The sequence below is a fragment of the Alligator mississippiensis genome, chromosome 4 (assembly GCF_030867095.1).
Source record: "Alligator mississippiensis isolate rAllMis1 chromosome 4, rAllMis1, whole genome shotgun sequence".
Lineage (NCBI taxonomy): Eukaryota > Metazoa > Chordata > Crocodylia > Alligatoridae > Alligator > Alligator mississippiensis.
Window position 1 is genome coordinate 4258130 of NC_081827.1, and position 55639 is coordinate 4313768.

General features: G+C 53.3%; 1 protein-coding gene, 1 long non-coding RNA gene and 1 other non-coding gene across 5 annotated transcripts; 2 read left to right on the forward strand and 1 right to left on the reverse strand.

The window, feature by feature from the left end:
* Window positions 1-8004: 8004 nt before the first annotated feature.
* Window positions 8005-11326, reverse strand: LOC132249931 (uncharacterized). Its single transcript, XR_009461463.1, has 2 exons — window positions 10810-11326; window positions 8005-10375 (listed from the first exon to the last, which is right to left on the reverse strand). It is a non-coding gene; the product is annotated as an uncharacterized LOC132249931 (long non-coding RNA).
* Window positions 10320-25276, forward strand: LOC109285384 (uncharacterized). 3 transcript variants are annotated; one of them, XR_009461462.1, is made up of 5 exons: window positions 10320-10395; window positions 17603-17684; window positions 18623-18988; window positions 19944-20051; window positions 20743-25276. It is a non-coding gene; the product is annotated as an uncharacterized LOC109285384 (transcript). The 3 variants fall into 3 exon arrangements; XR_009461461.1 differs by lacking the exon at window positions 10320-10395 and adding an exon at window positions 11401-17298; XR_009461460.1 differs by lacking the exon at window positions 10320-10395 and having other exon boundaries at window positions 11401-17684.
* A 7170-nt stretch (window positions 25277-32446) lies between these two features.
* Window positions 32447-36854, forward strand: LOC132249932 (uncharacterized). Its single transcript, XM_059725697.1, has 4 exons — window positions 32447-32640; window positions 33549-33938; window positions 35033-35206; window positions 36383-36854. The coding sequence occupies exons 1-4, from the start codon at window positions 32460-32462 to the stop codon at window positions 36529-36531; spliced, it is 894 nt and encodes a 297-aa protein (XP_059581680.1). The 5' UTR covers window positions 32447-32459; the 3' UTR covers window positions 36532-36854.
* Window positions 36855-55639: the final 18785 nt, after the last annotated feature.

Here is a 55639-nt window from a genome sequence, read left to right on the forward strand (position 1 = left end):
TTCCCGAACTGAAAGAGCTGGCAAAAGAGAGAGGCCTTCACGCGACGGGAAGGCTAAAGAAGGATGAGCTGATTAAACACTTGTGTACTGGCAAGTCAGGAACAGCGTCAGCTTCACGCTCATCCAGTCCTGAGCTCGACCCAGGAACACCCACCCGCTTGCCAAGCCCGGAGGCTGCCGGGAGATCACCCTCCGAGAGGGAGCGGCAGAGACTCCATGAGATAGAGCTGAAAAGGATGGAGTGGGAAGAAAAGAAAGAACAGCGACGGCTGGAGGAGAAAAAGCTAGAATTGAAAAGGCTGGAGCTGGAAGAGAGGAGGTTGGAGAGGGAAACCCGGTTGGAGGCACAAAGGATGGAGCACGAGCAGAAAAAGCTCGATGCTCAGCTCCATTTGCAGACCATCGGGGGAAACGCGAATCCTCCGCAAGCGTCTGGGGAACAGCTCAAACTGGATGTCTCGGCCTTCGCTCGCTACCGAGAGGAAGACGATCCTGCAGTGTTCCTAAGCGACTTCGAAAGACAAGCCCAGTGGTGCAAGGTGCCGGAGGGAAAGATCATGATGTACCTGTCTGCACTGGTAGAGGGTAACATGGCGGTGGCTGAACAGCCTGCCCTCAGATGCAGCTGATGACTATAATGCCTTCAAAGCGGCAGTGTCTAAAAGGTTCCAGTTAGGACCAGAGTATTTTCGGAAGAAATTCCGGAACGCGCGCCCACAACCCGGGAAGTCATTGACTGATTTTGGGGTCCTGTTGGAGGACACATGCAGTAAATGGTTAGCTGAAGCCAAGGTTGACACTGTAGAAAAGTCACGTCTTCTCCTGGTGCTGGAACAATTCCATTTTTGCTGTCCGAGAGAGGTTATGACCCTGGTCAGGGACAGGGACCCCAAAAATGCTCAAGAGGCCGCTGAGATTGCAGACCGACTGTTGCTAAACCGTAAGAGGCCTCCCTACTCTGGGAAGGAGCAAAAAGGGGTCCAAAGAGGGGGAAGGGAGGCCCAGGTCAAAAAGGGGAAAGAGGGCCACCTCCTGCAGAGCGCAAGGCGGCCCCAGATTCGGACAAACCACCCAATTCGGAAAAGAGGGGGTGCTATAACTGCGGGGAGCAGGGCCACATCAAGCCCAACTGCCCAAAGCTAAGCACTAGACCCAGGCCCGTCAGGCGTGCAACAGCTGTGAGCAGCGAGGGGGAGGGCCGGAGCCACTCTGAGGGGAGGGTCTGTTGCTACAGGATCACAAACTCCGAGGAGGTGATGGCCCCCACCGGACCATGATCACAGTGAAGGGGAGGACCCTTGTGGGGGAACTGGACACGGGGGCCAGTGTGACACTGATTAGTTCCAACCTGGTCTCACCTGCAGACATAATCCCGGGGAAGACCCTCACTATTCACGGAGTGGGGTCCGCACCCCAGAAGGTACCGGTATTCTGTGCCCCCGTCGTGTGGAACGACTGTGCAACGTACCTGGAAATGGGGGTACTGGAAGGGGCTCCGGCCCCCATCCTGGTGGGACGGGATCTTATAGAGCAGGAAGCCCAGCTCCGGAGGTGGGAACAGATCCAAGAGCCAAAGCCCCGCACCGTTCATGCGGTGACTCGCCTGCAGAGCAGGAAGGCTAAAGAAGGGGGGTTGGAAAACCCCCAGGAGAAAGTCACACCATTGGTCGCAGGGGTAGGGACCCCTGCAGACGGGGATTGCACCGCAGTCCCGGAGGGAACTAGTGACCCCGAGGGTGGGTTAAGTGACAGTCCCGGGGAGGGGTGTATTCCGTCAGTGGCAGAGGGAGGTGAGACTAGCAGGGAGGAGACCCAGGAAGTCCCTGAGGGTGAGTGTACACTCCCCGCAGGAGCACCTGCACTCCCTGCTGATTGCATAGTTGGGCAGGAGGAGTTCAAGCGGGAGGTTCGGGAGGACCCCAGCTTGGAGGGACTCTGACAGATGGCTCGGGAGCAAGAGACTGAGTTCACTCCGGACAAGAGGGAACAGGTGGTCTGGGATAAGGGGCTTCTCTATCGGTCGTGGGTGCCAAAGAACCATGCCAAGACCTGGGAGCCCCAGCGCCAGCTCATAGTACCATGGAAATGCAGGCAGTGATTACTTTCCATGGCTCACGATTTACCTCGTGCTGGTCACATGGGCAGGGAACGGACACTCCAGCGGTTGCAGGTGAACTTTTTTTGGCCCAAAATTGCCCAGAATGTGACGGACTACTGCAAATCTTGCGAGACATGCCAGCGGACGGGCAAAAGTGGAGACAGGAGAAGGGCTCCCCTGCAGCCCCTCCCGATCATTGACGAACCCTTCCCCAGGGTGGCCGTGGACCTTGTGGGACCGCTGAAGCATAGGACTCGTAGGGGAAAGAAATACATACTGACTCTAGTGGATTACGCAACGCGGTACCCGGAGGCAGTGGCCTTGACCTCCATCGAGGCACCCGTAGTTGCTGACACCCTCATCAAGGTCTTCTGCCAGCTGGGTTTTCCCTCCGAGATCCTGACGGACCGGGGTGGCAACTTCATGGCGGAGGTGACGAAGTGCCTGTGGGACTGCTGTGGGGTGCAACACCTTAAGACCACAGCCTACCACCCTCAGACAAATGGGCTGGTGGAAAGGTTCAACGGGACATTGAAAGGGATGCTCAAGGCCTATGTGGACTCCAACCCCAATGACTGGGATGAGAAACTGCCGCACCTGCTCTTTGCCTACCGGGAGGTGCCCCAGGAGTCCACTGGGTTCTCGCCCTTCGAGCTGATGTTCGGGAGGCGAGTGCGAGGTCCTCTCGATTTGGTGAGAGAGGAGTGGGAAGGGAAGATCACTTCCACAAAGACCTCCGTGGTGGAGTATGTGCTTGACTTCCGTCAGAAACTTACTGACATGATGAAGGTGGCACGGGACTCCCTGGGACAGGGCCCAGGAGAAGCAAAGGTCCTGGTATGATGAGAAGGCCCGCTTACGTACCTTTGAGCGGGGTGATAACGTGATGGTTTTCCTGCCACTAAAAACAGACAAGCTGCAAGCTGCTTGGGAAGGTCCCCATGCTGTCCTGGACAGACTGGATGATGTGACCTATGTAGTGGGTATTAAGGGTAGGAAACCTAAGACAATTCACGTGAACATGCTTAAACCCTACTACGACAGAAAGGAGATGGTATTCTGGGTCCCCTCCGTTGAGGGAACTCCGGAGGACCCCGAGGAGCCGGTCATGTATGGAGACTGGGATGGCGAGGCAGGGATCGAGGATCTCCGCCTGCCGGACCATCTGCCCTCCCAGGACAAGGACCAGCTGCTCGCAGCGCTCAAGGACTTTGAGACTGTGTTCTCTAACAAACCAGGTAGAACGGACCTGGCGGTACACTCGATAGAGACGGGCAGCCATCGCCCTATATACTCCCGACATTACCCAGTCAATGAGAAGGTGAGGCAAGAAATAGAACGGGAGATCGCAGAGATGGAGGAGTTGGGGGTAATCCGGCCTTCGACGAGTCCCTGGGCCAGTCCGGTGGTACTCGTCCGGAAGCAGGACGGGACCATCCGGTTCTGTGTGGACTACCGGAAACTGAATGCCATCACCACCCCTGATGCGTACCCTATGACCAGGATGGACACGTTGCTGGATCGCCTGGGCCCAGCCAAGGTGATCTCAACTCTCGATCTGTCCAAAGGATTTTGGCAGATGGCCCTGGACCCGGATGCCATAGCCAAGTCTGCCTTTACCACACCTACGGGGCTATACGAGTTCACAGTTTTACCTTTCGGTTTGCGCAACTCGCCCGCCTCTTTCCAGAGACTGATCAATAATCTGCTGCAAGGATGTGAGCAGTTTGCCATGGCTTACATCGATGACATCGCCATCTTCAGTCCGGATTTCGAGTCGCACCTGACTCACCTGACCACCGTGCTAGGTAAGATCAAGCAAGCTGGTCTTACGGTGAAAGCCAAGAAGTGCCAGTGGGCACTATCGGAGGTAGTGTACTTGGGTCATCGTGTGGGTGGAGGTCAGATTGCTCCCTTGTGGGACAAGATCGAGGCCATCAAAGACTGGCCACCTCCACAGACCAAGAAGCAAGTCAGAGCCTTCCTTGGCCTGGCGGGTTACTACCGAAGATTTGTCCCGGGGTTTGGAGCAACCGCACCCCGCTGCACGAGCTGACCAAGAAGGGCAGCCCGGACCCGGTGGTCTGGAAGCAGGGGTGCCAGGAAGCATTCGACGCCCTCAAGGCTGCCCTGGTCAAACAACCGATCCTGAAGGCACCGCTCCAGGATAAACCCTTCTACGTGGCAACGGATGCCTCCGACGTGGGACTGGGAGCTGTGCTCTTACAGGAGCATCAGGAGACACGGCACCCCGTGGCGTACCTCAGCCAGAAGCTAATCCCTTGGGAGCGAAACCTGTCCTCCATCGAGAAGGAGTGCTTGGCCATCGTCTGGGCCCTGAACAAGCTGAAGCCCTACTTGTGGGGACAACAGTTCACCGTCCTGTCGGACCATGCCCCACTGCAGTGGCTGCAGACCATGCACAACACCAAAGCCAAGCTGCAACGTTGGTCCTGGCAGCTGCAGGAATTTAATTTTACTGTCAAGCACATCAAGGGGAGCCAGAATGTGATAGCGGATGCCTTGTCACGAAAGGACTCTGGGTAGCGGGTCCTCGGGCCTAGTGCGGAGATCACTAGTGTAAGACTGCCATCAGGTTTTATGGTTTCTATCTGTTATTGTCTTAACTTGTTTCATGTTCCAGGTTTTTCCCTTTTCCTTCTTCTGGCATCCCGTGGGAACCCCCTGACCCGACACGCCCAGACCCACGGCCCTGAGAGGCCCCGTGTCCGAGCTTGTAAAGGAGGGGGGGGAAGTGTGGCAGAAATGCCACCGTCAGTGCCCCTCTGCAGAGATCTGTCTCAGCCAGCCTGGGAGGCTGGTGTTGAATCCCTCAGGGCGGGGATCTCCCACCTGGTCTGCATGACGAAAGCCTGGCGCCTGGGAGGCGATGCTCTGGTCACCTGGGCAGGGGGGAAAGACCCGGCCCTGCGCGGGCCCAGGTAGCCAGGGATGCTGGGGAGATTGGTCGGCTTGTGGCCAGTATTGGCAGCTTCGATTGCACCGGGCTGCTGAGGTCAGAGAGGTTATTTAAGGGCTCGGTCCAAGAAGAAGGGGGTCAGCCATTAGCCATGCGGTCATCCAGGTGAATCTGAACCTGGCTCTCTCCTCATCACCGCATGCTCCAAGAGTGCCCTGCCTCCAGAGGAAACAACAACCACCTCTGGACGATGCGAGTGAGTAAGCTACTAAAGATCCGATTAGATATTTAGCTTCAGTAACTCAGATGCGTTTAAACGGCTACCTCAGCCACCCTGGTTTGCTCTATGGGATTCCTTTGATATTCCTGTAAGATTTCTATGACACTGCTCTACCTTTTACCCTGTTCCCGCCCTACCCCTGTCATCAATAAAGTTCTCCTTGCGACCGGTGTGGGAGACTTATTGAGGGGTGGGTCTACATTATGCCGAGGAGGCCCCTTAGGTCTGTGGACTAAGGGAGGCTTCCTAATAAGCCCCTGACTTGGGGAAGTGCCCCAAGTGCTTGTATTGGATCTAGTACCCATCGGACGATCAGGCCTGCATTCTCCAAGGTGCGCAGAGCCAGAAGTGAGTCCAGAGCCTTGGATGGTGGCAGCGGGACCCCAGGCTAGCGGGGGTGCTCCGGGGAAGGGGTCGGCCGGACGGGACGCACCCCAGGGGGGCACTCGGAGCCTGGACACAGGGAGGTGGGCGGCTCAACGCAGGAGCGCCCCCTACTGGCCCGCCACAGTGAACAGTTACTTGACCAGCCAGTGATGCTCTTCCATGATATAAACTCCTAGAAGGTTTCAGATTGGATATAAGGAAAAACTTCATCACGGTTCGTGTGAGCAGACTCTGGAATAAACTCCCAGCGGGGTGGTGCATGCACCTACCCTTGAGATTCCTAAAAGTAGAGTGGACGCACACCTTGCTGGGGTGATTTGACCCCAGTCTTTCCTGCCCAGAGCAGGGGGGCTGGACCCAGTGATCTCCCAAGGTCCCTTCTAGCCCTAAACTTCTGTGAATCTGTGCAGGCTCTTCCCTCACCGGCAGCGTACTCCTGAGCAAGGCAGCACCTTTGGGGCTGGCACTGTGGGGAGGCAGGGGGTAGAGGACTTTGCACTTATCTGAGCTTAAAGTCCATCCTGGTGTCTCTGCCGTGGCATCGGCAGCCTCAGAACTGACCCTTGGGTTGAAGAGCCTGGCATAGTTGTCCATCCTGAGGACAACTCCTCATTGGGAAGGCAATCAGCACATGCACAAGAGCCAGACCAACACTGAATTCATGCTTCCATGCAAGCTGCAGCCCTGCTGCTCTGCAAATCTGTCGGGACGTGGGACAGCTGGCCAAAGACAACTGGCTCTGCTCCACCTCCACCTCCTTGCTGAAAGCATCAAATGCACAACTCTATTGCCTATGTCTGGACGGGGAGAGGAGAGGGCCAGTTTCACAGCTGCAACCTCCCTTCAGCACCAGGGGATGCAGAGGCTGCTGTCTGCCCGCTGCATCCCTGTCCCCGTGGCAGGGGAGGGGCCACGGCTGGGAGACACTCGCCACTTCGTGCACTTACCCCGTTCACAGGGAAACTGTTAGTTCAGCTATAAGAGGTAGGTGTTGAACGGGGCTGGCTCTGCAATTCTGTTGCGTTTATTAATAACTGAAAGTTAAAGGCCTAATGAGTCTGGGCAAAGCGAGTTTGCTCACTCAGTCTGGCCAGCACGTTTCCACTCAGGGACACGTTTCTTCCCAGTGTTACCTCGTGTCTAGCACACACCTGCCAAGAACCACTGGGGCACTGTTTATAAATGTGTGTGCGAGATGGATGTGTGAGTATGTGTTCTTATTTATGTGTGTTTGCATAGGTCTGTGTATATGTATGTGTGTATAGTATCTCTTACCCTGGTTTGTAGAGAAATGGAGGGAGGGGGAAAATTGCTGTGTATAACACTGACGGGTCCCAGGGCCAATTAATCACTGGAACAGTCTCAAGGCTCGGTCCTCCATCAGTCCGGCCTTGGGAAGCAGGCTGGGGCCCGTGCGGACTTGCTAACACTGCTGAGACCTCAGCAAGGGAACGGGAGGAAGGGTCTTGTTGTTGGAGCCCTGCGCTGAATGCTTGTCCTGCTTTTGTTCTGTTCATTTTCTAGCTGTTATACTGGGTAATAAAGTGCATTTGCTTCACTCTGGGCGTCTGATGGTGTCTGTCCTCCCCAATTTGGAAGAACGAAGGCAGAACTGAGTAGCATCTACCTGGCTGCGTGGCCAGCTGCTGATTTACCAACCTCTGGGAGGGGGACCTGGAGCCTTGCCCTGCCCTGCCCTGCCCTGCCCTGCCCTGCTCTCTGCAGGCGGCAGCTGCTCTTCCTGTGCTCTGCCTGTGGCAGTGCAGCTTGGACTGCTGGGCCCCCTAGGGCAGGCTCATCTGGGGGCAAATGCAGCCCAGTTTTGCCCCTGCCCTCTCCCAGGGTGCTGCTGGGCCTGGGGTAGGCCTGTCCACCAGCTCCCAGGCTTTCCAGACTCTGTGGGGGGACATCACAGCTCATGGCCAGACAAGGAGGGAAAGGTTGGGAGTCAACCAGCAGGCTCCTCAAGTCACACTCTCCTCACCCCATAGCCATGGAGGGGAGGGACAGCCAGCACCTGGGGACTTTGGGCTCATCTAGGGCAGAGTCCCTGCCTGCCCATCCCTGCTTGGAGACACCTCCCTAGGATGCTTACCTTGATGCCCACGGCCTGGGAGCATGAGGGCACCGAGCAGGGCTGGAAAGACTGCAGCGCCAGGGAGCTCGGGGAGGCTCAGCCCTTGGGACACAGCAGCATTTCACTGCAGACCTGTCTCTCCCCTGCCCCCTCCCCAGTTGTGCTTTTCCTGGCAGTCCCAAGTCAGGTCGAAGGGGATGCCTGCCAAATGATTTGGAGATGCAAAAATCTAGAACTCTTGGTTCAGAAATGATAGCTTTTATTAGACCAACTAGGAAGTGGCAAAAAAAAAAAAGATCTTTTTCTGCAAGCTTTCGAGGTCAAAGGCCCTTCCTCAGGCTCAGGGGAAATGGAAGCTGGTACATAGTCCCCATAGGTAGGAAAGGAGTGTGATTTTTGCACGGAGGGAGCTGGAGATGGAAGCCCGTCCCTCTGGGTGCACGAGAGTGACTCTGGGAGTTGTTCTCAGTTGCTCCTTGTGCAGACCAGGTAGGATTCCTCCCCTGGACGTGGCAGGGGGCAGGCAGGGAGGGTTAAAAATCTTTCTTGTTGTTCTGCAATGAAATTTAAAATGTGACACTTAAACAAAGTGCCAAAGCCCATTCTGGTCGTCAGGGACCTCCCTCCTTTTTTTAATTTTTATTTTTGTTTGGGGTTTTTTTTTTCTTTGGTTCTTGCTGCAAGTTTCATCTTTCAAAGTGTAGCCGGTTTCAAGTGAGGGGCCCAGTCCTGTGTTGGGGGCGAGGAAGGTGGTGTGGGGCCCCATCCAGTGGCAGGCTGAGTGGAGGCAGCGGGGAGCCCCATCCTGGTGCACGGGGTCCGATCCAGCCTGCACACAGGTCTCGCACCACTCCTCCAGCCTGCCGCACCAGAAGGTTGAGCAGCCCGGAGCAGAGCATTCGTGCGGCGTCAGGGGATTCCTGGAAGAAGGGGCCGGCCGTGATGTTGTGCAGCTCAGTGGGGGCTGGCGACCAGCCTAGCTCCCAGGGGCCGCGGGCAGCTGGGGTAGAAGCAGTCTGTGCCCCAAGGCTGGAGTCTGATGGAGCCAAGCTGGGATGGGGGGAGCTGCCGTGTCTCCAGCATGTGGTCCAGGGGACACCCGTGTCCTTCCCTGGCTGAACTGCTGGGGGAGACCTGTGCTGAGCTCTGGGGTGTGAGGGGTGGGGTGGTCGGTGGGCAAGTAGGTGCTGTTTGGAAAGCCCTGCCAAACCCCATGGTGAGTGCCCCGCCAGCAATGAGGCCCAGCACATCAATGCGGTGCATGGGAACCAGCCCCATAGCGCCCACAGGCACCGCAACCAAGGGAGACTTTTAAAGCAAGTGTAACTGGCACTGTGTTCCCACTGAAAGTCCCTGGGACTTTGGCCCAAAGGGTGGCGTGTGCCTCTGAAAGTCTCTGTATGTCCTTGCCCTTCAGCTTCAAAGCCAAGAGGAGCTCTGAACTGATGGACTTGCCACAAAAGCTGCTGTCTGCTCTGGGCCTGCTGGAGTCAGTCCTGGGGCTGCTGTTGTTCAGTGTCTCCATCAGGGACCTGGAAGATGGGGGGGGGTACACCCCAGAAAGTTTGCAGATGACACCAAGCTGGGGGGAGCAGGAGATGCCCTGGAGGGCAGGGCTCGACAGATTGGAGGACTGGACCAAAAGAAATCTCGCGAGGTTCAACAAGGACAAGTGCAAAGTCCTGCACTGAGGCGGGAGCAATCCCCTGCACCCGTGCAGGCTGGGGTGACGGGCTGGGCAGCAGCTCTGCAGACAAGGCCCTGGGGGGACAGGGCACAAGAAGCTGAACAGGAGCCGGCAGTGCGTCCGCGTTGTGAAGAAAGCTAACGGCATCCTGGGCTGCATTGGTAGGAGCGCTGCCAGCAGATCGGAGGAAGTGATTCTGCCCTTCTATTTAGCCTTTTCCCCTGCTTTCTTCCCCTCTGCTTTACTGTTTGTCTTTCTAATCTCTACCTATTTACATCTCAGTGAGATCCTGTCATGCTTTTAGCTTCTCTCATTTCTTGGAGTCTCAGAACAATAGAGTCCCTTTGCCAGATGAAGGGTGACTGCGCCAGAAAGTTTGCCAAGAACTTTTTCCCAACTACTCAGCGGGTCTAATAAAAGAGCTTACATCTACTCAAAGAACCTCGCCTGCTTTCTGTTTGGCACCGGAGAGCTCACATCTGGAGTCTGATGTTCAGATGACGCCTGAGGCCCATGCCGCTCTCTTTCCCAGGCAGGCGGCAGGGACGTGGAGGGGGATGCAGACAGTCCGAGCGCAGCGCCTGCAGTTGGAGCTGGGTGTGTGATCCGGCACTGCTGGGTGAGTCACGAGTCAAGCTATTTCTTGAATCCACTGGTGGTGGTGCTGGCGTGTGTGTGAGCCCCATCATCCCATCCCAATCTCACCTTCCTTTAGGGCTCTGTACTTGATGTAGGATATTATTTTACATATTAATTAATACATATGCCTAGCTAATGAAATTCTCGCTCTTTAGGATGTGCAATTCATTAAGAACAAGCTTTTATTGGGTCTAGATTCGCTTTGAAAAAAGAACTGGGAATAAGCCGCCAATTCCAGGCTCATCCAGCCCCCTGGTCCGGACTTGACAACTGCCGCCACCACAAGGCTGAAAGAGCAAGCGAGAGGGTGAGCGGTCCCCATCACCATCACTTGCCCCGTCCTGCCATGGGGAGGGCGGAGAAGACTGCCCGGGGGGCACCTGCATGGGACGGGCCTCCCCCTTTCACAAAGTTTCACCGGGACAGAGAGGAGGGGACTCCCCTGCCAGGGCAGTGCCTGCCTGGGCGGGACCCATGCCCATGCCCTCGCCCTCCCCTGCCCAGCCGGGTTGTGTCTGCCCCCGCCCCGGCCCCGCTCCCTCGACGGGGAAGGGAGGGAGGCCGGGGGCAGCTGCTTCTCCCCCTGGCTCCTGGGTCTCGGCCGGGGGCCGGGCCACGGGCTCCCTGTGGGCCGGGCGCCGCGGTGCCCAGACCCCCGCTCCCCCCCGGGCCCTGCATCGGCCCCGCCCCGGCTCGGAGCCCCGCACGGCCCGCTGCGCACCACCGTCTTCTCCGCCGGCCCCGGGAGCGGACACGGGGTGCAGCTGGGGCTCCGGCATGATCCTGGCTGTGGTACCAGAGGCTCCTGGTTCCGGTCCCGGACGCAGTCCTCGCTGAAGTGCCCGGCGCTGGAGGCGGGCGAGCAGGACCTTGCAGAGCAGGACCCGCCTGGGCCGGCCCCGGCCTCCCGCCTCCCGCCTCTCCGTGCCAGGGAAGGGCTCGGGCCGGGCCGGACACGACCCGCAGGAGCAGGCGGGGTCCGGCCGCGGGCCGTGCCCACCCAGGGGCCCCGAGGGGGGCGACCCCGACTGCAGGGCGGCCCCGAGGGGTGCGAGCAGGGACCCCCGGCCCGGCCCGGCCCGGCCCGGCCCAGCCCCGGTGCCGCTCGGGGCGGGGAAGCGGGAGCCGCGGCCCCCGATGGCACCAGCGCTTGGGACGTGAGACGATTGCCCGGCTTCGGCGGGACCCCGGCCAGGCAGGAGCCTTCCCCGTCGTGGCGAGGCTGTATTTGGGGAGGGCTCGTGTGGGGCGGCGGCGCGGGGAAGGGAGGGGAGAGGAGGGCGGCAGCGCCTCCCGCTCCAACCCCACGCTCCCTCCTCCGGTCCGACACTGGACCCGGCTTTCCCGAGCGGGAGGGGATGGTCCCCATCTATCCGCTCCCAGCCTGGACGAGCACATCCCTCGACCCGGGGATGCAGACAGCGGCGAGCCACCGGCCGGGAGAGCCCGCGTCCCCGGGGCGCTGGGCAGAGCGGGGCAGCCTGCCACCCCCCTGCGCCCGCCCACCTTCCAGGCTCCGAGTGCCTCCCTGGGGTGCGTCCCGTCCGGCCGACCCCTTCCCTGGAGCACCCCCGCTAGCCTGGGGTCCCGCTGCCACCGTCCCAGGCTCTGGACTCACTTCTGGCTCTGCGCACCTTGGAGAACGCAGGCCTGATCGTCCAGTGGGTCCTAGACCCAATACCAGCACTTGGGGCACTTCCCCAAGTCAGGGGCTTATTAGGAAGCCTCCCTTAGTCCACAGACCTAAGGGGCCTCCTCGGCATAATGTAGACCCACCCCTCAATAAGTCTCCCACACCGGTCACAAAGGAGAACTTTATTGATGACAGGGGTAGGGCGGAAACAGGGTAAAAGGTAGAGCATTGTCATGGAAATATCAGAGGAATCCCATAGAGCAAACCAGGGTGGCTGAGGTAGCCTTTTGATCTCGCATCTGAGTTACTGTAAGCTACATATCTAGTCTGATCTCGAGTAGCTTACTCACTTGCATCGTCCAGAGGTGGTTGGCGTTTCCTCTGGAGGCAGGGCACTCTTGGAGCATGCGGTGATGAGGAGAGAGCCAGGTTCAGATTCACCTGGATGACCGCATGGCTAATGGCTGTTTTCTTCCTGGACCGGGCCTTTTTATCACCTCTCTGACCTCAGCAGCCCGGTCCAATCGAAGCTGCCAGTGCTGGCCACGAGCCAACCAATCTAAAAAGCCTCACTGGCTACCTGGGCCGATGAGCGGGGCTTTCCCCCCCTCCCCAGGTGACCAGAGCATCTGCTTCCCAGGCCCCAGGCTTTTGTCATGTAGACAGGGAGGGAGATCCCTGCCCTGAGGGATTCAACACCAGTCTCTCACGCTGGCAGAGACAGAGCTCTGGAGAGGGACACCGACGGTGGCATGTCTGCCGGCAGTCACAGCCACACCTGCCCCTGAGCCTGGGGCCTTTTCCCAGCTGCAGAAATGTTCAGTGCTTTGATTAGATACATGTTGCTTTTTCTCACAACCACCCTTGGTAGCTCAGAAAATGTTTAGCACTTTAATTAGCAGCAGGTTTCTTTTTATCAATTCCCCCCCCCCCCCACCCCCTTCCCGTGAGGAAAGGATTTTTTATATCCAGTGGGCTGATGAAGTGACCTTGGTGCATTTCCTGTTCCAGCATGGTTTCCATTCATTGTGGTTTGGGCCAGAGGAAGTTTGCGTCAGGTGATGATGCTGGCAAGGTTTGGTGTTCACTTAAAGGCTAGGATGGGTGGTTCTGGGAAGATCACTTTAAGAACTGGGTCTCCTTTTAATGTGGATTGCACTTGTTTGAGGATTTCTGCACAGATTCCAGGATGGGATGGGATGTCATGACTCATGGTGTGTGATTCATGGGGCGTCTCTTTCTGCGCTGCTGCAAATCTTCCCGTGGTATTCAGGTGGCTCTTTCAAAAGTGCAGTCTGTCTCCTGGAGGAGTGTCCTTGTTGGGTGAGCATCAGGAGAGCACAGGCAGGGACACTGTCTGCGATCTGCTGAGCTTGCCCCCGTGTCTGCAGTGCTAAGAGTTTCACAAAGCTTCACAAACTTAGCCACTGGCACCAAGGGCAGGGTCGGCAGAAGGCAGACTGCACCCCGCCTCTGTCTCCTTGGCTAGGGACAGACACTACACACAAATTGGTTTCAGTGATCAGAAATGGGTTTAAACCTGTAACAGAACAGAACTTCAGGACATATACAGCAGTATCTAAATGGCTGAAACTGGTAAACCTGGTTGAATGTAGTATCACTGATTTGGGTCAAACCAGTTTACGCAATGTCTGTCCCAGACCCCTTCCTAGTTTAAGTTAAGCCAGAGTCCCCCAGCATCCCAGGTGCTTTGCAGCCGTGGGCTGTGCTGTCTGCTCCAGAGATCAGTGCTGGTCCCAGCCCTCTGCTCCCTGGCCAGAGCTCCTTCAGAGATTGCAGGCACCGCAGGGTCTGCTTGGCTTCCCGCTGCCCCCTCCCACCCCTTGTCTCACTGCTTACTGCTCAAGCAGGGAGCCCCCATTCCCTCCCATCTCCCACAGCACAGCCCCCAGCCCCATGGATCCTAGGCGTGTAGCATGCCAGCTAATAGGGCTGGGCAAAGCTTCAGACCGTGATTCGGATTTGGAGATGATTCAGATGATTCAGAGACCAAATCTATAAATCTGAATCGAATCGCTGGAAGCTTTAGGCTTTCTGAATTGATTCAGGGCTTCCGAACCACTTTGGAAATATCCACCACTTTGTGGTGTCACCAGGGTCCACCATCTCTGCAGCTTTCACCCGCCCTGCGGTGTCACACATACATGTGACACGAGTTTTGCTTTCAAGAATTTGGGGTGCACTTCCCCCTGAACCCCTCCACCAATCTTCTTGAAACTTGGTAGACTTCATGCTCTCAAAAGAGTCTACCACCCCTGCAAGTTTCATCCCCCTCCCCCCCCCCCAAAAAACAAAACAAAACAATCAAGCCAACAAAGTTATAGATATTTCATTGATTCCCCATTATACCCTATGGCTGGATTTCCGAGGCCTCTCCAAAGCTTCAGAGCCACTTCAGCTGGATCAAAGCAGAAACCCAGTTCAGAGCTCCGGACCGGATCCTTGGCATCTGAAGCTGCCAGATCTGAAGCTGGATCAAATAGCTGCCGACTCGCGCAGGCCTACTAGCTAATGCTGAGAAGTGTCTGTATGTGCATTTCTCCAGTTTCACTGGGACAGGCAGACAGAACAGTGTCCACATAGGGATTTTTGGAGCTAGTCAGCTGGTAATGCTGGTACTGTCCCTCTGTTCCTTCCTTGGAAAAAGCTGTTTAAGAAGAGCTTGAACTAATGAGAGACTTTTGTTTTGCTGATGGGCTGATAAACCCTGTGTTACTGGCTCCCTGCTGGCTCCCTCACCTGTCAGGTTTGCTGCAGACAGTATGAAGCAGGAAGAGGGATGTTGAAAAGCTCAGTACAGTAAAAGTCCTGTTAACCGGCATCTTACAAGCCAGCTTGCTCAATTAACTGGCATGCCAGCTTGTAAGATAAAGTGAAACCAGAAGTGCCCACCGTGGCAATTTTAGTTTCTCTGAGCCCCCACGGCCCAGGGCAAAGCAGCCTGCGCTGCTGGGACTCCACGGCCTGGGGGCATAACATGCTGTGCAGGGCCCACCTCCCTGTCGCACAGGGCCTGCAGGGCCTGTGGGAGGGGCAGTGATGCTGCGGGAGGGGTGGCAGGATGCCCCAGACATGGCGGGAGAAGCGGTGGTCCAGGCCGTTCAATTAACTGGCATATTTTGTTATCCAGCATCCCCCATTCCCAGGGGATGCCGGACAGCAGAGCTTTTACTGTATTATCAACAGATGCATGCATTTCACATCCCCTTTTTTTCCTCAGAGTGCTAGTAAAGGGCTGGGGGTCTGGCATCACTCCCACCCCTTGAGCAGCAAGTGGGGAAAAGCCAGGGACAGTACCGGCAGGGTGGGGGTTTACACCCCTCCCTAATCAGAGCATCCTGCCAGGGCCTGGCCATGCCCCTGCTTAGCTTAGCACTGTGGAAGGGAAGGGAGGGCTGCTCTAGTGTCTCCTGGCTTCTAGCCTGAGCCTCTGCAGGCACGTGCCTGCATTTCCTCAGTCCAGAGGGACTGTCTGCACACTTGCAAATCCGTTCAGCCTAGCCGGGTTAGAGTAGCCTGCAAAGATTGAATCAATTCAGGCTCAGGCTTTTTGAATGTCTCTCCCTAGGCCTTTTGCACACTCTTTCAAACTAGTTTCTGCTATTCAGTTTATTTTCCTTTGTTAAACATGCTCAGTTCTTGCTCTCTCTCAAACCAGTTCATATTAGTCATTTTATTTTGCTCTTGTTAAATCATTTCATACACAGTTTATTTTGATCTCTCCGCTTTACATTCTTAATTTAAACATTTCATATTGTTCACTTTTTTTGCATGATTTTCTGTTCTCTGATTGGTTTCTTGGAAATACTTACCCAGATTTATATGCTCTTCATATAATGTAATTCTTTCTGAGTTCCTGCTGTTTGCCTGTTTACATTGTTTTCCTTGCCCTTAGTCTGCATGAACTTCAGGAAATGCTGCAATTGGAAGGCATCCAAAGGCAGCGTATGAAGTTTTATTTATTGTCACCAGATTTAGAATTTTTAGAAAATCTGGTATTTACTGTAAAAAAAAAGAAAAAAGAGAAAAGGGCAACACGGGTGGTTATTAACTATATTAATATGCAGTTCTTCCTGCCAAGGCATGTACCGCTGCCCCAGTTCTGTTTTTCAGGCATGCCAGCACTCCAGCACCTTACAATGTAGACAGTGCTGTTTTTCCAGCACTCAGCCCAAAATTTTGCCTACGCTATAGTCTTTTAGGCCTAGACTCAAGAAACATCTTGATGTTGAGAGCCTGGCCAGTGTTGCTAGAGGTGACCCCATACCCAGAGCTCAAGGTACATTCATGGGGCAGTGAATGGCCCTGCATTGCTGAGGACAGAGGGGATGGAGGTGCTGGGGCTCCTGGAGATGGATGGAGGCAGCATGCGGCAGCCAGGCGAGGAAGGGAGGGCAGCGTGTGGATGGTGGTGAACCAGGGCAGGCTGTACTGGGCCTTGCATCATCTGACCAGATGAAACACCCAGTGACGCCTGCCCTGCTTGGCCCGGTCCTGTCTGGGGCCAGGGCCGTGTCAGTCAAGGTGCTCGTTACTGCGGTCGGGCTGGGTGACTCCAGGTGGTGGTGATACCATATGCACTGGGTTCCCCGAGCCACAGGCGTGTTGATATCCTTAAAACTCAAGTAGGTTGGTGGACTTTCCTTTAGAAATGCCAGGCTGACCCCCTGCTAGTGGTGTTCGTCCACATGCTGAGCCACCTTTTTGTTCTACTTTAAAAAAATGGATTCCTGGCCTGCCAGGCACAGAAGTTGGACTCACCGGTCTGCAGCTCCCTGGGTTACCTTTGGAGCCCCTCTTCAAGACTTCAGATACGTTTGCCACGCTCCACCTCTCTGGCACGAGGGTTGCTCTTAGCTATAGGTTGCAGAGCAGTAGTTCTGTAGGACCTAACGTCTGGACTTGCAGGACCCTGGGGTGAATGCCCTCAGGTCCGGGTGATGGCAATTACTGGTCCTCTGAAATCCTCTCCTGTTTTGTCAGTTCTACTGATTCCTGTCCTGAGAGGAATGGGTCCGTGAAGGAACCTTCTCCAGCAATGTCCATAGTAAAGATAAATGCGAAGAGCAACTTGAGTTTCTCAGCAATTACCTTGCCCTCCATGAATTCTGCCGTCACACCCTGCTGAGCCCCGGCAGGCTTCCTGCTGCTGGTCCTTACAGAAATGTTCTGTGTCTCCAGCCAGTTTTCTCCTCTAAAGTCTATTTTAGCTTGGGATTCATAGATTCATAGATGTTAGGGCCGGAAGGGACCTCAATAGATCATCGAGTCCGACCCCCAATGCCAAAGTGTATGCCAGGAAAGCACGCTCTGGAGTATCAGGGTAAAAACAGGCAGCCGGGTTGATGTGGGACTGGCTCGGCAGGGATATGTGTCAGGGCCACATGCCAGGTTAAAATGACAATTACACTGAATTATAATATTATAACTATTTACTATCTGGCTGTTTGCATGGAGGAAAACAAGCGGTGCAAGCCAGGGCTGGTGGTGTTAATTGGTGTCCAGGAATTAACGTGCCCAAACTCAAACGCGTACGGCCAAGTGAGGTCAGTTGAGGTAAGTGCCAGTCGACTGCTTTGAGTAGCAGCGGAGCCACCAGCTCCAGCCTGGCCAGGCCCTTTGCCTGCGCTACACCCTCCCTTGTGTGCTCACATGTTCCAGGTCCCAGATTGTCAACACATTTTCTAACACGCGTGTCTCCCCCACTAGATCGAACTCGGGGATACATGTGTGGTGCATTTCCCTCCCATTCAGCACTGAGCAGCATTCAACAAGGGGCATCTCGGCGCTGGGAGGTGGTGGTGCGCAGAGGCGCAGAACTTCAAGTGATGGTTTAAGCAGGTGGCATTTGTTTCAACAGGCTTGAAGACAGCAGAGCATGAAACCCCCGAGAACCTGCCGACCAGCCGAGATTCTCTGTCTGGGCGTGTGCTGTGCGGCCGGTACGTTGCACCGTCTTTCTTCCTTGCTCTCTTGGCACCCGACTGGACAAATGGCACGGGACAAGTGAAGATGAATGCTCATAAAGAGAGGTGGCCAAGGATATGACAGGTCTGGTAGCAAGGATTTGTAACACATCTGAGCCCAGGATAGTGCTCTCCATTTGGAGAATAGGATGGTGCCATACAGTTGGAGCATAACATGTGGAGGGGGCTGGTTTTAAGACGTGGGGCTGGGGGAAGAGTGATCCTAGGCAACTGCAGGCCAGTTAATTTGATACCGAGGGCAGGCAAGGTAGTAGGAAGCTGGAAAAGGAATGACTACAGACATGCAGACGGAAAACCGTATTGAATGCAACGCGGGTTCCCTGTAAACCAACTGCACCAGGCTAGCCCAATGGCTTTCTTTGATCGGAGCCAGCCAAAAGAAGCACCATTGATCTAATCGATTAATTCTCAACCAGAGGTCCAGGGGCTCCATGTGGGGTGCCTGCAATGTTAGCAATGTGAGGTGCGAAGCATGATTCACAAGATAAACCCAGAGATTTCAAATGGGGATCCACAGGGACCTGTTGTGGTTTGAGTTCTTTGCAACAGAAAAATTGCACTGCTGTTTTCTGTAGTTAAAAAAAGAGTAAAAAACCTAAGAGTTGGTATTTTCCAAGAGGTGCCTCATGTCTGTGGGAGGGCTACCTCGTGTCTAAAAAGGCTGAGAACCACGGACCTAATCTATTTAAGTATCAGTTAAAGTATTTGATAACAGGCTGCAAGGACTGCACTGACCCTCTTGCCTTTGTCAGCTCATCCTGGTTTTAGTGGTGCCAATCAAGCCGCATGTCCAGAGGCTGTGTCACGTTGACAGGCCAATGACTAGAGATAAGGCAAACGAGAAGATGCATGGAGAAGGGCAAATAACGTCCTGTTCTTTTATTCCCTGCTAGGCTGTCTACTCAACCTGGCCGGGTTCACGCGTGGAAACGAACCCAGGAACATTACAGCATCCGTGCACAGCAATGTATCCATGTCCTGTGCTGCTGCATGGAAAGATGTGCAGCTCTCTGAAGTTACTGTTAACTGCCAGACTGACTCGCACGAAGTTGTGCACAGCTTTCGTGATGATGAAGACGACCTGACGAACCAAGCAGAGAGGTTTCGCGGGCGAACTGAAGTCATTCACAAGGACATTCGCAATGGCAAAGCATCTTTGCTGCTGAAAAATATAGTCCCAAATGATATGGGAACCTATCATATTTACTTTTTTCACCGCGGGGGTTATGAGCACTGCATCTTCCACCTTCAAGTGCCAGGTATGTCGGTGTAGTTACCTTTGCTTATATCTCACACATGCTTTCCAAATTTGTGCACACATAATATACACACATCCGAGAGAGCGCGCACACTTTCACACCCCTTGCGCCTCCCAGGGGAGGGCACTGTGCATACCCAGGTGTATTGCAACACGACGTCCTCGAGGGCTGGGTGCTGGAAGTGTGTTGTTCTTTCTTCCACATGCTTCACAAAACAGCCGTCCTAGTAATGACTTCACGAATAGGAAGGAGGACTGTCCAAGTGGTGCGGTGTGAAACCAGCCTGTCGGGGCTTATTGACGTGATTGGATTTTTCATTTCCAGGTGGACTGGTCCCCCCTTCCCCACTTGGTATTAACTGGAAAATGATCCTTCAGACCTTTTACAAAAGGTCTTCTTCAAGTAGAAAGCAAAGCACAAAGGTTTTCACTTTGAAGGATGGCACTCTTGAAGATGGAGTGGCACGAAAGCAGGGGATTAAAATGGAGATGTAGCAGGCCAAATCCTGGCACCTTGACACCACTAAGGTGCATTTGTCTCTGACCCAGGTGTCTGTGCCTTGCAGTCTGTCTTAGTCCACGGACTGGAAAGAAAGAAAAACTAAGGTTATTTGAGCCATGTTCTGCCCCAGGAGCTGGCAACCCCTGGCACATGTACATGGCACATGAAGACATTTTGCTTGGCATGCTTGTGCACAGTTCGGGGCGAGAGCTGAGGGAGCATCTCGAGACAACTCCAGGATCTGGTGATTCAGGGTACTCAGGCTAAGCATTTTCCCAGCCCCTGCCCCCACCCATCTCCAGCCCTGGCCTTTTAGGACTTTGTGCATCCAGCGGACGTGCCACCATCACCCCAGAGGCCAGTAGCTGGAGGTGGTGCTGGAGCTGCTCCCCCCGGCTGAGGGGGATGGAGGAGTGGCTGCCCGTTCTCACCTGGGACTTGCTCTGCTCCACAGGGAAGGGCGCTGCAGTCCCAGTGCTGGGAGCTGTGCACTGTCTCGCTGCCGTCCTGCTGCTATACATGGTGTTGTGAGCACGTGAAGATAATCTATCTTCCTGCAGAGGTGAGTTGAGTGGGGCACACGTGATGCCCATCAGGCTCTGCCGGCTCCTGCAGACCGAGGCATTTGCTCGCACCTGTCCAGCACCTTGTAATGAAGTGGGGTTGCATTTGCAGCCGAGGCATTGGGGGTCTCACATCAGAAGTCAGTTCATGCCTGGTCCATAGCACCGACCCCTCCCAAACCCCGTCCCTAGAGAAAACCCCAGGGGAGTCTATGGGGTATAGAGACTTCATGGCCTTTTTATCCCCCCACCTCAGTTTTCCACCACCTTGCAGCTGTTGCAGTAATAGAGACGAGGCTCCCCTCCTCCAACCAGCTCCAGGGGGACCAGAGGAAGGAGCCGCAGGGGGAGGCTGGTGGTTACTGTAGGCCAGCGTTCAGTGTTGCCCATGTGCCGTGGCTTGGGACACTGAGATTGCAGCCGCATTGCCCAGGTCAGAGCGCCAAGGGGAGCGTGTCCTGCCTCTCCTGGTCTCCTCACCCCAGGTGCAGGACCTGGCTGAATGGGTTGCTGTATCAGGGACATGATTCTGGGGTCGTGGGCACTGATCCATGGGGTCAGTCCCAATGGCGGGGATAAAGCCCCAGGGAGCAGTGGCCACGGCTCCTTGTTCATGGCGTGGGGAGGGAAGAGCAGGCTGGCTGGCCTGGCCGCCTCTCGCCTCCAGTAACGCAGCTCTGCTTGTTGCAGCCCAGATGCAAATGCTGACTTGTGAGCCCGAGCACTGAGGAACCCAAAGTGAGTCTCGCTTCATCTTTCCCAGCACCTCTACGGTACGTGACCTGCCTGCTGCTGCGACTGCCGGGGCCCAGTGGAGCGGACGGTGGGACGTCTGCCGAGAGCTGCTGCTTAAGGAAGTCTCCCCAGGACCTGGCAAGGCAGAAGTCCCACCGGAGAGGAGGCCTTAAAGTGATTCCTGGTGGAGGGATGGGTTGTGGGGTAGAAATGCTAGTAGGGTGTGTGTGTGTGTGTTTGTTTTATGTGTGTGTGTCACAGGGCACTAAGGTGCGTGCTTCTTTAAGGGCATGAACTGCCTAGGAGAGAGCCCAGCAGTCAGTCAAGAGCCTCTCGGCTGCAAGTTATAGCCCAGGGGCTCGTATTTTGATTTCTGTTTGTAAACCGGAGGATTGGGCTGGGGCTCATTGGGGGCCCACTACAGTGTGGGGACCCCAGCGCCAGTGTAGGCGCAGTGACAAAGCGGGTGAGCGGACCCCAGCACCAGGGGGCACAGAGACAGAGAGACAGAGACAGGGCTGCGGATAGCCCAGTGATGACCAGAGGCCAGGTTAAACTAAGGCCTTGGAGAGACACTGTGTGAATGCCATCTGCGAGGCTTGGGGCGTGGTAAAGGGACAGTTTGGAGCCACACATCTAGCCCATAAGGCTGAGGGTGTCCCGAGAGGCATCCATTTTGGAGCAGGACCCAAAAGGGTTCAGCGGGGTCCATCAGGACTGTGCCCAAAATACAAACTTGAGGGCAGCCTCCCTATTTATTACAGTTACAACAAGACATGGCAGGAAAGAAAGAGGGTGCCCGTTGGGCAGAATTGGCATGGACAAGGAGCTCTAGGGGTATCATGGCCATCCCTGGAGACCCCATCCCATGACACTGTGTAATACATTTTCCCCCAGTTTGCAGAAAAATGGAATCAAAGGAAAGTAGGGCTGAAAGGGACTTAACAAGTTTCCTAGTTCAGCTTCATGCTTAAGGCAGGGGCATCCCCAAATAAACCATCCCCAGCAAGAATCTGTCTAACCTGCTCTTGAATACTTGCAAGGATGGAAATTCCACTGTCTCGAGGTGCCTGTTACAATGCTTGACCACTGTCATCGTCAGAAAGTTCCTCCCAATATCCAACCTAATTACCTCTGCTGCAGGTTGAGGCCGTTGCTCCTTGTTTCATCCCTGCCACAGAGAAAAGGCCATCTCCATCCTCTCTATAGTCACCCTTCAGGTAGTTGAAGACCATTATCAAGTCTCCCCACTCAGTCTTCTCTTCTCCAGACTAAATAACCCTAGCTTTTTCAGCCTCTACTGACAACCCTCAACTTCCTACTTCAAAGGATCATACACAGGAGATTCAGGGACAGCTCCTCTGCTGTTAGGTCACCTGACAGTACCTTGAATGCAAGGCCTCAGGAGTTCCTCCTGCCACTCCTCAACTGATCCTTTAAGGATGATGGAATATTTACACCAGCATAATAGTAGTGGACAAATGATGCAAACTCGTAAACTGTGGTAACTTCACCCAATGTGGAGAACTGCCCTAGAAAGATGTCACTAGAGTTTCACCCCTGATTAAGTCTAGGTTCCATCTGTCCACCTTCAACATGGGGCGACAGTCTGCTAAAGGCAAAGAGGCATCCTCTCACTGTCTAGTAACTGTTCACAGCCATGGGACAGCTGCACATCTGCCCTGTCCTATTCCTGGTGCAGTTTATACTAGTGTACCAAACTGGTGCCATTTAGGCTGAGGCATGTGTTCATCTCTCCCTGGCCTATGCCTGTAATGTGGGCCTTAAAGGGTTATCACTGGTGCATACCAATGCAAGTGGCAAGGCACCTCTTCCTGCTCCCAGATGAGTTGAAGAGACATCCACTATTCCCTGTCCAATGTACCAACCCAGGAAGTCATGTCAGTAGCGTTAAGTATAGACAGACAAGATTCTTTGGGTAAGTCCAATATTTTTTATTAGACCAATTAAAATAGTTGGAAAAATCCTTCTTTACAAGCTTTCAGGTAAAACACCCTTCATCAGACTGATGAAGCATCTGCAGTTAGTCTATCCTTTTCCTGGATGAAATAGTAAAGAAAGCCAGTCAGTGAAAATGTAAACTGAGTCAGTCAATGGGGGAGAGACAGGTGGGGTTGGGGAAAGGGAATGTAGACCTGGTGATAAGATATAGCTGGTAAATAGTAGAGAGGTTACCTGGGGTATCAGATATTGGGCAGGTTGTAATGTGCCATAAAGCCAATGTCTATATTTAGTCCATGATTTTTTGTATCCAGTAGCTTGATGAAGTGAAGTTCGTAGGCTTGTCTGTGAAAGGTGTCTTGTAAATTCCCTTTGAGGATTAGAACTGAGAGATCGGAAGGAGAGTGATTGTCTTGTAAGAAATGCATCCCCACAGGTGGTTGGGTATTCTTGTCTTTGATTGATTCCCTATGTACGTCATTCTGGTACACCGGTGGTGTTTGGGCTCTCCTACATATTTCCCATCAGGGCATTTGGTGCTCTGTGTGCCCAGTGTGGGAGAGCTGGGCATGTAGAGTCCCCCTACCTGGGGTGGATCATCCTCCTGCTTGCCTGCCACATCTTTTTGGTGTAAAGAAGTTAGGAGGTTTCATTGGGGAAAATGGGATGTTACTCCACCCTCGGGTTGGCTCGATGAGAAAACGAGTGACTTAGAGCTCCACCTCCCCTACACCCTGTCCAATGGACAACCAAAATAAAGTCGCGGCAGCAACTGGGACTCAGTGCTACACGCTTGCCTCAGTCTGCTGCACCCTCCTGGGCTTGGCTTAATCCTCTCCTTGTTCAGTTTCAAAGTCCAGGGTAACAGGCGTATGGTCTCCCGCTTCAGCCATCCCCTCTAAAAGGCAGAAAACTCTGTGGCCACCACCTCTCCCTGCTGGGCCACTGAGGTCATGACAGGGTGCACTCCCCTGGCTGACCCTTCTTCTGTGGTAATGAAACATCAACACTCAAGGAGAACTTAAACTTTCAAAAGACCCCAGCATCTGGCATGTTGCCGCCTAGGGAACGGGACTCGCATGTCCAAAGCTCCGTCTGGTGGACTCAGTCGCGCGATGGGTCCCACCAGTCGCACTCAGCAATCACACTGCCAGTCTTTAGTGGTGAGAGGCTCCTGGCTCTCCCCTGTGCCAGCATGGGTATGCTCCCTCGGTGCACTCTCTGGGTTCTGCCGGGTCTGCAAGGGGGCTCCTTGCAGCCCGAGCTGCTTTTGGTCCCGCGCCACATCCTGGGGCTTGTCAATGGCAAGGATGCTCTTTTATGATGTTATCAGCTGTGTGCTGTCCCACACGCAGGGAGAGCATGCACTTAAAATGCTCTGCTGGCTTGGGTCACTGAAGGGAAAGATAAGTAACCTTTCAGCCCGCTCTGGGCTCTGTTCCCCCACCAGTCGGGGTGTGTTGGGGGGGATTCCCCCTGCTCCCGGGGTACCTGGGAGTCTCATCACTCAGCACAGCGACACATCCCCCACTTCAGGTTTTGGAGACCTGTTGCTCTCCGGTGGCCTCAGTCATTACCTGAATCCACGTTCTGCCGTACTCTGTGGATCCCACTGTTAGCCACGGCATTGTCTTGACCTGGTCTATGTATCACCACAAACTTGGGTAGCTGAAGGGAAGGTGAGGAACCCTTCAGCCCACTCCGGGGTTTGCTCCGCCATCAGTCAGGGTGTGTCGGGGTGGGGGGAGTTCCCCCTGCTCCCGGGGTACCTGGGAGTCTCATTGCCCAGGATGTTGCCCCACTGGATGAGATAGTTTACATTTCTGGAGGTGCAGGTGTAAGATCGGGGAACGGTGATGGTTCTGCTGTGAGGTGGAGTTATTGTGGGACTGGTGGAGATGTGTTGGCAGGTTTTGCATTTCTTGTCCCAGCACGGTCCCGATCCATATAGCGTCCCATGCAGACTTGCTAACACTGCTGTGACCTCCGCAAGGAAGCGGGAGAAAGGGAGTGGCTGCTGGGGAGCCCTGCGCTGAATTCTTGTCCCATTCTTCTTTTGTTCATTTTCTAGCTTTTATCGCTATATAAATGAAACGAAGTGTATGACTGTATGTATGTTTGCTTATAACTCAAGAATGGCGGGTCCTATCTACTCTAAACCTTCCCAAATCACTGAACACCACCCGAGGGAAAACTATAGGTGGGATAGTTTTCACTTGACCCTTTCTGGGGCTTCCAGGGACTGGGATTTCTTTGCTTCAAAGATAACAAACTGGGACCTCTCCATTTTAGCTGCAGTGAATTCAGTTCAATTGTCATTATTATAGAGATGCTTGTCTTTTTTTTCCAACTCAGTTGTCATTATTGTATTGAAGCTTGCCCTTTTTTTGCTCCACCTTAAATATTACATGTTAAATATGTTGTCCTAAGTTCTTTGAAAAGAAACAAGCACTGCAATTACAGAAACAACACCCTGGGCGAAGAATGGGTACTTCAGCTAGTTTACTAATAAAGTGCATTTCCTTCAGGGTGGGCGTCTGACTGTATCTGTCTCCTCCAATGAGGAACAACGAGGGGAAAATCAGGGCTGCCCGGTTGGGGTGGCAACTGGGGCAATTTGCCCCAGACCCCTGCAAAGTAAAGGCCCTCTGCCTCCACTCCTGTGTGTACCTTTGGCCCCTGCCCTGCGACATCGCTCACCACAATTCTTGGTATTTTGTTTTCATAAAGAAGAGGAAAGTGGTGTATTAGTGTGATTTAGTGTCATCTTATTCTCAACATGTCATTGTGACATTATGGGACCCGTCCCTGACCATGAAATAAATATTATGCATAGTTGTGTGTGAAACACATGCTAGTTTGAGGCTTAAGTGATTGTTGCATTGAAGTCCCAGGGGAAGTCCAAACCAGTCATGGTAAGGTAACATCTTTCTTTATCTCTGGACAGTCATAGCATCTTTCTTTATCTCTAGGATGGCTTATGATTGGCCTAGCCTAGGGCCTAGGCCAGGGGTGGGCAATTTTTTGGGTGGAGGGCTGCTTTCTGAGTTTTGGCAAGCCAACAAGGACTGCATGACGGGCAGCCAGGGGTAGATAAATATTAATTTTCTAAATTTTTTTAGGTGCCCCCTGGGCTGGATAGAATGGCCTGGCGGGCCACATATGGCCTGTGGCCTGCATTTTGCCCACCCCTGGTCTAGGCCAAGTAGCCCCGGCTCCAGAGCCTGTTGCGAGGAGAGAAGGAGCAGGGAAGGTTTAAGGAGGGGTGGGTGGCAGAGCTGGGCTCTTCTCGCAGAAAGACCTCCAGGGGAAAGAGTTCAAGTTGTGAGTGAATGTCAGCTCTGTGGGTTTTAAGGGGCAAAGTCAGAAATGAATTTGCAAGAATATAATAATTAATATGAGATATATATATATATATATATTGTTTTCTTTATATTTGCCAAAGAAAATAACAACATTAGACAACACATGTTCAGGTTCACCTATTCCCCCACTTCAAAAAGTACTTAAATGCAAAGTGTCTATATAACTCTTGGGGGGGGGGGGGGGGCAGAATATATGAAAGTCCTTCTTGACTGAGGAAGCCTGTGCTCCAAACTGCAAATCTTGCTTCCAGTATTGCAGAGATGACTTGCTCTCTTCTGGCACTTCAAACAGCAACAGATGCTTACTAAGGCCCATAAGAATATGAGCAGCCTCACACTGCCCTTCATCAACAGGTTAAAGGCTAAATGTACAAGTTTATTCTCCAGCAACAGTACCAACACAATCCTCCTTCCTCTGTCTACTCTCTCTGCAGTTACTTTCCTTGTCCTTAAACAGGGGCAAGGTCTGCTTATCCTCTGCCAGACCCACAAACCTGAACCAAGTACAACCCAGCTTATGGGGGTTACATGAGCACCAGCTACGATTTCCAGGCAAGGTCCCACTGGAGAGTAATTTTCCGTGGCAGGTACCACAGGGAAAAGGCCTAGGAGTGGTGTGAGGCCAGGCCTGAAGGCAGGAGTCCTTCCTTCCTGAGTAGTGGAGACAGCCAGCCAGCAGGCCACAACCAGAAGACCTGGGAGACTGAACTGGGCCCCAGGAAGCTGGTAGGAGAGAGAAGCTCTGCCAGAAGGGGTTGGGAATTTGGAGGAACTCAAGAAAAGTACAACCCTATTCCTATCCCCTTATCCCCATGTAAGATAAAATGAAGTGCACCTATCGATCTGGGGCATCAAAAAGAAGGAAGACAAAGGAGAAAAAAGCTTGGGATGAAAAGGGGAGGATGGGTGGTGAAAGGAAGTAAGGAAGTCGGAAGTGGAACAGGGGATGCAGGTGGCACATCACTTGCAGGGGATGAAGAATATTCTGATCGTGAAAATAAGACAAAGGAAGCAAGCAGTGATGTGGCAGGAGAATGGGAAAATGAGCCAGGTTTGGTGGTGCAAGCTGAAGGAGACATCGCATCACATGAGAAAAAAGTGACAATTGATCTGGTTTCTGGATCTGCGCCTGAGCTTCACCAGGAAATGTTCTCTAGTGACCCAGACACCCGGGGGCATCTTGATAGGTTGCAAAGGGATCTAATTGTGTCCAAGGGCTCACCACTCAAACCTGCAAGCTTCCCATGTGATTCCTCCAAACCATGGGTGACTGGGGCCTCTTGAGTGGGGGGGGGGCACATTCCCCCCCCCCCCCCCACACCAGTCAGCAGCTGGGTGGCGGGTCCCCTGGTGGCCTCTCTCACTGACTGGGGGGAAGGACCGCCAATGGCTGATTGTGCTGACTGCGGGGGTTTCCCACCCCCAATCTCATTCACCAAAAAAGCGGCTGTGCCGCTTCCAGAAATCGTGTGGCCACTTCTGGAAGCAGCACAGCTGCTTTTGCTGGCAACCCCACTCCCCAGCTGGCACTTGCAGACAGGGCACTGGTGCTCCCACCTGGCCCCCTGCCTGCTGGCTAAAGGGGAAGTGCAGCCTGACAGGGGAGGCACCACTGCTCTCAGGTGGTGCGTGTGCGTCCCTGTGCACCGCCTACGCGCCACCACTGCTCCAAATTGTCATTGCCTCCATCTGTCTTCTGCCAGACTCTGCCCAATGACGAGAGCGTGGAAAGGGACTAGCTCACCTGGAGCCACAAGGCAGCTGGCCTGTTGTGCTTTCCATGCTGCGTCGTCTGAGATCAGAACAAAAACCCAGCCCTGTACCATTCGTTCCAGATTCTGCCATGGGGGGTGGATGGTAACTGGAGAAAACTGTATGACAAAGTGAAGAGTCATGAGGCCTCTTCTGGTCATCCTCAACATTATTTACAGTGGAAAGATTTTGCAAATGCTGTTAGTGGAAAAGGGCTCTTGAAAAGGGTACACAAGTGGGCAGAAAGCCCACTTGTTCCCACTTGTCAGGGCAAGGGGAGGGGGAGCCACATGTGAGAATTCTCCCGTGATGCGTGCGTGCAAGAATTCTCGCACGTGGACCTCCAGCTTTGTATACACACGCACGGGTCCTTGTAGGGGGCAGTGGTGAGGGGCCCCCAACATCACACCTGCCCCAGGCCCCGTAAACCCTCTGGGCAGCCCTGGTCAGGACTCCATTCCTTGGCAATTTGGTTCAGGGATTAAAACCCCCACAGTACTAGCCCATTCAAGGCTATTTGAGCTTGGCTCAAATCTGCCCGGCCTTTAATTCTGGACAAACAGCTGGGGCCCAGTCACACAGCTAGGCTGAAACCAAATGAAGTTGCAACAGCAACTAAAATGTGCCAGGCTCTGAGCCCTGGGCCCAGGCGCACCAGGCCTCACCCTGACTCAAAGAGCGCCAACAAAATTGCCAGGCTCCAACCATGGTTACTCTTCTCCAGGGACGAGTACCCCACATGGTATTATTTCACTCAAAACCCCGAAAAACAAAAGGGGACCCCTACTTTATCTCTTTCAGAGCCCTGCAGGCTGCTTTAATTCTAGCTCAGGGGCCGGCAATGTTTTTGGGCCGAGTGCCAAAAACACCCACAACCTCGACTTGCATGATTTTGGGGTGCAGAGGCAGACAGCAGTGGAGCTGCAAGGAGCCCAGTTCTTGTTGTGCCCATGCAGCCTCAGCCCCTTCCCTGCCGTCTGACCCAAGATGTGCATGCACTGCTGCCCCCGCCGAGCCAGACCAGGGATACGGCGACCACACTGCAGCTGCTTGCAGCCTCCCCTGCTGCCTGCCTCAACCAGCCTGGGCTCCGGGCAGGGTCCTGCTTTCCACTACAGAGCCCAGGTGCTTGCAAGTATGGAAATAAAGTATAGTGAAGTGTTGGATGCTCAGGGAGGCTACTTCTTGTATTATGAATAAGATTCCTAATACACTTTATTACGGCTACATTGTGTGGAATCAGAAAAAAATAAATGCCTTAAACTTTGATCATACGAGTTATAAGATGACTAAACCGCTTTGTGGGGAATTGCTGGCCCTGCATAGCAGAGCAGATAAGGGAAAGTTTGTTCTTTGTAACTCCTCTGCACCTGCCTTGCCCACTGCGGCCTTGAAGGTAGCAAAAAAAAGTATGTACAAACTCTGATTTCCAGGGGCAAAAAGGGAGTGTTAGTTCTTGCTTTGTAAACGACCTTGTCTCCCGCATAATTCCCATCCTGATAACAGCAAAGCAGTAATGAGCTAGTGTTTGTAGCTGCTTTTTCTAGCAAACTCCGCTATATGATTACATGAGTTGTAGCGACTGTTAAAAAGTATATAAGCCTCTTGATTTTGCTCTTGAGGGGGAACCCCTTCCAAGTGCTTGGGAAATCCATGTCACTTTGGGGTCCCCCCTACAGCTGTAGTTTCATTTAAATAAAAGCTTCTGCTGACCTGACCCAAAAGTATGCTGCGTGTGTTTCCACAACAATTGTGAAAGAATATCGTTTGACTTTGTACCTATCTTGCTGTGCTTTCTAAGCTTTATATAAAATGTCGCAAATGAACGTACATTTGGATTAAGTTGTATTTGTTATAGTTTGGGTCCTGCAGTGAACAGTGACAGCTATGACCCAGGAAGAGAACAGACCTTTCATGATACCACAGCAAGGTGTTCCTCCAGTACAGACCATGTGGCTTCCTCCACCTTGATCTTTCTTCTCCCCCCCCAGGGATCATGTTCAAATTCCTCATGTTATAAGGCACTCCTTTGTAAGAGGCTGTCTCCAAAGTCTAACCCTTATCACTACATCTTCCCCTTTTATATAAATAACTCTCACTCTTGTGACAGGCTGTGAAGAGGAACCGACTAAAAAGGAGATTGTGGGAACGAAAAAGGAGACTGCGCTGGGAGAGCACTGCTTCCAGAGCAGCCGTTCTTTAAGTTGAAAGGAGCTGGTGCAGCTCGGCGCAGTGGTAGAGGGGTTTGTGTGTGTTTGTGTGTCCCAGACAGTTGGGTTGTGTGTGTGGGTGTCCCCCAGAACTTGTGCTGCGTGCGTGTGTGCATTTAAGGCACTTAGGTTTTGTGTGTGTGTGTGTTTGTGTGCTCACATCCCAGACACTTGGGGTGGTGCATGTGTGTATGCATCCCAGACACTTGGGCTGTGTGTGTCAGTGGGTGTGCATGTCCCAGAGATACTTAGGTTGTGTTTTTGTGTGTTTTTCCAAGACACTTGGGTAGTGTGTGTTTGTGTCCTAGGGACTTGGGGGGGGGGGGCGGTCCCAGAGACACTTGGGTTGTGTGAGTATATGCATCCCAAAGACTTGGGTTGTATGGGTCTGTGTCTACACAGCAATGGCTCCCGTCTACTGCAAGAGGAATTTCTCATTGTTAGCACACTCACCCCAAGTCACCAAAGCTGGGACTTGAACTCTGATCTCCCACGTGGTGGCAGAAACACTGTCACAACCACCAGTGGTGGTGCTGCCCCAAGCTGCTAGGGGTCTTGACCTTCCTGGAGCCCAAGCCTCACGTGGAGCTGCCTGGTCTCTGATTGGAGGAGCTGGAAGCCAAGCTGGGACCCCTCAGGTCGCTGCTCAGATCCTCCTGCTGGCCACAGCCTCTCGTAGGGGATCCTGGAGCCCAGCAGGAGCCTCTCCTGCCGGCCACGCCGCGCTGCCGAGGGTCCCACTGCTGCCTGCAGGTCCTGCTCCTTCAGGCTCTTCTAGGGCAACCGCTCCCAGCCCACTGGCTCCGCTCTTACCAGCTCTTTAAAGCTCCTTCCTCCTAGTCCCTGGCTAGTCTCCCCTTGAGTCAGCCATGCTGCCCCTTTTATACCCCTCCAGGTGACCCACGGGCCAATCAGGGGACATGAGGGGTGAATCTCTGGGCCTGATTGGTGAGGAAAGGGAATCCCACGTCCTCCAATCATCTTTTGCCCTTTCAAAACCCCTGGGCTAGGTCACTGCCAGCCCGCCCCTCACACTACTAAGTGGAGAAGGGACAGTCAGGAGGGGTGTATTATTGAGTGTCTCACCAGATGTGGGGACCACAACTGGGTGCAGTCGTCAAGCTGTGGACGCACCATGGATTGAGAAAGGGGCACCACGATTCTTCCAGTTTTGCTTACTACTCCCTTCTTAATATCCCCTAACATTTTATGTCCCTTCTCGACGGCTTTTGGCTTCCTAGCCCAGGGGCTGCCAAGTCCGTGGGCTGGAGGGGCCACTTCCTCAGTCGTGGTGAGCTGTTGAGGGCCCCACACATACAATCAATGGTGTTTAACAAGAGCCATACTTAACAAAGCACCCCACAATTTCCCACATGGAATCACCATGTTTCCACGCACATTCCCATACAGCGTCACTAGATCACCAGTTGTCCACAGCTATCACCATATTTCCACGCACAAAAGAGTTCCCAAATCCCCATTCCCCACCTGCTGCTCGGGTGGCTCGGGGAGGGGAGCAGACAGGGGCTGTGGGCGCAGGGGCGCTGCTCACCCCCTGCGGGGCATTGCCAGGCTGCTTTGCACCAGGCCAGAGCCGGAGCCAGAGCCATGCCCACCCTTCCCAGGACTCGCTCTGGCCCCTGTGTTTGGGACGAGCCCCTGGCGCTGCATCCCAGGGCACGGCCCTGCACCTCCATGCGCTGCGATGCACCCGCGTGCTAGACCCGCTGCTTCTGGGGGGGAAGGCACTGATCCGGGATAAATCCACACAGGCTTAACCCGGTGCGAGTGACGCCGGGCCCAGGACAGGCTGCTCCTCTGCTGCAGCCGCATCAGCCCGTTCACTTGCCCACACTCGTGAGCAGTGAGACAGCAGCCCCGCGAGGAGGTGGCTGCCACCACTGCCGGGGAGCAGGGGCTGGAGCCCCGCGGCAGGACCCAGCCCCGAGGAGCAGGGACAAAGCTTCTCGCTGCGACTGCCCTGCACTGATGTGGGGACGGGAGACACCGGGCCGGACGTGTGCCAGCCACCCAGCCAGGCAGGACTCCCGCCCCGAGGAGACCTCCGCAGTGAGGGGCTGCGTGTCAGGGCGCGGACACGGGGGAGAACGAACACGCGTGACGAGCCCAGCTGGACGCGGGTCTTGGGAGACCTCGGACAAGCAGCGGCAGCGCTGCAAACCAGCGTCGCTCTGACGAAGTGCTGCTTTGGGCCGTTGCACGGTGTCACGTCTGCCGGGAGCGGGGAAGGCGCAGACACCCCCCCGGGGGACACACCTCCGGGCGTGCCACACTTGGTGATGCCCATTCAGACGTGCTCCCGTGCCCGCCCACTACGCCACGTCATCCCCCCCCCCCCCGTCACCCTATTTAAGTGTCCGAGATGAGGCCGGCCGGGCGCAGAAACGAGCAGGGCAGCGGCGAGCGGGGATCTCGGCTCCGGCTGCTCGAGCTGCCCCCGCTCCCGGCCCGGCCCGGCTCGGCTCGAGGACAGCCGAGAATGGAGACCTGGGGGATGTGCACAGCAACCCTGGTCCTCTGCTTGCTGCTGGGCACGGCAGCTGGTAAGTTGAACCGTCCTTCTTGCTCCCTGGGCACCGGACGGGACGGATGCAGGCGAGCGCTGATAGGCAGAGGTGGCTCCGGACACGGCAGGGCTGGCAGCAAGGCTTTGTCACCAGTCTGAGCCAGGACGGTGCCGCCCAGCGGGAGAGTAACACGTGGAGGGAGGGGGCTGTGTGTAAGGAGGGTGGCGGGGTGCGATCGGGCAAGAGCCATCCTAGGCAGCTACAGGCTGGTTAGTTCGATGCCAAGGGCGTGCAAAGCCGTGGAAGTTGGAAAGGGAATGACTACAGACATGCAGATGGAAACGGGATGCAGTGCAGCGTGAGTTACCCGTAGAGATCGACCACCCCAGCCTAACCCCATGGCTTTCTCTCGTGAGAGCTAGACAAGGGAAACGCGGTTGATCTAAGCCAGTGATCCTGAACCAGGGCCCGTGGCTCCCTGAGATGTCTGCAGCCCTTTCAGGGGTGCCACACAATGTTGGCACTGTGAGGTGTGCACGCATGATTCACAAGAGAAACACAGAGGCTGCATCTCCACGACTGGTGGGCGGCACAGTTGTTACTGCGCACTTATTTAAGACTTGCATAAGCATTGGCATTTCCCGAGGGCTGCCTCGGGTCTGGGAACTGGGTGCCTGGGCACGAGAGATGGGATGAAATGCAGTGATATGAAGTGCAAAGCTATGCACTTGGGGAAGCTTTATTCACCCCTGAGTGGTTTTGCCTCGCAGACTGTCGCCGTGTTGGGGCGGGTTCTGGGGCCGGTTAAGATCAAAGTGAATGTGAGGTACGTTCATGGGGCGCTGCAGCACGAGCCCTGTCCTCTTTGCCCGGTTCCAGCTCAGGTCGGTGGTGCCGGATCAAGCTGTGTGCTAATGTCCTGTCTTTGATTCATTCCTTTCTAGGGAGCGCGCCCATCCCGAGCACGGGACCCGGGTGTAGAAGGGAGTTCATCAGCATTACAGCGCCTGCGCACCATGGTGTGCTCCTGCCCCTTGTTGTTCCAGATGCAGCTGTGGACCCTTTAGGAGCTACTCTGAACTGGCAAACTGAAGCAGTGCATTTGCATTCACCTGAAGTGATGCATGCCTACACAGATGGCAAGGATGACCTTGAGAGCCAGGCAAAGAGATTTTGTGGGCGAACCCAGGTCTTTCCCGAGGAGATTGACAATGGCAATGCATCTTTGTTGCTGAAAAATATAACCCAGAACGATACGGGAACCTACCATGGTTACTTTTTCCCCAATTATAATAGCCCATGTATTGCAGTAATCGTCCATCTTAACGTGTCAGGTACGTCTGAGCTGCAAGCCTGCCTTGGGAAACGCGCTCTTCCACCCCTCCGGGGAGGCTAATCGAACAAGCCTGGCTCTCTCCAAAGGAGCTTGTGCTTTGGAGAGAGCTGCTCTTCCTGTCTAAACACGAAGCGTAAGAGCTGGGCCGTTGTTGTCCACTTCCTAGTAGTGTTTAGGAGGAGGCTTTGTGGCCCCGGCTCAGTCCAGGTTGACAGTGCAGTTGGTGATACTGTCTCCCTGCTCCTCGCCTCGCCCTGCCCTTGCCGCTTCTCCCAAATCCTTAACTTGAATGTGGGGCGGGCGGGCGGGCTGGATCTGGAGCGTGTGGCCACAGGGCTGCAGTCTGACTCTGGCACTGCTGAATTGCTGTGGCTGTTGGAGCTGCAGCAGGGACCACTCCTCCCACCACCAGGTCTCTGGCCCCCTGGGCAGCTGCTCAAGCCAGATGCTGCAACGAGCACTGCCCCCACACGCCTTGCTGCCCAGTGCCTGGTGCTGCGGGGGGAAGCCCTGTGGGCTGGCTGATGTAGCAGTGCTGGTTGGACCTTTTTCACCCCTGGGCCAGGTGGAGACTCTCCCCCTGCAGCCACCAGCTGTGGGGTCAGTGGATCAGCACCGCGTCTGCTTTTCTCCACTCCAAGGTACGGGGTCCCTGGCTGAGCTGCCCATCCTTCCTTGTACTTGCCCAGCTGTATCTTTGCTTCTGTCAGTCTACTGCAGCCTGTTTTTAGTCTAGAGGGTTGGAAGAAGAAACTTTCTGAAGGTGCAGATCCTGGCACAACCACCTTAGTTCTTGTATCTTCTACCAGCTTTTCTGACTACATGGAGCATGGGTGAATACCACCAAGGCCAGGGGTCGGCAAAATGCGGCCTGCCAGGCCATACAACCCAGCCCATGGGGCCCCTAACATTTAGAAAGTTAATATTTATCTGTCCCCGGCTGCCTGTCATATGGCCCTCGATGGCTTGCCAAAACTGAGTAAGTGGCCCTCCCCCTGAAATAATTGCCTGCCCCTGCGCAAGACTATCATCCATTGCTGGGGTGGGGAAAGAAAAACAATTTCTCTGTTTCTTCTTTTAACCATTTTGCAGATGCTGCTGTGGAGAAAACCACGAAGACAGAAGGTGGATGGAAGGACTATCTAGGTCTGGTTCTGTGTCGGGTTCTGGATTTCCTCTTGGTCCTGGCTTTCATTCTGGTTTCTGGTCTCCTACTAATAAACAAGATCTGTCCAACAAGGAAGGACGGTAGAAATAAAATAGCAAGTAAGTTGAATTGGGTATGTCCACAGGGTTTGCATAACAATAGCATTCCCACGGCGGGCTGTGGCTCGTGTTGTCAGACACACCAGACAAGGAGCATCCCGTCTGAAATGGGAAGTGCCTTTCAGGTGGGGGCCTGCTTGAAGAGCAGTCTTGCCTTGCTCTCTAGTGTCCCTAGCTAATGGCTTTTTCCAGGCTGGGAGTTTAAGGACGCACTGCCTAGTGTCAGCAGGACCTGCTAGGACCACTCCTGGAAGCCCCCTGGCATCTCCATTGACCGCAGACTATAATGGAAAGCGCCTCTTGCTATAAAAAGTGTCTGTGCATCTGAATAAGTATTGGAAGGCGTACCAGAGAAAAGGAGATCCTTCCAGTCCGTGAAGGGAAGCTGATGGTTGTGTAGCTATAATAACGTGGTCTGTCACTGCTGTGTCTTGGGGGATCATTAAGGAACTGGAGAATGAGGCCTGTTCACCAGTCTCCTTAAAGGCAAAAATCATTGACTCTCACGCTGCAAGCTCTGCCTCGTATTCAGGGGTTGTTAATGGGATCTAAGGTCCCAGGCCCCATAGCTTTTCAGCTGTGAACGTATCTCTCTCTCTCTCTCACGCTCTCCAAATCCGTGCACATGTATAATATGCAGACATCTGTATATAGTGGAATGTGTGTGAGAAGGAGAGAGTGCACACATTTTCACGCTCCTGTGCCACCTCCGTGGAAGAAGGCATTGTGTCTACTCAGTTCTGTTGTGACACGACTGGGCTGGATGCTGGAGGAGTGGGGCTTTTATGACCTGCTTTGCAAAACAGTCCTCCTTGTAATAACTTTGCACATCGGAAGGAGGACTACCCAAGTGGTGCTCTGAAACCCCTCTGTCCAGGCTTATTGGTTTGCTTGGATTTTTCTTATCCAACTGGGCTGGTTTCCCCCCACCCCTTTAGTATTAACTGGAAAATGATCCTTCAGGCCTTTCAGAAAAAGTCCTCTTCAAGCTAAAAGCCACGTATGAAGTGTTTCCCTTTGAAGGCCAACCATTTTGAAGATGATGAGATCAGGGGATTGGCATGGAGATGGTTTCCCTGCCTTAACCATAGAGGTTGCTGGTGGTGACTGCTGGAATACAGGAATCCCCTTTCTGTTCATACGTCGGGCACTTACTTGAATTTTTTTTTTTTCCAGAAATCTGTGGGCGCTGCCGTGAAGGAATTTGGAGACTTCCCAAATCTGCTAATTGCATTCAAAAGTTATTCTTTGGGAAGAGAAATTCAGGTCACATCTCCGGTTTTGTAGAAAGGGAAGGTGGTGCACACACGTGGAGAGATATATGACCGTTGAACTGACACTAGCATATGAATCTTTTAATTGGGTGTGTTTTCTTTTCTTGTTCTGCAACACAAGACTAAGACTCGATTTTGTATGGCTTAATATAAAATGACTATTTTATTTATGTATAAATGGGGGAACACACCTGCAAGCTTCACGGAAACACAGGAGCGTCTGTACACCCTGCTTCCAGTGGGATCTCAGTATGCCTCGGCTGGTCACTTAGAGCAAATATTGAGCAACCGACTTACTTGGAGTGAACAAGTGTGAATGTGGGTGTTGGTTTTAATGTTTTCTACTCTCAATAAACGTGGCAAATTACTTTGTCCCTCCTGAGTAAAGGTCCTGCTTTTTTCGACTATAAAACACCCCTTGTGCATATTACACCTACCCCTTCCTTTTACCTTTCGTTGGGCCAAAATCCCACGTTCTGCTCCAGAATCCAGTATCAGCTGCCTCCGCTCTGCTTGTCCGTCCCTCTCCAAACCCACCCTGTGCCCCATCCTTGTGCTTGTTTGCAGGGAAGAATCTCCCTCTTGTGACTTCCAACTCTACGGTCAGTCGGAGGAAACTCAGGGTAGAAACGTGTTCAGCATCCAGCTTATGGGGGAAAAGCACACACACTGCAGACACAATAAGCGACAAGAAACCGCACGCCTGGGATCTGACGGGGAAATGGTGGCTATCATAGGATAACACAGCCCCATAATAAGGGAGGGGGGAATTCCTGTAGCTGTCCTACGGTTGAATCCCCTTGTCAGCTGGGGCCTGATCGCGGTTTCCTTTCTCTTCAGTTTGCTTAGCAATAATAGTGGAGAAGCAGGAGTATGAAGCATTAAGGGCTCCTGGCTGGCCGAGGGGAGTTGAAGGTGGTGATGAAGATTAGGGATGACAAGCAGGTGCTTGACTACATGGAAGAGAGGCTGCAGGGTTTAGAAGCTTTTCTCTTACCATCTCCAAAACCTAGAGAAGGAGCTTGCAGCTGATGAAAACCTGTGTGGCTGGACAAAGGAAAAAGCAACAGCTTAAAGAAAGCAAAATTGCCTGATTAAAATTGCAAGTGCAGAGCTACAGAAATGGGGAAGTGGTGCTGCAGGCAGCGTAGCTGGTGCGGCCTCCTGCCAGGGGTGTGTGCGCCAGGGCTCTGGGCTTTGGCTGATTGTGTTGGGGGGGTCTCCTCTTCAGCCTCGTCCCCTCCTAGCTCAGCACTTTCTGGCAGGGCCTGAAACAACGGGACCAGCGTTTCCTTCAGGGGCTCGTGGTCTCCCCTCAAACCGCCCTATGTCACGTGCACCGGTTGTCTGACGGCACAGTTCACTTCCAGGGATTTTACAGCAATTGAGTTTGGCCGTGTACTGATTTTAATTGCCCTGTTCCGGATCGTTGTGCCCCAAACTGTCCTCTGATCTTGCTGTTTTTATTTCCCTTCTTTCTATTCATTCTCCCATGGTTTTTGATAAATTTGAATATATTTTTTTCATCCATAAGGTTGTTCTCGGTGTGTCTAGTATACCAAGAAAGCCAAGCTGGCATTGTTGGAAGGGACGCCAGCACTGCTGGTCAGCTTGGTTTAACCCGACCCTCCTGCCACACCTGCTTCAGAAACAAAAATAAGTTGGGATCGGTCCCTTCAGGACCTGATCCGCAACCGTCCATTGCCCAGGAGGGGATCTGGGCTGTTTCTGATGGAGAAGCCAGGCTGCCGGCCTTGTTCCCACTACAGATGTGCTGCGATCGCTGTGCTACAGCAGGGACCTTGTTAGGTAAAATACCCCGAAGCAGCCTAGGGCTGGGACCTGCCCCACACTACAGAGGAAGACAACCCACCCCCCGGTAAAACAATTGCAAATGTGATCGGAGGGAGCTGCCATCCCTCCCCAAACCCAGTGACTGGTTTGACCCTGAGCAGCAAGTGAAACCCAGCTATTCGGCGCATCGGGGCACCTCTGCAAATCTTTTGAGCTGCAGCCAAATGAGGGGGGAGGAGAAACGACTCGAGTTTCTAAAGACACGGACACGTTCTTGAGGCAGCCATGCTGTTAAGGAGGGCAGGAGTCTGGGGAACATGGTCTTATGTCAGCTTTTAGATCGGCCAAATCGGCATGTAGCTGGATGAAGTCCACATGCCTTGTGAAGTTGTACTTGTGCTGTTACAATTAAATGATGCCTTAGCTGAATAAAGTGACTTGGGGTCTGTGTACTGGCCCTTGGTCACGGGGCCTGGAGGGAGAAATGGGAGATGCTGAGTGGAACAGGCCCTGCCAGAGACTCGCAGTCGCCCGCGCGATGCTTGTACTCGGTCCAGCAGAGCCGGAGCCGGGTGGGAACAGAGCAAGCAGGAGACTCTAGTCCAGGAGACGGAGCTGCTGCAGCCCCGAACCGTGTCGCATCCTCTCTCGGGGCCACACACAGCTGCAGCCTGGTTTGAAAAGGGGTGCAGCTGCACCACTGCACCCTTCTGGGTCTGCCCCTGAGCAATGATCCCCTTGTTCCTTGCTGGGCTTGGGCTTTTGTTAGATCTGCAGTGTTTCTTCTGCCACTTGATGTCACTCCTTCTGTCTCAATCGGTTTCATGCCTTCCCTGTGCCCGGTACTGTTTTGACGGGACAGTGTTTTGTTCGAATTTCATTTCGATTTGAAACCGCTGTTCCCACGGGTGACTTGTGCCTCTTGAGTCGGGGGCACACCAGTCGATGACCGGGGGGAACTTGCAGGGATGGTGGCCCCTGCCGAGGCCACAAAGCCTGCCAGGTTTCAAGGACATAGGTGCAGGGGCTTCTGACTTCTGGGGCCCTGCACCTCCAGCTGCTGCCAGGCAAAACTCGTGACATGGGTGGGTGACACTGTGTGTGTGTTAAGGTGCACCCTCACTGGTGCTGGGCGTCTATACAACATGGTAGTGTGCCCCAATGAGGCTTCCTCCTCCCCTGCAGCCTCAGTGCGGTCCACCACTTTAAATAGCAACAGGTATAAGATAACTTAGAGAGTGAGCACTAGCACAGTAGCACCAGCAGCATCTCAGGTAGCCAAATCTGCTCATTTTACCCAGGAGGCTGAGAAAGTGCAGTTCATAGGCCCAGCTCTGAGAAGTGGTGTGTACATTCAAACACGCACCTAACCTCAGCACCACAACTGCAGCCAACTCCCTACAGCTCAACACACAAAACCTGCCAGCTATCTCCAGTACCCCACGACCTGCACCCCACAGTCTATCAAACACAACAATACCCAGCTACCCGTGGGGGCACACTCCTCACTAAAGAACCGCTCTGCCTCCAGCCTCTCAGGCCTGATGCTGAGAGGGAACAAAGTGCAATGCAAACCACTTTTCAGAGCTGGGGCTATGAACTCCACTTCATCAGCCTCCTCGGTGTCTCTAGTGGGTTATGGACTAGAGAAAATCCCACACAACTTACTGATTCGGTTGATGCACTGGCTGGGGGAGTATTTAGTTGAGTGCACGATTTCACAATGATTACACACTTAATTCATACAATACAATTTTATTTTAAAGTTCTTTGCTACGCGTATAACACTGCTTAGCTTTAAGAAATACTGCAAACATTAAGAACACAATAACTACATATATCAGAAACAATGCTCCAAATGCACTTCCTTCCAAACAATGCGATAAGAATTACTATTACAAAAACAACTACAATTTCAACTCAAAGTTAAATTTGAATCAATACTATTATTTTTCATAATATACTTACAATCCTAGAATTCCGAGAAACCAAATCCCCAGGTATACCTTCATTCTTTAGTTAGGGTTTTAGGGTTGGCCTCACCAGTGATAGGAACAAGTCCCCTTCTTTCAGTCCCTTTCGGGTGCTCTGCGGCTTCAGCGTGAACTAAGAGATTCGTGTTCACGGAGAGGGTCGTTCAGGTGATCGCTCTGATCCGGCCTACACTTGCGATCCTTCCTTCGTTGTTCTGCAAGTGAGGTTACCTCCAAACTGGGACAGTAGGTTACGGTTTTTATTGAGTGAGTTGCCGTCTTGGGCCCCTCCTACCCAAACCTGTCACTACTCCCGAATTTGGGCTCGGATCTTACTTAACAGATCCTTTTGCTTGGTAATCAGTTTCTTTTGTTGATCATTTTAATTACTTTGGGGAACTTCCTTACCACTGAATTGACTTTAATTTCCAATCTTTTAAAAGGCTCCTAGGTTTTGATTTCTCGGAAGGCGAGATGTTTGCTTAAGGGTCATTTTTATGTTAACTTTGTTAAAGGCCTCTAAAGAGTTAAGACTTTGAGCAAAGTCAGGCCCTGCCGCACGTAGGCCAAAACAATGGCCTAGATAAGAAGATAAATCTTGTCTTCTTCCTGAACTGGCTAATGGGCAACTATTACAAACATTCAAAGTAGTTCATTCAATATGACACTCGGTACAGACACTCATGACTCCACATACACAGTGGGATTGTGACGCACCGCAACCTGCCGGACATCTGACTCCCCCGGCGCCTCTGCACTTTTACCTGCGCTGCTGCATCCCCTTTCCCCCCAGCCCAGCCTCTCCCTCACACCAGACACCTCCATTTCCATTTCCACTGGAGGAGCAGACTCAGCTGAGCCACTTTCCTGAGCCTCCACAACTTCAACCTCCTCCGAGGTGCTGCTTTCTGGAGAAGGAGACCTGGGTCAAGGGGAAACTTTGAGGGGTGTGGAGCACTAATTCCGGCTCCTTCTCGGGCCCCAGAATTGCTTGAGCCAGAGCGCTCAGGTGCCCCAGCTCCAGCTCCTCCTCTGGCAGTGGGAGGCTCATGCTGGGAGATGAAGTCCAGGTGGAGGAGACGGTCATTCTGCTGCTGGTGCCTATTCCTGGAGTTAGGGGAAGTGATGCAGGTGCAGGGACAGCGGGTACGGGTACTGCCCCCACCTCCTTGCTTCCACTGGTAGCAGAAGCCTCATGGCTGCTCGGGAAGAGGACGCGTCTATGTTTGGGGGGGACTTGCAGCTCTAGCTCTCCCCCTGCCCCCTCTGCCTCCTGCTTTGTGCACCTGCTCTGATCCTTTCAATTGGAGAGGGGGTACCGCCCGGGTTGTAAAAGACAACTTTAAACAATGCTGTAAGCCGCCACTCTGTAAACAGGTGCAACTTGAAAGCATCAAATCTGACAAGCTACCCTAACAGGGGTAGAGGGAGAACAGCCCCGGCCCGGGGAAGGGAGGACCTCTGTCCCCGCTCCTTCTTGATGGGCAATTGGCTAGTGTTCAGATAAGACCTTTTGTAACTCTGCCAAACTTTTATCTCCTGGCTTTTGAGGGAATCCCTTCTTAAAAGGGACTATGTTTTGCTGCCGCAGGCACTGAGGAATATTGCCCTCTGTTTGTCCCCGTCGTGATTTCATTAGCTTGAAAATCATGGCCCGATCTCTCAATACATTGCTGCCAATCCTCAGTGTCCGGATTAAATTCCTCAACTTTCCCACAGGAAGACATAGTTACATGCCCTCGTTGCCACTGGCCAGTTCCTCACTTAACAGAGAACGCCGAGACTCGCCTTCTCCAGGCCCAAAACCGCAGGCTGGTTTAGTCGGGGACAAACAACAACTAACTCGGGAAATGAAGTAACTCTGGAACAGGGTGCAGTTCTGGTCTCGAGCTCCCTCCGTAACGAGAGCGAACACTTTTACCCCAGAACTGCCCAGTTACTACACTTGGGGAGACGCAGCTGAGCAAGGGGTCAGCTGGAGGGGGCAGTAAACAGACTTTCCCCGCACGGTGTCCCTTAGAGGGTGATGTGCCATAGCTGGCGAAGCAGGACTCGTCGGGCATGGAGAAACCCAGGTGGTTCACTGGGGAACTGGTGATTTCAGGGACAACATCCTCCAAAGGCAGACCTCATTTTTACGGCTGAGGTTGCTTGATACAGCCCCAGAGCAGCGGTGCCCCTTGCTGCAGCCTGGTCCCAGCAAACTTCCTGGGAAGCCAACAATTTAAAGCTGTTTCCAAGATGGGTAACTGGGAAGGCTGAGAAGTGCTCGGCGCCATGGTGCAGGACACGGTCTAGACCTAGATAGACTTTGTCTCCAGGAGGCAAGGAGACTGCAGGGCAGAGACCTACAGGGTCTCAGAAGAAGATCTGGCGTCTGAGCAAAGGGGAGTTCGAGAGCTAGGACAGTGAAGGGCCTGGGAATCAAACGGGTTTCTGGATCTCAGAGCAAAGCAAAAGCTGGCAGAGAAGTCCAAGGAAAGGATCCGATCCTTCTGCAAGGACATGGGGAGCAAAAGGAGAGACCTGATCAGCAATTCACATCAGGACAAAGGTTCCTCCGAAGCACATTTCTGTAGAAGTGAGTGCACTAAACCAAGTGATGTTCTTTTCTGATTTTGCAAATCCCCCCTCACTCCCCGGTGCCATTTCCTCAGATCCCAGAATCATTCACTCCGTCTGGGGCAGCTAAAGAGGGCGAGAGGGAAACAACAAGTCGGGCTTTGCTTTGGCTTGGGCTCACTTGACTTGCCAAATCCAATCAAGTATTCAGAGTCAAGTCAAGTGAGTCAAGTCAAATCAAATGAAGTATTCAAAGTCTTGACTCACTTGACTTGACTCTGAATACAGAATCAAGCCTTTCTGTCACTCGTCGAACAAGGAGCCATGTCAATCCCTCGGCTAGCCCAGAATCCTAGGTTTTTATGGGCTAGCGCTATGTGATGACACCAAAAAGGGGCTAGGTGTGCCCCTGATGTTATTAGCAGCAGCTGCCTCCTTCAGCAGAGACCATCAAAGGGGATTAAGAGGAAGGTCCTGCTATATAAAACAGCCTTGCTTGTCTTTGCCTCTTTCTTGTAGTTTTTATTTCATTCAAATCGCTGATCAAGGCATTTAAAGGGAAATAAATGCTTGGAGAACATTATCCTCACCCACGTACTGTATCTGCCCTTTCCGATTGATGCCTATGGAGGGAATGGTCTGGGTGTATTAAATACAGGGGTATCCAACAATCCTGCCACGAGAAGCAACCCTGTAGTTCCCACAAAATCCAGCTTAAAATGTGTTAGCAGCTCCTCAGCGTGTTTTGGTACCAGTGCCACACAAACCAGAAGACTCTTTCCTTGGAGAGAAGTAATGAAATGGTTGATTTTGTACCGACTTTTAAACACACAATGCAAGTCACGGTGTTGGGGCCTGTTTTTTCTTGTTTGCCAGCAATGGCAAGGCCTGAAAATTGACTATTGTAGGAACACGTGACATTGCGTGGACAGGGGGACAGGGGATCTTTAGCAATCAGAAGTGGCCAAGAATCCTGTTTTAAATTGCATCCAAAAATATCTTCAGCAGCACAGGTCGCCAGTACCATGGCAAGGCATTACAGACCCAGAAGGAAGAATATCCTGAGTCACTAGCACCACTTCTTGACGTTCCCCGATCCTAGTGTTATTCAGTTTACAAAATCTGGCAGGAACCTAGCTGCCTGCAGTGTGGGTGGTAATCATCCCTCCTCTGCTTCCTCTGGTTAGAGAGATAATGCAGAGGCTTAGAGAAATGCTTTAGCCCACATCATAACAAGGGGCTCAGGCCAAGGCAGGTTGAAAGAGGGGGTAGACACAGAAATTAAGACAGCATCTTCACAAGGATGTTAAACATTAGTTTTTTGCCTTGTGCAATTCAACCGAGGTCAGCTGCCTATAATAATAGTGCCAGTCATGGACCTTGGTTTCCCTGTGTTCAGAGGGCACTTTCCAGCTGTTCCAAGATGTGCGCAGTCTGGAGCGTGGAGCAGAGATGGGCACATCAGGAGATGCGGTGCCAGCTGCAAAATGGATATAGGGAACTGTCACAACCCAAAGTTGTGAGTTTTTGCTTGTGTGCGCTTCGGCAACGCTAAATTATGTTCCCGCTAAACTTACAGCTTCCTTGCACGGCGGAGTTCTCTGCTGCGGGAGAGAACTCTGATGCAACGGGGGATTTCCCGCCAAATTTGCAGCTTCTTTGCATGGTGCATTTCTTTTACATCTCGGAGATGCACGGTGCAAAGGAGTTCCCGCCATTTGTATGGGAGTTCGTGCCACATTAGTGGACAACTCTAATATATGCATACGTGGCGGCTAGCTATTGGCTTGCTAGCCGTACAAAAGGCTTGGGTGGTTTCCGCCCAAGCCGGAGAGAGAGAGCTCGCCAGGAGGAGGAGACTTCGCGCTGTGTGACGATCTCCAAGCGATGTGGACCCTTACGGACCCAACGCGCCTTTCTTAAGCAGGCAACAGAGGTCTAAACAGCCTCTGGCCTCTCCCCGTCGCCGAGCGCAATCCTAGACGTATCCCTTTCCTATATACCCAATTTTTGAACCCACGGAGCTTTAACAGCTCCGGGGCCTGGGAACCGAACAAAACCCACGGAGCTTCGACAACTCCGTGGGAAAGAATTGCCGAACCCGCGGAGCCTTAACAACTCTGGGGCCAAAGAACCGAATTTGTCGTAGTCCTCCAACGAGGATTCAAGCGGAGCTGTGCCTGGAAAGCTGTCCAGCCTACACCACTACCATCTTTTGGTGTAAGTAAACGATCTTTTAATCAACCACTACGCGTCTGTAATCAATTCTAGTTCGCCGCGGTCTTCTCCGGCCCTGTGTGCCCGAGCTGCTGGCCACAGCCCGCGTGCGCAAAGACGGGGCCCGGCTCGCCCCCGGTCGGCCTGCACAGGAACAAGCAGCAAAAAGTGAGGGGAGACAAGGGGAAGGGGTTACACCTAGAGGCATGGGTGCGTGCCTCCTTGCCATAACGATCAGGCCAATTAAAGCAAGTCTAAAGGTAAAGGCCATCTGAAACACCTCATCTCTGCTGGTGCTGGCGATGCTCCTACAGCAGGGCTCATTTGCACAAGCAGATTCAAGTGGGAGACAGGATGTCTCACGGAAAATGCTTGGGAGAGAAGGAGCAGGTTGGGTTCTTTATGGGTCAGATCTAAGGATCCTCTTCAAACAGAGGATGGGATCAGCTCCAGGTGAATCCAGTAGCATAGAGCCTGACCGATCGTGGAGCAACAGTAGCTGAGCTGGGAGCCATGCAGAGGCAATAGCTCCTTTGATTTAAGTTCATGAAGTTCGCAGTGCCAAGGCCCCCTCCCCCTCGCAGTCCAAACCTGCATACCCCCAATCCTGCTGTCTGCACGTGGGGAGCAAGCCCACTTCCCCCTGCTTTGCCTATGCACCTGCCGCAGCCCCTCCTGCTCCCTCTCAGGGCATGTGGGAGGGAAGGAGGGTTACAGAAGGGGTTTCTCTACCGAATTAAAAGTGATTAATAAAGTTTTCTTTAGTACAGACCTACAAAAGGAAACCCACAGACATTTATCTTCATACAGCAGCAGGGGAGAACATGGCAAGGGCCCAAGGACCTGCACAGCACTGAGACCCATCCCAGCACCATGGGGATGCAGGGACAAGGCTGCAGGTTTCACACATGGCAGAGCAGTCCTCTGACCTGAACAAGCCCACCTGGACCAGATGGGTCTTTCACCCCCCACAGGGAAGCAGTCATCCCCTGCACTGGGCCTGGAGAGGACAGACAAAATGCTAACTATCCCTCCTTTAACTTGACAGCAGCCCTGTTTCCTTCCTTACCAGAGCTAGATGCCCGACTCCAGCTGCTCCCCCCACCCCTGAGGATGACCATCCTCATCCTCTTCACCCCTCAGCACAGCTCAGAGATACGGCTGCCCCGGAGGGGAGCTGGGCTGCAACTCCCCCACCCTCCCCGACCCAAGCCTCACAAGGAAGAAAGGGGGCAGAGATCCTACAAAGTAGCTCATCTCCCCCTTCCCCTTCCCCAGATAAGACAACATGCGGCACAGACAATTCGAGAGGTCTGGCCATGTTCACTGGACTGGCCATCCCTCCTCCTTGGGCTTAAATGAGTTTACTGGGGAGTGCCTTATCCTTTATCCCTATCAACTTGTCCACCACCTCTCCGTTCTTCATGGCCGGCACTGCAAGGCCCTGGAAGGGAAGCAGGGGAAGGGCAGAGACGCACACGATTAGCTATGTTCGGAGGAGCCTGGCTGCCAAAGGATTTGGGGCATACCTTGTGATCCCTGATGGACCAAAAGGATTTTGCAATTGATTTTCTTGCTGGTTTTGACATGAGAAACCCAGGGCTTCCTTCTCCAAGGAGCCTCTATGGCCGGAGAACTAGTGAAAGAGCATCCTGACGAGAAAGTGCAAGCTGAGTAACGGAGCAGGGCAGAGATTTTTAAGCAGGTAGTTGAAGACATTGGGTTCTCCATGTACAGGTATTTGGCTTCGATGACGGCTCCACATTTTGGCCATTCAACCCTCGGTCTTTTCATTTAAGGGGTGAGAGCTAACAGCATCCAGCATCCTAACACAGCCTCCAGCAAAACCTAGGGGAAGCCCAAGCCAACACCTCTCATGTCTGAAGCCTTGTCCCTGCACTAGTTTAACCGAAATACCATCTGTTGAATGTGATGATCTCCAGATAGGCTGTAATGGGAGGAGCGGAGCAGTGCTCTTCTCCAAGGAGGATGGTATGGGGAGGGGTGTGAACAGAGGCTCCCTACCCTCTCTCCCTTCCAGTCCCAGATTGTGCCCTGAGACTCCCTTTATCTCTTCTTTCTCCCTGCACTTGGCAGTGACAGCAGCCTGTCTGCAACCATCTGCTAGCGATGCTCAGTGACTAGGCAGGAACAGGAAAGCCCCAGATCTGGGCTGGCAAACAGTTCCAGCACTTTGGGCATTTCCCCTGAAAACTTTGTTCTGAACAAAACAGGGCAAAGCACCAGAGACTGTGCTGAGAGGAAAGAGGCCTCGTGGACATCTTTATGAGAAGGCATGTGGAGGCTCAAACAGCTGCAGAATGACAAGGGGAAAAATTGGTAGCATTTCAAGGCAGCCGCACACCCTGCTGTTTCAATGCCCTTATCAGCACACAGTGTGGTCATGTCCCCATCCTCATCCCATAGGCTGGATTTCCATCTACTGGAAAGCCTCATCTCCTCGAGTTTGTTCCCAGCTGTGTCATGTCCCGATCCCCACGGGGATCTGCCCCACACATTTTCAACCTCTCCCTCCCCCAGGAAACTCTTCAGGGATCCCGCTCTTCTCTCATTTCAAGGTTGAAATGAAGACAAATATTGTATTCACCCCTTCCCACCCCGTCACTGCTGGCCAATCCTTCCAGCTTTAACTCAAACAGTCCCAATTCAACAACAAGTAAAACAGCGTTCCTGCCATTTCCTGCAGGGCTTGCTTAATTTGTGTTCTTCGGTCCCCTCTACATGCAGGGTCTCTGCAGCCCCGAAGAAGGATCACCAGGATCAGCCTGTGCAAGCTGTAAAGACCAGGAGAGCTTGCATTTTGCTTTGACTGGCCCCTCCTGAGACAGCATGGATCTGATGCTCCTGAGATCCTTCTTCTTGTTTCCAAAGTAGGTTAATACCAAGCAGAGTTCCTCCAAAGCATCTCTAAAATAACCTCATATTTAGCTATGCAGCAATTTTAAGGGTCATGATTGGTGAACCCACACCATTGCACAGGGCTACCAATGCCTCTCCCTTGCCCGGTGAGGTTCATGTCAGATCTCTAAAGGGTGCAGCAAACTTGCCTCCCTTAGGCAGAGAGTTATGGTGACTTGAAGCCCCTTTTATGCCCTCCTGATCACCGTCTGCTCCGAGAACAGCAGTGTCCCTGCTCTGGAAGCCCTAAGGATCTGTCTTTATGGCAGACGTCTCCCAGGCCTGCAGGCAGAAGCACTGCCCGAGGGTGTCTGAAGAGCCTAAGAGGAGAAGAGCAGGAATTTCCTTGTTGGAAATTTTCCAGTGCAACAAATTTCCTTGATCTTCGAATGTTTTCTTTGAGACATCTTGGGTTTTGTGGCGGGCCAGTAGGGGGAGATCCTGCATTGAGCCTCCCACCTCACCACGCCCATCCACCCTCCTGACTCCACGTGTCTCTCCAGGGGCACCTAAGCCCTGGCAGACCCCTTTTCGAGCCCCACCACAGGGGCGGGGGGGGGGGGGAAACGTGTGCTGCCACCACCCCGAGAAGGGACTGTTTGGGTCCTGTGTCCTCGGGGAAACACAGGCCTAATAGTCTTACGGGTACTCAACCCAGTACAAGAACTTGGGGCACTTCCCCAAGTCAGGGGCCAAAAAGGATAGTCTCCCTTAGTCTGCTAAGAGACCCAAGGGGCCTCCGAGGCATAATTAAACCCACCCCTCAATAAGTCTCCTACACCAATCACAAAGGAGAACTGTATTGCTCCTGACAGGATGAGGTAGGATAGGGTAAGAGGTACAGCACTATCAAGGGATTACCATTGAGCAAAACAGTCTGGCTGAGGTAGCTGTTTGATATGCAAATGCATCACCGGGAGCTGACTGGCTCTCTAGAAACACTTACAAGTATCATCCAGAAGATGGTAGAGATCTGGCTTGGAGATTTCCAGAGAGAGAGCGTTTCCGATGGAGCAGACTCTCTCCCTGTGTCCTGATGCTTGTGCCATGCTGGAAAAATGGCCTCTCCTCCTTCTTCCTGGACCAGGCCCTTATATCGCCTTTCTGACCTCAGCAGCCCAGTCCAATAGAAGCCAGCAGTGTTGGCAATTAGCCAACCAATTTAAAAAGCATCACTGGTTACCTGGGCAGATGAGCAGGGGCTTTTCCCTCCCCCCACTCAGGTGACCAGAGGGACCGCCCCCTCGGCAGCAGGCTTTTGTCACATAGGCAGGGAGGAAAATCCCCCCTCCCTTAGGAATTCGACCCCAGTGTCCCAAGCTGACAGGGACAGATTTATGGAGAAAGACACAGACGGTGGCATTTCTGCCACAGGAGGTCTGTAGTAGACTTCCACCATTGTGTCCCCTTAGCTGAGTTACCCACGGATTTTAACCCAGAGGGTCCCCAGTCATCCACCCTAGGGGCCAATATCAGCTTGCAGGGGTGCGTAGCTCTCCTTTGCATAGCGAGCTACACCCCCGCCCCTTTTGTCCACTTGTTCTCTCCTATAGAGAGTATAGCTGCCTATACCCATGGGTCCAATCATGGGTGGAGTCCCACCAGGGGGACTCCATTATCCATTATACATTATCCTTATTACATGGTAATTATTTCTGTCAAGCAGGAGGACAAGTTCCTCCTGTTTATTCCCCAAGCTCCTGGCATTCATGTACAGGCAGGCAAATGTCCCCTTGGGGGCCCTAGCCTTGCCTACAGATTGTTCCAGGGCTGGGGCAGGGGTGGGCTCTCTTAAGTGCCTTGGCCTGCTGGCTTTGCAAGGGTTGCTCAGTGGGCCAGCAGTGGCGGTAGTCCCCCCCATCTCCCGGCGGGCTTAGTTTAAAGCCCGATGGAGCAGGTCAGCCAATCTGGCTGACCCCTTTTATACAAATAACCATCGCTATTGTGACACACATATACCATGAGGCTGGCTTTCCCCACGGCCAGTTTGGGCAGGCTGCCCACCTGTCTCACCTTCCATGCCTTTGATTGAATAAATATGTTTTGGCTTTGGCAAGAGGCTGCCCCTTTTCTATCTGCTGGTGTCTAGATTTGATCTATGCCTACAACCTGCCCTTAGTGTATCCCAAACCTTGCAGGTGTTATACTTCAATCGCTTCTGAGTCCCTCTGATGGTGGCCTCTCCGTGCTCTCTTGCCTGAGCCCCTCTGGCTCTCTGGGCTCTCCCCGCCCTTGTCTCTGAGCCCCTCTGGCTCTATGGACACCCTCTGCCCTTCTGCAGCCGCGTTACCTCCCCGGACGCTAACTTAACCTCTACCTCCCCTACAGCCTCAACCACAAACCACCAGAATAAACAATTCTACTATAATAAAAGCCTTACCACTTCCAGCCATGTGTCTGTCTGTCTGTAACACTCTGGGCCATCATTGCATGCATGGCCCAGAGCCTTACCAATGGCAAGACAGGTGGAGGCGAGGGTGGTCAGGGCCAGGCTGTATTCCACACTGAGGGACACAGTGGGGGCAGTGGCCCCAGGCTGCTGCACAGGGCATGCTGCCAGGTGGGGGGGCATGGCATGTAGGCACAGCGTGCCGCGTGGGAAGCAGGCCTGGGGGAGTGCAGGCAGCACCGGCTGGCTATAGCATGCGGTCGCAGGGCGGAACATGTCCCTCACGCCTGCTCCCTGTGCGGCACCCTGAGGCCACGTGCCATGCCTCCTCATGGCCACGCACTATACCTGCCCCTGTGGGGGGACCCTCCTGCTGCGGGCCGCAGGGGTGTGGGCGTGATGCCCCAAGACAGAGACAGTCAGTTGCACAAGCACTCACGTCACGAGTTTTGCCTGTCAGCAGTTAGGGGTGCAGGGCGCCAGACCCCAGAACCCCCTGCACCGATCTCCTTGATAGCTGGCAGGCTTCGTGGCCACAGCAGGGGCCACCATCCCTGCAGTTTTCACCTTGCTGAGCCTTAACACACACAGGGTCACCCATGCCACGAGTTTTGCCTGTCAGCAGCTTGAGGTGCAGTTCCCCCCCAAGCCCCTACACTGATCTTCTTGAAACTTGGCAGACTTTGTGGCCTCAGCAGGGGCCAACACCCCTGCAGTTTTCACCCCCCTGTGGTGTAACACATACACATGACATCAGCTTTGCGTTCAGGATTTGGGGTGTAGTTCTTCCCAAATCCCTGTATCAATCTTCTTGAAACTTGGTAAACTTCATGCTCGCAGCAGGGGCTACTACCCCTGTAAGTTTCATCCAAATCAGACAACCCCCCCGCCAAGTTATAGATAATTCATTGATTCCCCATTATACTCTATGGCTGGATCTCTGAGGCAGCTCCGAAGCTTCGTAGCTGGTTTGGCTGAACTGAAGTGAAAACCCGGTCCGGAGCTCCAAATCTGATCGCTGGCACTTCCCGCACCATGGCCATTCCCCATGGCCTCTCCCTAAGTCATGCCGCATGGCCGCATGCCACCACCCTCCATATGCACCCTTGCACCAAGGGCCCCTGTGCACCCAGTGTCACACCTGGGGTTGCTGCCTGTGCCACACCTTGAGACCATGTGCCACACCCCCGGGCCATGCTCTACATCATGGAGCAGCAGCCAGCGAGTGCTCCCCGCACCATGGCTGCTCCCTTTACCATGCCCTGCAGCCGTGTGCCACAACACCTGCGCAGTCACACACCACATGCCATGTGTGACCCATGACACACCACAGAGCCACTCCCTGCACCTTGCAGCTACAGCCAATGGGCATGCTCTGCACTGTGGCCACTCCTTACACCATGCCCTGTGGCCACGTGGCAACCCCATGCGCTCTTGTGCCAAGTCCCCCTGTGCACTCAGTGCCACTCCCTGGGGCTCCAGCATGCCCCACACTCTGAAGCTGCATGCCACAGCCCGACACAGCCATGCAATACGCCCCCCTGCATGCTCCGCAACACATGCTGGTGCCGCTCCCCATGCCATACAGGCTCAGCCAGTGGGTGGTCCCTGTGCCGTGGCTGTTCCCTGTGTCATGTGCCACGTGCCCCCTGCAAGCCCTGTGCCACACCTCAGGCCCACTCTGCACACCATGTGGCCACAGCAAGCGGGTGCTCTCCTCACCATGGCTGCTCTGTGAGCCATGCCCCAGCAGCACCCGCCTGTGCACCTGCACACCCTGCGCCATGCCCCGGGGCCACTCCCTGCACCACGCTCCATGGCTGCTCGCCACCTCCCCAATCAGCCATGTGCTACATCCCCCTCACATGTTGGGGCAGGGAGAGGGGTGAAGTGGGGCTGGACCCAGAGCAGCAGGGGGTGGGGGGGAGCAGGGCAGGACCTGGAGCTGGGTGGGGGGTTTAGCAGGGGGCCAGACACAGTTTTCTGTCCCGGCGTTAATTCCTGACGGGCATTTTGCCAGGAACATGAATACAGCCCCCGGGCTGCACCATGACACCCCTAAGAGAAACTGTGTCCTGTCTCTTGCAGAAGGTAAAACTTCCCCCGTGGAGACGACACGTCCCTTAGCCCCGGGGACCTTACCTCCCCGAATCCTCACGTTGGTGTAGGCAGCAGTGTGCAGCACCTCGTCTCAGGGAGCTCACGGGCCAGAGGCTTCCTTCCTTGGCCGTTGGTAGCGGGAGCCTGCCCGCTCCCACCCTAGGCTCCTACCTTCCCCAGGGCCCTGCCTCCTCCGCTCAGCTGGCCATCTGCAGGTGAGGGCCAAGTACCCTAGGAGCCCCTGCCTCGCCAACCCGCACCTCTGGAGCTCTGCCCGGCTTTCTCAATAGCCTGGCCAGGCTGCTGCTGCCCTTTCAGTAGCAGGCACATCTTGGTGCCCTGCTACAACTCTACGGCAACGAGAAACCCCACAACAACGATGCGAGACAGAACCAACCCCTGCCTGGCCTACAGAGGAGAGGTTCCCAGCACTTCCTCTGGCGTGAGTCTTTACCGCTCACGCTCCCGTTCCTCAGGTCCCTTCAACTTCTTCACAGACCTCTGTGAGCCTTCCTGGCCATTTCTCCTGCCTCCTGGATCTCCGGAGTATCGGCTCCTCACTGGAGGTTTGGGGCTCTCCGTTGTATCATTAGTATCTTCACCGTCTGAGGATGATGATGATATATGAGGAACTAGGAACCGTTACCTGGGGCTGATCCAGTCCGTGTCTCCTGCCCATGTCCGAGAGCTCAGTGGAAGCAGGAGTCGGTCTCGGTGATTACGTCGAAGCGTGCCCCCTTGGTCTGTCTGAACTAGATAGGACCGTGTGTGCACCACCTGTTTCACCGCACCCCGCCGGTCCCGTGTTCTCGACAAGCAATTCCTCAGACACACTCTGTCACCTGGCTTTTGTAGTGAAAGCTCACGAGCTCTTGTATCTAAGTAGTATTTCTCTTTCCTCTTCTGATCTTCTTTCATTCCCCTTATGGCTACCATGTCAGGACTTGCCGATAAGGTGTTAATAATGGGCAGATTCGACTGTATCTGCCGGCCCATTAACAACGGTGCTGGAGACCAGGCATTGTCTAGAGGTGTGCTACGATCTAAAGCCAGTAGTGCTTTGTATAAATCCCCTCCACTGTCCAATGCTTTTTTCATTCGGTTTTCACCATCTGAAGGGATCACTCTGCAAGGGCATTCAATTGGGGACAATTGGGACTTGACGTGGTGTGACGAAAATCCCAGTCCATGGCACATTGCCTGAACTCTGTACTGGAGAACGGTGGCCCATTATCACTGAATACGTCACCTGCAAATCCATGCCTTGCCAACGTGGCCTTCAAGCATGAGCGACTGCTGGTACACTGCAGCGTGCAGATTTCCGGATACAAAGAGTAATTATCAGTAACTATTAAATACACCCTGGAGGTCCACGTAAAGAGATCGGTGCCACCTTCTCGTAGGCCCGGTGTGGGACAGGGCGAGGCGTTAGTGGCTCTGCCTGCTGGCAGGTCTGGATTTCAAGCAGGTGGAACAGCTTCCCGCTGTATTAGCAATGTCCTGACTGACCCTTGGCCAACGCATCACCTCTCTTGCTGGCTTCTTGCATTTCTCAATACCTGAGTGTCCCTCGTGGATCTTCGGTGGCGTTTCTCTTTGAAGGGTCCGTGGTATCAGGACTTCACTGCCCTTGAAAATAACTCCTTCAATGACCGAGTGCCTAGCTAATGAAATTCTCTCTCTTAGGATGTGTAATTCATTAATAACAAGCTTTTGTTGGGTCCAGATTAGCCTTGAAACAGGAACCAGGAACCGGGAATGGGGAATCAGCAACCAACTTCAGCCTCATCGCGGGGAGCCGCTTCCGACTTCCCGACCCAGCACCAACAGTGTCAGAAGTGTCAGCGGAGTCCACCAAGTTTTACCTGCCTCGCGCCCTGGCAGAGCGCCCCGGCGAGCTCCGGCTCCGACCTCCGCTGTGCTGTGCGAAGGGAGCCCCTGCTCCCACCCCGCAGCCCCCCCAAGCCTTCCCGGTGCCCCGACTCCCGACCCGCAGCCCCTGCCCCCCAGCTCACACACGCCGGGTTTTACGGTTCGACTCGGTCACAGCAGGGGTGGCTGCAGCCCGCACGGAGCCTGTTAAATCAATACACGAATACATAGATATCCCAACCATCATTTCATTCATTACTGTTAAAAGAAATGTGGAGCAACTTACAATAAATCATTTAAAAAGATTTAAAGATGAATCTAGCCTAAACTTTCCTAGTCAAGTGCCAACCTGAACTCAGACACTAATAAAGAAAATTCAGAAAGAAAGAAAAAAACTTAAAAAGTCAGTTTTGCCAACTGAAAATGAAAAAAATAAATATTTAAAGATAAGATTACTCAAAAAAATCCCCATAATTTCCAGGCATCATAAAAACAAGGACATTTCACCCTAACTATAAAACAAACTGTTCCCCAGACTTCTCTGATTATGATGTTACATCCAAAGGAAATCCTGTGTGTCCCATTTAAAAGTGAATGTAAATATGCAATAAATCTATAAATTTAAACTGTAATAAATAAATTTAAACCTTAATAAAAAGTAACACATAAAAAGCTTTAACTCTAAACCTCAGTATTGTCAAACCTAGTCTTCAGTTTGTCTGTAGAAATTATGCAATTAAAACCATTCTTTTTTATTTTTGCTTCCGTTAAAAAAAAATTTTAAAATCATCCCAAACATGGCATTCAAGTGTAGTTGATGCAAAAAAAAAGGTATTAATGTTAAAACAATGTAAAACTGGAACAATAAGTTATATGAACTATGATATCATCAGAAAAAGATGTGTGCGCACATAATATCATTTTTATTTAAAATTTAATTTCACAGATAAAATTCCCAGTTTTGTAGAACAAAGTCTCTAGTAAACCCTAACCTCGGTGTCAGACCATGAAACTTGGAGCTCCAGCGGTGAGCATTGGCACTAAAAATGTTAATCTCTGTGCATCAAAATGTCCAGCAAATCGCACTAGGACATCAAGCAAATATCCCAAACAGGCCTGGCGAAGTACATATTGCTAGAAACTGTATTGGTAGCAAAACATGGCACTTCAGGGGGCGGTTTCCAGAGCAGGGTAGGCAAAGTTTTTGTCTGGAGTGCCGAAAAACCCGCAGTGCCTACCTTGTACGGTGCCGGCGTGCCAGAAAAACAAAACCAGGGTGGGGCGAGAAGGCAGGACGCACGGCATATTAACACGGTTAATCATAAATGTTGCT

Excerpts from the sequence above, each read along its gene's own strand:
- LOC132249932 (XM_059725697.1), top strand. The coding sequence starts at position 32,460 with ATGAGGCCGGCCGGGCGCAGAAACGAGCAGGGCAGCGGCGAGCGGGGA. Across the intron at positions 33,939-35,032 it reads CGTCCATCTTAACGTGTCAG|ATGCTGCTGTGGAGAAAACC; the intron begins GTACGTCTGAGC and ends ACCATTTTGCAG. Across the intron at positions 35,207-36,382 it reads CGGTAGAAATAAAATAGCAA|AAATCTGTGGGCGCTGCCGT; the intron begins GTAAGTTGAATT and ends TTTTTTTTCCAG.